We start from the raw sequence: 72,089 nt of genomic DNA, 5'->3' as shown, positions 1-72,089 counted from the left end.
ACACGCCTACTCATTCAAGGGTTTTTCTTTATTTTTACTATGTTCTACATTGTAGAATAACAGTAAAGACATCAAAGCTATGAAAAAACATAAGGAATCATGTAACCAAAAAAGTGTTAAACAAATCAAAATATATTTTACAACTTATTGTGGGAAGCTTGTGGAAGGCTACCAAAAACGTTTGACCCAAGTTAAACAGTTTAAAGGCAATGCTACCAAATACTAATCGAGTGTATGTAAACTTCTGACCCACTGGGAATGTGGTGAAAGAAATAGAAACTGAAATAAATTATTCTCTCAACTATTATTCTGACATTTCACATTCTTAAAATAAAGTAACAAACTGACCTAAGACAGGGCATTTTTACTAGGATTAAATGTCAGGAATTGTGAAAAACTGAGTTTAAATGTATTTGGCTAAGGTGTATGTAAACTTCCGACTTCAACTGTAGATGAAAACTCTCTTGGTAGATGGTGTGGTCTACAGTTTATCATGTGATACTCTACCCCAGGTGAGCAAAACCTTGAGACTTCCTTAGATATTGTGCACAAGCTGTTGTTTACAAATATACATAGACCGTCACCCCTTGTCTTACCAGAGGCTACTGTTCTATCCTGCTGATACAGTGTTATGTCATCGTTCAGCCACGACTCGGTGGAACATATTACAGTTTTGAAAGTCCCGTTGGTAGGATATACGTGATCGTAGTTTGTCTATTTTATTATCCAATGATTGTACGTTGGCTAATAGTACCGATGGTAAAGGCAGATTACCCACTCGTCCCCAGATCCTTACAAGGCACTCCGACCTCTGTCCACGATATCTACGTCTCTTTCTCCTGCGAATTATGGGGATGAGGGCCTTGTCGGGTGTCTGGAGTAAATCCCTCTCGTCCGAATCATTAAAAAGAAAAATTATTCCCCCAGTTCAAGGTGAGAAATCGCTGTTCTGATGTCCAGAAGCTCTTTTCGGTCATAAGAGACGGTAGCAGTAACATTATGGACAAAATAAGATACAAACAACGTGAAAAAACAAACTAAATAGCACGGTTGATTAGCAGCCCATAAAACGGCAGCCATCATCTCTGACGCCATTCTCTTTTATTTTATTATGTAATAGATAATATGGGTTGAAAAGTGTTTTTTTTCTCAAGGTGAAAGACAAAGGCCAATAGCTTTAATAAAACAAATTTGTCCACACACTTTGTGGATTTCTGAATCATGAATTAACTGGCAAAGCAGAAAAGCGACGGCCGCATCCAGAAATGTCACAAGTCCCATTTTTGCAGCTGTTTCAGTACAACACTACAGGGAGAGAGAGGGGGAGAGGACAAACTCCACTGGACTAGTTTCATAGTATGGAATCACTTAGGAGTTTCTGGATGTTGGGTAAACTTCTCCTTTAAAGCATCATTGAGAAATAATTAATTAAAATTGGAACATTTGTAGACTAGCGGTTAAGAGTGTTGGGCCAGTAACTGAAATGTCTCCGGTTCGAATCCCCACGCCGGAGAGTAGGAAAAATCTGCCGGTCTGCCCTTGAGCAAGGCAAATAACCCCAACAACAAGTGGTCCCCTGGGCGCCGATGACGTGGACGTCGATTAAGGCTGTCTCCAGCACCCCCCTGATCTAGAGGGGTTCAATGAGGAAGACACGTTTAGGGTGAATGGATTCAGTTGTACAACTGACTAGGTAAGTCGCTCTGGATAAGAGCGTCTGCTAAATGACTTAAATGTAATGTAATGTATCCCCTTTCCCTTTTAATAATTAGACTCCATAATGTTTAAACATCAGATGCTACAGGCCTTCAACAATGGGTGTCATGAAGCATTACCACCTTTTCTGTAATATGAGTAGTATTTTGATTTAATTCAAACAATTCTGACATGAATTTTGAAAAATATGAATATTGAAAATATAAATGTTTAGATAAGTATTCAGACCCTTTGCTATGAGACTCGAAATTCAGCTCAGGTGCATCCTGTTTCCATTGATCATTCTTGAGATGTTTCTACAACTTTTCATACAATCGAATAGGATCCACAGATTACGAGTTGAAGATAACTACTTTACTAAGAATGATATAGTATATATGGGATATTAGTAATTGACATACCCGTTCTCTCCAGATTCTCCCAACAATACTATTTATAGGTTTCCTGAACCTGAGAACAGAAACAGGCAATACCAAAATAAATGATCTAATGACTCTGCCTCCTCACAGCAAAATCTGCAGAGCTGGGAAGATTGTATGTATGATTGTATGATATATATATATAACATTCTGTTGGTTGCAATAATTTTGTAAAGTATTTTAAATTGAAAAATTTGAAGTTTTGAATCCGGCGTTGTTTTGCGTATCAATTCATAAACAATGTGCCATGGAATTGGGTTCATCGAAAATCTCTTCCCAACTATTTTGCAATTTATATGGCACAGCTGTCAGTTTTTTGGTCCTGAAATGAAATTGGTATATGCTTTTATTTATCATACTTTTCTTTAACCATTTACGTTCTTTAATACAGGGCCGACATACAAGCTCCTTACTTTTTTACCATTGTTGTGGTAAGGCTGCAATTAGTTGAAAGCAGACATTTCCATATGTCTGTGTTAGCTGTGTGTGATATTACTCCACCAGTCCTATTTATGATATCATTCACTAAAATTATACCTTTTTTTAAATTTACATTTCTTAGAAAAATAAGTTTTTTTTAATCAATTAGTATATTTGAGTTTAACCACAATATTTGTTGTACCATGACTATATCCAACCCAACTCCATGTGTTTCCACTATCATGTATCCTACCATGACTATATCCAACCCAACTCCATGTTTTGCCACTATCATGTATAATACCATGACTATATCAAACCCAGCTCCATGTGTTGCCACTATCATGTATCCTACCATGACTATATCAAACCCAGCTCCATGTGTTGCCACTATCATGTATCCTACCATGACTATATCAAACCCAGCTCCATGTTTTGCCACTATCATGTATCCTACCATGACTATATCCAACCCTACTTCATGTGTTTCCACAATCATGTATCCTACCATGACTATATCCAACCCAACTCCATGTGTTGCCACTATCATGTATCCTACCATGACTATATCAAACCCAGCTCCATGTTTTGCCACTATCATGTATCCTACCATGACTATATCCAACCCAACTCCATGTGTTGCCACTATCATGTATCCTACCATGACTATATCCAACCCTACTTCATGTGTTTCCACAATCATGTATCCTACCATGACTATATCCAACCCAACTCCATGTGTTGCCACTATCATGTATCCTACCACGACTATATCAAACCCAGCTCCATGTGTTGCCACTATCATGTATCCTACCATGACTATATCCAACCCAACTCCATGTGTTGCCACTATCATGTATCCTACCATGACTATATCAAACCCTACTCCATGTGTTGCCTCTATCATGTATCCTACCATGACTATATCCAACCCAACTCCATGTGTTGCCACTATCATGTATCCTACCATGACTATATCAAACCCTACTCCATGTGTTGCCTCTATCATGTATCCTACCATGACTATATCCAACCCAACTCCATGTTCTGCCACTATCATGTATCCTACCATGACTATATCAAACCCAACTCCATGTTCTGCCACTATCATGTATTCTAGGTAAATGTTGCAATTCTTCAGTGATTCCTGGACCTGTGACCAAAAAACGAGCTACAGATGGACAGTACCAAAATAAATAATCTAATGACTGCCTCCTCGCAGGAAAATCTGCAGAGCTGGGAAGATTATATCCCCATATATAACATTCTATTGGTTGCAAGGATTTTGTATAATAATTTAAGCTTTGAATCCGGCATCACTTTGCGTGTCAATTCATAAACCATGTGCCATGGAATCAGTACATTGAAAATCTCTTGCCAACCATTTTGAAATTTATATGGAAAATTAAATGTATATGGCACAGCTGTCAGTTTTTTGGTCCTTAAATGGAACTGGTATACAGTTCCATTTATCACAATGTTGGTCTTTAATGCAGGGCTGACAAGTTCCTGTTCTACAGTCTTGTAAAGATAGGGGAGTTGACTGGGACAGGCAATGTAACATCTATAATGTTTTGAGAAAATGTTTTTGTAAAACATGCAGCTTACATCAGATCATCTTGAAACTTACACTCTCAATCTAACTTTCATCAAGATTTGATTTGTTAACTAACAGAACTGTCTGATGTGGTGGAAATATACCAGCCAACTAACAGAACTCTGCTGGTTGTCCTGGTAACAGATACCAGTCTATCGTCATGTCAACTAACAGAACTATGCTGGTTGTCCTGGTAACAGATACCAGTCTATCTTCCTGTCAACTAACAGAACTCTGCTGGTTGTCCTGGTAACAGATACCAGTCTATCTTCCTGTCAACTAACAGAACTCTGCTGGTTGTCCTGGTAACAGATACCAGTCTATCTTCCTGTCAACTAACAGAACTCTGCTGGTTGTCCTGGTAACAGATACCAGTCTATCTTCATGTCAACTAACAGAACTATGCTGGATGTCCTGGTAACAGATACCAGTCTATCTTCCTGTCAACTAACAGAACTCTGCTGGTTGCCCTGGTAACAGATACCAGTCTATCTTCCTGTCAACTAACAGAACTCTGCTGGTTGTACTGGTAACAGATACTAGTGGGCAGATATATTTTATTTGTTCAAACTAAACTACAGCACTTACTTTGATGAGTCAAATCTGATCCTTTCTTCTCTTCTCCTCCTCTCACAGTTCCACTCAGCCCTGTTGTTTTCCTGCAGTCCACCAGCAGCACAGACAACCTCTTCATACCAAGCAGTAAGGTGCTACCGGGAGAGGCATGACACGGGGACTCCAGGAGGGAGGAAGGGCTAGCGTTGTCCTGGTAACCATAAAGAGGGGACACAGACACATAACATTATGGATGCTGATGTCACTGTTGTCATAAAGTGCTTTACAGAAACCCAGCCCAGACCCAGATAGAGCAGGCTGTATGCTAGACCAGACCAAGCTGTACCATCTGGTGTTCTGATCTGGAGAGACTCTTCTCTGACTCGTCAGCATCAGGATGTTGTTGAGGCTCCCCAGAGGATCCACAATAGTCATGTCTCTCTCCTGCTTGAATGACAACATCAAACAGACAGTCAACTTATAACCGTCTATTACAATCATAGGGTCTCAAAAAAAATGGTAACGTTCATCATGATTTTTAAATATATTGTTTGTGATGCAAATGTGAAAGGGTGACTTTCACGTATACTTGAGTCATTTTCTATTAAGGTATCTTTACTTATGTTCAAGTATGACAATTGGGTACTTTTTCCACCACTGTGATTCATTGGGTCTTACAATAGGCATGAATGTGTCTAAAAAGGGCCTATAAAATATTATTTGTGATACAAATGTAAAAGGGTCGTTCCACTAAATGGGTGCCTTTTGCGTCCCTTTGATATTTTAAGTAGAAATTATGCAACAATATTGAATTTGAAAAGACTGTTATATTAGATGAGGGGAACTTTAATATAGACCACATGGAGAATTCAATACATCTAATTTAAAAGTCCCCAAAATAAATGTACCAATGGCAGATTGAAACTTTAAGAATGTAAACAGTAGGAAACGGGTGGGTATAATTTGTGGAACGTTCCAACACGAAGCTATTCCAAAAACGTCGTAATGTACAAGGATGCCAACAAACGCCGCATACAAAGTAGCATGATCAATTCACCTAGCTAACTAGCTGACAAAAGGGCATCAACTCACCATGTAGCTTATTCTTAATGTTTGTCCATAGGCTACCAGAGAGAGGACAGACATTTTTCGGAATAAACGTGGTGAGTGAAACACTTTATGAAATAGCCCACTCCCTACCCGGTATCCTTTTCTGCCGCTATACAACTGTGTATGCGTTGTTTGTTGGCATCCTTTCTCAAAAAATATTCAAGTATAGAACTTCAGTAGAACGCTGCACAGTTCAACAACTGCAGAGTTTGTGCCCCTGCTTTTAAGACAGTACTCACTGGTGTTAATCTGATCTTCTGTCTCCTCCTCTTTCACTCCCAAAACGTCTTCTTCCTTCACCTTTATTGAGATAGCCTCTTCTTCCTCTCTAAAAGGTGCTTTCTCTTCTATCACTATAACAGCCTCCTCTTCCTCCTTTTTCATTCTGAAAGGTTCTTTCTCTTCTTCCTTCACTATAACAGCCTCTTCTTCCTTCACTATAACAGCCTTTTCTTCCTTCACTATAACAGCCTCTTCTTCCTTCACTATAACAGCCTCTTCTTCCTTCACTATAACAGCCTCTTCTTCCTTCACTATAACAGCCTCTTCTTCCTTCACTATAACAGCCTCTTCTTCCTTCACTATAACAGCCTCTTCTTCCTTCACTATAAAAGCCTTTTCTTCCTTCACTATAACAGCCTCTTCTTCCTTCACTATAACAGCCTCTTCTTCCTTCACTATAACAGCCTCTTCTTCCTTCACTATAACAGCCTCTTCTTCCTCCTTTTTCATTCTGAAAGGTTCTTTCTCTCCTTTCACTGTAATACCCTCCTCTTCTTCTTTCACGACAATGTTCAGCGCCAGAGCTTCTTTCTCCGTCCAGCAGACCTCCTCTTCTTTAGCAGGGGAGGAGTAGTTTAGTGAACTCATGGTCGGGGATGTTAGCTAGCTAGTTAGCATTAGCGACTAGCCTAGTGCTAGGCTCAGCATCAATCTTTAACAAGTTTGCAAATTGAACAAGCAAATTAGGTTAAAGTTAACCAGTTAATACGTCTACAGAATTGTGTTTACAACAGTGAGATTAGCTAATGTACATAAACGTGGTCTAAAGCGTCAATCTTTCAGTTTTATGTTGGCTAGCAAGCTACCGAGGCGGTTGAAAGAGTAGCCGCGTTGTTGTTCCAGAAGAAGCGACCCGTCCAGTAAATTATACGTCACGCAAGAAGCATCGTCTGAAAGATTGCACATCCGCCATCTGCTGGCTGGAGTGGGTAACGCAGTTTGGAAACAATAGTTACTACACTTTTTGTATTGGATAGAACGTCATAATAATTTAACAATAAGCTGATATATTTTCTCTTCCAAATAATACTGTACACAGACGTATAAGCTCAATATGAATATGTAGATGATGAATAAATACTTATATGAATAGGTAGTGTGTTAATACACATTTTCTCTGTTTATTTTTCACATTCGTTTTTATCTAGATGTGACCATACTATTCCCTTAAAGCCACGCTCTATAAGATACAAATCATCCTGTAAACAACAGAGCAAATGCATCACATGCAAATAGCACTTGATTATCTGTAGTGCTATACACTGAGTCTACAAAACATTAAGAACACCTGCTCCTTCCATGACTTAGACTGACCAGGTGAATCCAGGCTAAAGCTATGATCCCTTACTGATGTCACTAGTTAAATCCACTTCAATCCGTGTAGATGAAGGGGGGAAACAGGTTAAATAAGGATTTTTAAGCCTTGAGACATGATACATGGATTGTGCATCGGTGCCATTTAGAGAGTGAATGTGGAAGACAAAATATTTAAGTGTCTTTGAACAGGGTATTGTAGTATGTGCCAAGCGCATCGGTTTGTGTCAAGAACTGCAACGCTGCTGGGTTTTTCAGCTCAACAGTTTCCCATGTTTACCAAGAATGGTCCACCACCCAAACAGTGGTGGTCAGTGCCGTTTAAGATGAGGCAGGACGATTGTTTTTTTCATGAGCATGGCCTTAATTCTATTACAGCATATTGGATGACTGTCATTCATATTTCACTCACCCTGTTCAATGTAACAGCAATAGGTTTAGGCTACTACATGATACTAACATTTCCCCTATACCCATCATGAGGTAGCAACCTAGCCTATGAATGAAAGTTTAGAATGTAGGTTCACACAGGTCGAGAGCAAATTTTGCGGTGACAGACAGTGACACATTCAATATCGCCTTGCACACTCTCGCCTGCATCTAGCTGAAATAGAGATATTACTGGACAAATTCAGGTATGTTTATCCATGTTTAAGAAACATTTGTCAACAGAATCGGCGGAATGAATACACCCCTGATCATGCATAAACACAGTTCACTTTCATAACAGCCACGTTGTATTCCTTCTCTCCTCCTCTCACCTTTTCCCTTTGCTTCTGGACTTCAATGCACAACACATCAGCTGTATGTGACCAGGCAAAAAACCTTTCCAAGTCAAACCATACCATAACTGCTACACACATCCTACATCCTTGTCACCATATTAGCTAAAGTAATGTCATAGTCAACATAGCTAATAGAACTAACGCGTTAGTAAACCTGCTACAATCATGCAGTAACATTACAGTGTACAGTCAGTAAGCAGTTTAGCACTTACATTGGCGGGTCCCAGTGGCAATAAATTAGTAAAACCAAAAGCTTACCTTGACTTGGAAGAGTTCCAGTGTTGTGTTGGATAGTCATAGCCAGCTAGCTAACATAGCATCCCTTTGTTTGACCCAAGTGTTTGAGTAGGCTAAACTGTAGTAGACCTTACCGTGAAATGCTGAATACAACCTTACTGTGAATTGCTTACTTACAAGCCCTTAACCAACAATGCAGATTTAAGAAAAATAAGAGTTAAGAAAATATTTAGTAATAAAACGAAAGAAAAAAAGTAACACAATAAAGAATACAGGAGGTACCTGTACAGAGTCAATGTGGAGGCTATATACAGGGGGTACCAGTACAGAGTTAATGTGGAGGCTATATACATGGGGTACCGGTACAGAGTCAATGTGGAGGCTATATACAGGGGGTAGCGGTACAGAGTCAATGTGGAGGCTATATACAGGGGGTAGCGGTACAGAGTCAATGTGGAGGCTATATACAGGGGGTACCAGTACAGAGTCAATGTGGAGGCTATATACAGGGGGTACCAGTACAGAGTCAATGTGGAGGCTATATACATGGGGTACCGGTACAGAGTCAATGTGGAGGCTATATACAGGGGGTACCAGTACAGAGTCAATGTGGAGGCTATATATAGGGGATAACAGTACAGAGTCAATGTGGAGGCTATATACAGGGGGTACTGGTACAGAGTCAATGTGGAGGCTATATACAGGGGGTACCAGTACAGAGTCAATGTGGAGGCTATATACAGGGGGTACTGGTACAGAGTAAATGTGGAGGCTATATACAGGAGGTACCGGTACAGAGTCAGTGTGGAGGCTACATACAGGGGGTACCAGTACAGAGTCAATGTGGAGGCTATATACAGGGGGTACCAGTACAGAGTTAATGTGGAGGCTATATACAGGGGGTAGCGGTACAGAGTCAATGTGGAGGCTATATACAGGGAGTAACGGTACAGAGTCAATATACTGAGGTACAGCTTAGGAGCAGGTGTTGAAATAAAAAACATACAGCTTTATACAGTTTGATTTAATGAGGCTTAATGACCAAAAGCACAATTATATTTTTGTAGAAAAACATGAGACAAGTGCTCGTACCAGTATGCCTGTTCTCTAATTAACTTTAAGTAGCCTACATTTGATGTGATATATTCCTCTCGAGACAGGATTGTGTCACGGCACAGATCTGGGGAAGTGGACCAAAACATTTCTGCAGCATTGAAGGTCCCAAAGAACACAGTGGCCGCCATCATTCTTAAATGGAAAGTTTGGAACCACCAAGACTCTTCCTATTGCTGGCCGCCCGGCCAAACTGAACAATTGGGGGAGAAGGGCCTTGGCCAGGGAGGTTACCAAGAACGCGATGGTCCCTCTGACAGGGCTCAAGAGTTCCTCTGTGGAGATTGGAGAACCTTCCAGAAGGACAACCATCTCTGCACCACTCCACCAATTTGGCCTTTTTGGTAGAGTGGCCAGACGGAAGCCACTTCTCAGTAGCAGGGACTGGGAGACTAGTCAGGATCGAGGGAAAGATGAACGGAGCAAAGTACAGAGAGATAATTGATGAAAACCTGCTCAAGAGCACTCAGGACCTCAGACTGGGGCAACGGTTCGCCTTCCAACAGGAAAACAACCCTAAGCACACAGTAGAACAACATAGAAGTGGCTTTGGGAAAAGTCTCTGAATGTCCTTGAATGGCCCAGCCAGAGCCCGGATTTGAACCCGATCGAACAACTCTGAAGAAATCCTGAAAATAGCTGCGCAGCGACGCTCTCCATCCAACCTGACAGATCTTGAGAGGATCTGCAGAGAAGAATGGGAGAAACTCCACAAATACAGGTGTGCCAAGATTGTAGTGTCATACCCAAGGCGGCTTGAGGCTGTAATCGCTGCCAAAGGTGCTTCAACAAAGCACTGAGTAAAGGTTCTGAATACTTATTTAAATGTGATATTTCAGTTTTAATTTTAAAATGCATTTGCAAACATTTCTAAAATCCTGTATTTGCTTCGTCATTACAGAGTCACAATTGTTGTGCAGATTCATGAGGAACACCTCCCAATTTAATCAATTTTAGAATATTCCAGTAAATTCAGGAAGTAAACTGAAAATTCCAATTCTCTTCTATGGTTTTCAATGAGGAAAATGTGGAATTTGGTTTACTTTCTGAATTGACTGGAATTGAATTGGAATTGACTCCAACCCTGGTTTTACTACAAAGCTGTCAACATCATCATTTAGTCAATCGATGTTATAATGCATAACGTCATAATGTCCCTGGAGTGTCTTCGCTGCACATCAGACAAGTTCTGAAGAGTTCCAGAAGCTGTGATTGAAACACGATGTACTTCATCTCCTTGTTAGGAGCAGAGTTTCAGACTCTCTGAAATAATATTATTAGTGGCAATACATCAACAGCACAAAGTTAATATGTTACTATGTCCAGTAATGGCACCACCACCCATCAACCCATTCTCTTCTTGATGTCAAAGCTGCAGTGTATTGTTGTTATAGAAGTTTATGATTAATAATCCTATTTATTTAAAGCCCAACTAAGATGTCACCATACTATTCCTTTAAAGCCCCTCTGTTAGATATAAATCATCAGAGTGGGAAACCAACTGACATGGAAACAATGGAGCAAATGTATCACTATCAGAGGGGTGTATTATGACATCATATAGAACTACTCAGACATTCCAAATATCACTTGATTATCAGAGGGGTGTATTATGACATCATATAGAACTACTCAGACATTCCAAATATCACTTGATTATCAGAGGGGTGTATTATGACATCATATAGAACAACTCAGACATTCCAAATATCACTTGATTATCAGAGAGGTGTATTATGACATCATATAGAACTACTCAGACATTCCAAATATCACTTGATTATCAGAGGGATGTATTATGACATCAGATAGAACTACTCAGACATTCCAAATCAGTCTTCATCCAGATCATGAAGGTGGATATTGATCCAACCATTTCAAAAGTAATGGAAACAGGATCTGCACTTTTATAAATGCCAACAGACAATTCGTTAGTTTGTTTGACAAGTTGTTAGTTGTCTTTTTGTGTCAGTAAAAAATGTATAAGCGAGAAATGGCTGTGGAAACGGCTTTATAAGCAAATATTTATATATTAACTGTAGTGTCACTTATTACTTATTTATATCATAAGTAAGACTCCGCATACAAGGAATGGAACTGCAGCTTCACATTTACTAAAACGAGTTAGTACCAGATTAACATAGAACAACACTGCGCATGACCAAGGGCGCTCCGTTCTTAAAGGGGACATCAGTAATTAACAGAACATAACATTCCTTCTCTTATTCAATCAGACTTTAACCAAACCACAACTGAAACATGCCCCAGAACTTGTTGTAGTTATTTTGTATATTTTTAATTTGAACTTGAACAGTTCGTTTTTGTTTGTGTTTGTTAATAAGTCCAGTCTGTCTGGTGGACGGTGCCTTCGTTCTGGGTAGCACCTTGGATTGAAAAGTGAAATTTGTAAGGCTTCTTTCTCCCTGTGTGTATACGCTCCCTGTGTGTATGAGCTTTCTGCTTCCCTAATTCTCCCCTGTGTGTATTTCGCTCATGATATTTCATGTTTCCTAACATGTTAAAACTCTTTCCACAATGGGAGCAGTGGTACATCCCTCTTAGTGAACATTTATCCTTTGCCAAGATAATCCATCCACCTGACAGGTGTGGCATATCAAGAATCTGATTAAACAGCATTATCATTACACATGTGCACCTTGTGCCGGGGACAATAAAAGGCCACAAAAATGTGCAGTTCTGTCACACAACACAGCGGGCAATTGGCATGCTGACTGCAGGAATGTCCATTGAGGTGGTTGCCAGGGGATTTTATGTACAGCACCAGTCAAAAGTTTGGACACACCTACTTATTCAAGGGTTTTTCTTTATTTTCACTATGAAATAACACATATGGAATCAGTAACCAAAAAAAGTGTTAAATAAATCAAAATATATTTTAGATTCTTCAAACTTGCCACCTTTTGCCTTGATGACAGCTTTGCACACTCTTGGCATTCTCTCAACCAGCTTCACCTGGAATGCTTTTCCAACAGTCTTGTAGGAGTTCCAACACATGCTGATAATGCTGTTGGCCACTTTTCCTAACCTCTGTGGTCCAATTCATCCCAAACCATCTCAATTGGATTGAGGTCAGGTGATTGTGGAGGCCAGGTCATCTGATGCAGCACTCCATCACTCTCCTTCTTTGTCAAATAGCCCTTACACAGCCTGGAGGTGTGTTGGGTCATTGTCCTGTTGAAAAACAAATGATAGTCCCACTAAGCCCAAAACAGATGGGATATCGCTGCAGAATGCTGTGGTAGCCATGCTGGTTAAGTGTGCCATTAACTCAAAATAAAATCACTGACAGTCTCAACAGCAAAGCACCCGCACCCCTCCTCCTCTATGCTTCACGATGGGAACCCCACATGCGGAGATCATCCGTTCACCTACTCTGCATCTCACAAAGACATGGCGGTTGGAATTAAATTTGGACTCATCTGTCCCACCATGTATTGGGCATTCTCCTGTCCTATGTCCTACTGTTCAGAGGCCTACATCTGTCCTATGTCTTACTGTTCAACAGCCTACATCCTTACCTCCTGTGTGGTTTATGTCATGTCTTCTCAGGTTACCCAACTCCTTAAAACTCTTTTCACACTGGGAGCAGTGGTAAGGCTTCTCCCCTGTGTGTATTCTCTCGTGTGTTTTCAGGTTACATAACTGGGCAAAACTTTTTCCACACTGGGAGCAGTGGTAAGGCTTCTCCCCTGTGTGTATTCTCTCATGTCTTTTCAGGCCACTTAAGTGGTTACAACCCTTTCCACACTGGGAGCAGTGGTACGGCTTTTCTCCTGTGTGTATTGTCTCATGAATTTTCAGGCCCCCTAACCTTGTAAAACTCTTTGCACACTGTGAGCAGTGGTATGGCTTCACACATGGTTGTATTCTGTCATGTTGGATCAGGTGTCCTTCCTGGTTGAAACTCCCTGCATGTATTCTCTCATGTTTTTTCAGGTATCCTCTCTGGTTATAGCTCTTTCCACACTGGGAGCAGTGGTACGGCTTTTCTCCTGTATGTATTCTCTCATGTTGTTTCAGGTATCCTTTGTGGTTAAAATTCTTTCCACACTGGGCGCAGTGGTACGGCTTTTCTCCTGTATGTATTCTCTCATGTTGTTTCAGGTCACGTAACTGTTTAAAACCCTTTCCACAGTGGGAGCAGAGGTGTCCTCTTGCTGGTTTGGACGTCTCTGGCTCTGGTTCCTCGGAGTCTGGTCTTTCTCCTGTCAAAGACAAACAGAGTGTTTATTTAAATAGAGACCTGAATGAAACCTCCACATGATAAAACGGCCTTGCTACGAGGGTAAATCCTAATCAGATCCCTCAAAAATCTGAGGCCAGTTTTAATCTTTGTGTGATTTTAAAACAAATGTTGTAGAGCTTCCTGGTAATTACTGATATGTTTACATTACTTATTTTATTCATTCTGTTTTTACAAGTCAGAACACAAATTAAACAGTTCTAGGACACTCAAGACACAGACATCGCTGGATTCCTATCGAGTAGGTGGTTCTTAATATATAACCTTCATAGCTGTATGATACAGAATCCAACCTACACACTTCCTTAAACCAAAAATAAGTAAAATCATTTGTGGAAGTCTAAAACTTGTGGAAGTCTAAAACTTGTTTTTACGTCGAAGACACAAAGCACATCAGTAACATCTCCCCGTTGTCGAAAGGGTTCGAAACGCTATTGAAAAGGCCAATTTATTTAGACGTTCACAAATGTTCAACATTTTGACTAAACGCTGATGTCGTGAACTTTTTGGGTAAAGTAAAAAATAGGGTGAAATGTTTTGGGTAATGTTCCTAAAACTGATAGTAACTATATATAAACTCAGCTAAAAAAGAAACGTCCTCTCACTGTCAACTGCGTTTATTTTCAGCAAACTTAACATATGTTCATACACATATTTACACAAGATTCAACAACAGACATAAACTGAACAAGTTTCACAGACATGTGACTAACAGAAATTGAATAATGTGTCCCTGAACAAAGGGGGGTTCAAAATGAAAAGTAACAGTCAGTATCTGGTGTGGCCATCAGCTGCATTAAGTACTGCAGTGCATCTCCTCATGGGCTGCACCAGATTTGCAAGTTCTAGTTGTGAGATGTTACCCCACTCTTCCACCTAGGCACCTTCAAGTTCGGACATTTCTGGGGGGAATGGCCCAAGCCCTCACCCTCCGATCCAACAGGTCCCAGACATGCTCAATGGGATTGAGATCCGGGCTCTTTGCTGGCCATGGCAGAACACTGGCATTCCTGTCTTGCAGGAAATCATGCACAGAATGAGCAGTATGGCTGGTGGCATTGTCATGCTGGAGGGTCATGTCAGGATGAGCCTGCAGGAAGGGTACCACATAAGGGAGGAGGATGTCTTCCCTGTAACGCACAGCGTTGAGATTGCCTGCAATGACAACAAGCTCAGTCCGATGATGTTCCTGTGACACCGCCCCAGACCATGACGGACCCTCCACCTCCAAATCGATCCCGATCCAGAGTATAGGCCTCAGTGTAACGCTCATTTATCCTTCGACGATAAACGCAAATCCGATCATCACCCCTGGTGATACAAAACCACAACTCGTCAGTGAAGAGCACTTTTTGCCAGTCCAGTCTGGTCCAGCTGGGTCTGTCTGGTGATGACCTGCCTTAACACAGGCCTACAAGCCCTGAGTCCACTCTCTCTTTGTCCGCAATAGGCTGTCTGAGCACTGATGGAGGGGTTGTGGGTTCCTGATGTAACTCGGGCAGTTTAATTTTTTTTACATTTTACCCCCTTTTTCTCCCCAATTATGGTATCCAATTGTTAGTAGTTACTATCTTGTCTCATCGCTACAACTCCCGTACGGGCTCGGGAGAGACGAAGGTCGAAAGCCATGCGTCCTCCGAAACACAACCCAACCAAGCCGCACTGCTTCTTAACACAGCGTGCATCCAACCCGGAAGCCAGCCGCACCAATGTGTCGGAGGAAACACTGTGCACCTGGCGACCTTGGTTAGCGTGCACTGCGCCCGGCCCGCCACAGGAGTCGTTGGTGCGCGATGAGACAAGGATAACCCTACCGGCCAAACCCTTCCTAACCCGGACGACGCTAGGCCAATTGTGCGTCGCCCCACGGACCTCCCGGTCGCGCCCGGCTTCGACAGAGCCTGGGCGCGAACCCAGAGACTCTGGTGGCGCAGCTAGCACTGCAGCTCTAGACCACTGCGCCACCCGGGAGGCCCCATTCCTTTGATATTTTATGTAGAAATTATGCACCAGAATTGGATTGTAAAATCCTGTTATACAAGATGAAGTGCGCTTTAATATAGACCACATGGAGAATGAAATAAATCTAATTTAAAAAAATATATGTACCAATGGCAGTACTGAACAACATATTCAAGTGTAGAACTTCAGTAGAATCCCCCTTTAAAACCCCACAGTTCAACAACTGCTGTTTGTGCCCCTGTTTTTAAGACAGTACTCACTTATGGTAATCGGATATTCTGACTCCTCCTCCTCCCTTTTCACTTCCAAAACGTCTTCCTCCTCTTTTATTGAGATAGCCTCCTCTTCCTCTTTTACTCCAAAAGGTTCTTCCTCTTCTTTCACTACATTCTCCTCCTTCAATGTAACGGAATCTTCCTCCTTTTTTATTCTGAAAGGTTCTTCCTCGTCTTTCACTACATTCTCCTCCTTCAATGTTACGGAATCTTCCTCATTTTTCATTCTGAAAGCTTCTTCCTCTCCTTTCACCAGAACTTCTTTTCTCCGTCTAGTTTAGTGAGTTTATGCTCCGGGCGATTAGCCTAGTGCAGTATGAAGTTAACACATTCGCTAATTTAAGAAGCAAATTACGTTAAAATGAACTAGTAGATACGTAAACAGAATTGTGTTCTAAACACCAAGATTAATATACACAAGATTAGTCTAAAGAGCTTAAATGCTCCGGTTTTATGTTCGCTAGCAAACCACCGCGTTGGTTGAATCAGAGGCCTTTTGTCGCTGTTGAATAAGCCTCCCGCCCCGTCCATTAAATTATACGTCACGCAAGAAGCATTACCTGAAATACTCACATTGCCATCTGCTGACTGGAGTGGGTAACACAGATTGGAACAAAAATAAGGCAATGTCAAAAAAAGTCATTTAAAAACAACCAGATGTTATGTTATCTTACTTCTTAGAGCCAAAACCTTCCTCCAGGGCTGACCTGCCCATTAGGTGACAGATTGAAGAGGATTAGGTGACAGATTGAAGAGGGCGACATTAGCTTGGAATATGCCATCCTCGTCAAATTGACCAAGGCTCATCGCTAACAACACCTCACATAATTCTGCCCAAAAACAATGAAAACTTCTCCCACCCAGTGGCATATGGGATATTTAGGTGAGTGTTGGTGTTAGCACATAAAGCAGAGCCCACTTTGCAAAAGGCAACATGGACAGATAGGACTCTACCTGTGTAGAGCACATGCCCCTTTGCCCTTCCTGTCTCTAAAGTGCCCTTTTGGGTGGTGGTATAATTTGTATTCATTTTTTGTCATAGTTATTCTGAACCCACTGCCTGCAAGTCGTTTTTAAATTCACCTCAGTGATTTGTATTTTCCTTCAACTTTCTGAAGAGGAAACAGCCAGGAAATGCCCCTGTCTGAGTGCATTTGTCTACCACTTTGTGTAGCTGTTAGCGATGATGCTAATGACAACCATCTTCTGGTTGATGGAAAAGTTTTCCCACAAACCTTGACAATTAACTACAAAGTTAACTACAAAGTAGTCTATGCCTACCTGGCAGAATGATATCATGATTATTTGCATCAATCCAGTTGTGATTTGTTCAGCAAACTCTGCAATCACATGTGTGCTACAGAGACACCACCAACCAAGCAAGGCTCTTGCTGGAGCCACTTGAATTAAAGGGTATCTACACCCAAAAATGAAAATGTCTTAGATTTTTCTCAGACGACAAAAGTGGTCTCCTTTTGTTGTTTTTCTATTAACAATGTGATTTTGAGAGCGAAAAACTGAAAAACAGAGACAAATCAGAAACCTGGAAAATTACTAAACGGAGAAAACGGAATTTGAGAAAATATATTAAATATTCTATTGATTTTCTCTCATTATGTCACACCAGACTTCGCTTTGGCTCCCCCTCCTGTCCAGTCTAGGCGTTCAGCGTTGCCGGCCTTCTAGCTGCTGCTGAACCTACTGCTGGCAAATGCCCTTCACTCATCAACCCCCGGCCTTCTAGCTGCTGCCGAACCTACTGCTATCAAACGCCCTTCACTCATCAACCCCCGGCCTTCTAGCTGCTGCCGAACCTACTGCTGTCCAACGCCCTTCACTCATCAACCCCCGGCCTTCTAGCTGCTGCCGAACCTACTGCTGTCAAACGCCCTTCACTCATCAACCCCCGGCCTTCTAGCTGCTGCCGAACCTACTGCTGTCAAACGCCCTTCACTCATCAACCCCCGGCCTTCTAGCTGCTGCCGAACCTACTGCTGTCAAACGCCCTTCACTCATCAACCCCCGGCCTTCTAGCTGCTGCCGAACCTACTGCTGTCAAACGCCCTTCACTCATCAACCCCCGGACTTGTCTCGTCATCATTACACGCACCTGGTTCCAATCGCCCCTCTATCACTGTATATATACACTCCCTCTGCCATTTTGTCTTTTTGTCGGTCATTTGTAAATGTTACTGGTTTTCCTGAGAGGAATCTCTCCTACTATTTCCTGAGTCCTTTATATAGTTCAACCTGGGCCTTTTTGTTAATGAAGATATAATTTGAGCACAACAACGTTTGGGTTTTGTTCCGCTTTGATCTGTTGGTGCTGAAATAAATTCAGTCTTTCCAAACCTGAGACTGCATCCTTCCTACTCCTCTCTACACCAGTAACACATTATCTAGGATAGTGTAGAGCAGTGTTAACCAATCCTACTCCTCTCTACACCAGTAACACATTATCTAGGAGAGTGTAGAGCAGTGTTAACCAATCCTACTCCTCTCTACACCAGTAACACATTATCTAGGAGAGTGTAGAGCAGTGTTAACCAATCCTACTCCTCTCTACACCAGTAACACATTATCTAGGAGAGTGTAGAGCAGTGTTAACCAATCCTGGTCCTCAATTACCACCAACAGTAACACATTATCTAGGAGAGTGTAGAGCAGTGTTAACCAATCCTGGTCCTCCAGTACCCCCAACAGTAAAACATTATCTAGGAGAGTGTAAAGCAATGTTAACCAATCCTACTCCTCTCTACACCAGTAACACATTATCTAGGAGAGTGTAGAGCAGTGTTAACCAATCCTACTCCTCCACTACCCCCAACAGTACACATTTTTACTGTTGTAGAGTAACAGCTGTATCCTGAAGTGACCTTTAACCTCCCTGCTCCTTAATACTTCTTCCATTAGATCAAAGCTTCAGCCAAGTAGGATACATGATAGTGGCAACACATGGAGTTGGGTTGGATTTAGTCATGGTAGGATACATGATAGTGGCAACACATGTAGTAGGGTTGGATATAGTCATGGTAGGATACATGATAGTGGCAACACATGGAGCTGGGTTGGATATAGTCGTGGTAGGATACATGATAGAGACAACACATGGAGTAGGGTTGGAAATAGTCATGGTAGGATACATGATAGAGGAAACACATGGAGTAGGGTTGGATATAGTCATGGTAGGATACATGATAGAGGCAACACATGGAGTAGGGTTTGATATAGTCATGGTAGGATACATGATAGTGGCAACACATGGAGTTGGGTTGGATATAGTCATGGTAGGATACATGATAGTGGCAACACATGGAGTAGGGTTTGATATAGTCATGGTAGGATACATGATAGAGGCAACACATGGAGTAGGGTTTGATATAGTCATGGTAGGATACATGATAGAGGCAACACATGGAGTAGGGTTTGATATAGTAATGGTAGGATACATGATAGTGGCAACACATGGAGTAGGGTTGTATATAGTCATGGTAGGATACATGATAGTGGCAACACATGAAGTAGGGTTGGATATAGTCATGGTAGGATACATGATAGTGGTAACACATGGAGTTGGGTTGGATGTAGTCATGGTAGGATACATGATAGTGGAAACACATGGAGTAGGGTTGGATATAGTCAATGGTAGGATACATGATAGTGGCAACACATGGAGTAGGGTTTGATATAGTCATGGTTAACAAAATACTTTACTCAACATATTGTGCAGCTTTCTGTTGCAGGATCTTTTTATGGGGGGGGGGGGGGGGGGGGGTTTTTTTGTTGACACATCACACACATGGTTATGGGCTTTAAAAAAGAAGACACCAGTACCATGTCAGATACAGTTTAAATGTACACATATTTGAGTTTACATCCCAATATGACACTTCATCACAGAAAACTGAATGTAACAAAACTACTATTGTGTTTATTGAGCTGTACACTGAGATGCTCAGTTGGTCAATATTCCCCTCCAGTGATTCCACAACATCTTGTCAACATGTGCCCCAAAAATGGAGCTGATATCTTATACCAGTCATTCTTTATAGACATGTATCCACAACAAGGCTTAGGCCTCTCATATAGTCTGCAAAAAACTCTCCAAAATGTCACATTTTTATTAACCTCTACTTAGTACTCATCCCGGATCCGGGAGCACCCTCATCAGTAAAAAAGCTGACTAGCATAGCCTAGCATAGCGCCACAAGTAAATACTAGCATCTAAATATCATGAAATCACAAGTCCAAGACACCAGATGAAAGATACAGATCTTGTGAATCCAGCCATCATTTCTGATTTTTAAAATGTTTTACAGGGAAGACACAATATGTAAATCTATTAGCTAACCACGATAGCAAAAGACACAACTTTTTTTTCCCACCATTTTTTTCCTGCATAGGTAGCTATCACAATTTCGACCAAATAAAGATATAAATAGTCACTAACCAAGAAACAACTTCATCAGATGACAGTCTGATAACATATTTATTGTATAGCATATGTTTTGTTAGAAAAATGTGCATATTTTAGGTATAAATCATAGTTCTACATTGCAGCTGCAATCTGAAATAGTGCCGATGCAGCCAGAATAATTACAGAGGCCAACGTCAAATAACTAAATACACATCATAAAACATTTCTGAAAAATACACAGCGTACAGCAAATGAAAGACCAACATCTTGTGAATCCAGCCAATATTTCAGATTTTTTAAGTGTTTTACAGCGAAAACACAATATAGCATTATATTAGCTTACCACAATAGCCAGAAACACAAGCCGTTTACCAGCAGCAAAGGTTAGCGATCCTAACAAACCAGCAAAAGATATATAATTTTTGACTAACCTTCATATACTTCATCAGATGACAGTCCTGTAACATCATATTACACAATGCATATAGGATTTGTTCGAAAATGTGCATATTTAGCGGCACAAATCGTGGTTATACAATGTGAATTGTAGCCAAACTTGAAGCAATCTGTCCCGCGCCATCTTGGAGAGGCACCTAATCTAATCGATAACTAATCGTAAACTTGACTAAAAATTACAGGTTGGACAGCAAATGAAAGATCCATTAGTTCTTAATGCAACCGCTGTGTTAGATTTTTTAAATTAACGTTACTCGACATACAGCGTGCGTTACAGCGAGACCATGCCGAAATTAATGGCGGACAATTTTTTTTACATTCTTCCACAGAAATACGAATTAACATCATAAATAGCTCTTACTTTTTGATGAGCTTCCATCAGAATCTTGGGCAAGTGGTCCTTTGTCCAGAACAATCGTCTTTTGGTTGAAAGATGTCCTCTACTCCTGTAGAATTAGCTGCTTACGCCAGCGATGTACCGGAGAGGTGCCCAACTCGCGATAACGCCTGACAAAGAAACTCCAGAAAATCGTAATAAACTGATATAAACTGCTATAAGTCGGTTTAAATGAACTACCTTATGAAGTTTTTAAGACAAAAAACAAATTAAATCAGAGCCGGAGATATAGAACTGCTAAACCGAAAGCTTTTCAGGACGCCATGCTGGTCTCCCTCCTGCGTCAGGCCCCGCGTCGAAAAGGTCGGTCCTTCCGTTCCAAGAGGCTTTATACTCCCCCAGATGGTGCTATCCACTCCATTCAAAGTCTCATCGCTTACTGACATCTAGGGGAAGGCGTATGCAGTGCATGTAGCCCCAAAGCTTACAAGGGAATTTATAAACCGACCCTGGAACAGAGACCTCGATTTCAGAAATCTCACTTCTTGACAGGAAGTGTGCTGCAGAATGAGTTCTGTTTCACTCAGAGAAATAATTCAAACGGTTTTAGAAACTAGAGAGTGTTTTCTATCCAATAGTAATAATAATATGCATATTGTACGAGCAAGAATTGAATACGAGGCAGTTTAATTTTCGGAACGATATTTTGCAAAGTTCAAACAGCACCCCCTATATTGTCAACATCTTTATTTTCATGCATATAACTTGTCAAAAATCATTTTTATTACCAAATTCAGTCTTTTGTGTGGACAATATTTTTTCATGTTTTCATTAGTGTTTGAGATTAGGTCCCTGAATGGTCAAAAATCTCTTCAAATAGAAGTATGTTTATAGCACAAAATATCTTACAGGTAGGCCCTCTCACTCTCTCTCATCATGTCACAAGCTGAGAGGCTCCCAGAGGAAGGGCCATAAAAGGCCCCAGCTCACTCAACTGCCCCTCCCCTCTCCAACAGACAACAACCCAGAACATCCTGAAGACAGAACATCTAAAAGATCATCTGGGAATCTTTTCTTCCTCATGGAGCTTTTCAAAAGTGAGGTGAATATTCAATGTGATGTTTGTTCAGTGCATTCGGAAAGTATTCAGACCCCTTGACTTTTTCCACATTTTGTTACGTTACAGCCTTATTTGAAAATGGATTTAAAAATATATATATATATATTCAGCAATCTACAAACAATAGCCCATCATTTGGGGTGGCAGGTCACCTAATGGTTAGAGCATTGGGCTTGGTTGATGGATCGAATCCCTGAGCTGACAAGGTAAAACTCTTTTGTTCTGACCCTGAACAAGGCACTGTTCAGCGGTAGGCCGTCATTGTAAATAAGAAATTGTTCTTAACTTTCTGAACATTCGAGACGTGTAGTCCACTTGTCATTCCAATCTCCTTTGCATTAGCGTAGCCTCTTCTGTAGCCTGTCAACTATGTGTCTGTCTATCCCTCTTCTCTCCTCTCTGCACAGACCATACAAACGCTTCACACCGCGTGGCCGCTGCCACTCTAACCTGGTGGTCCCAGCACGCACGACCCATGTGGAGTTCCAGGTCTCCGGCAGCCTCTGGAACTGCCGATCTGCGGCCAACAAGGCAGAGTTCATCTCAGCCTATGCTTCCCTCCAGTCCCTCGACTTCTTGGCACTGACGGAAACATGGATTACCACTGATAACACTGCTACTCCTACTGCTCTCTCCTCGTCTGCCCACGTGTCCACGTGTTCTCGCACACCCCGAGAGCTTCTGGTCAGCGGGGTGGTGGCACTGGGATCCTCATCTCTCCCAAGTGGACATTCTCTCTTTCTCCCCTGACCCATCTGTCTATCGCCTCCTTTGAATTCCATGCTGTCACAGTTACCAGCCCTTTCAAGCTTAACATCCTTATCATTTATCGCCCTCCAGGTTCCCTTGGAGAGTTCATCAATGAGCTTGACGCCCTGATAAGTTCCTTTCCTGAGGATGGCTCACCTCTCACAGTTCTGGGTGACTTTAACCTCCCCACGTCTACCTTTGACTCATTCCTCTCTGCCTCCTTCTTTCCACTCCTCTCCTCTTTTGACCTCACCCTCTCACCTTCCCCCCCTACTCACAAGGCAGGCAATACGCTTGACCTCATCTTTACTAGATGCTGTTCTTCCACTAATCTCATTGCAACTCCCCTCCAAGTCTCCGACCACTACCTTGTATCCTTTTCCCTCTCGCTCTCATCCAACACTTCCCACACTGCCCCTACTCGGATGGTATCGCGCCGTCCCAACCTTCGCTCTCTCTCCCCCGCTACTCTCTGCTCTTCCATCCTATCATCTCTTCCCTCTGCTCAAACCTTCTCCAACCTATCTCCTGATTCTGCCTCCTCAACCCTCCTCTCCTCCCTTTCTGCATCCTTTGACTCTCTATGTCCCCTATCCTCCAGGCCGGCTCGGTCCTCCCCTCCTGCTCCGTGGCTCGACGACTCATTGCGAGCTCACAGAACAGGGCTCCGGGCAGCCGAGCGGAAATGGAGGAAAACTCGCCTCCCTGCGGACCTGGCATCCTTTCACTCCCTCCTCTCCACATTCTCCTCTTCTGTCTCTGCTGCTAAAGCCACTTCTACCACTCTAAATTCCAAGCATCTGCCTCTAACCCTAGGAAGCTCTTTGCCACCTTCTCCTCCCTCCTGAATCCTCCTCCCCCTCCTCCCCCCTCCTCCCTCTCTGCGGATGACTTCGTCAACCATTTTGAAAAGAAGGTCGACGACATCCGATCCTCGTTTGCTAAGTCAAACGACACCGCTGGTTCTGCTCACACTGCCCTACCCTGTGCTTTGACCTCTTTCTCCCCTCTCTCTCCAGATGAAATCTCGCGTCTTGTGACGGCCGGCCGCCCAACAACCTGCCCCCTTGACCCTATCCCCTCCTCTCTTCTCCAGACCATTTCCGGAGACCTTCTCCCTTACCTCACCTCGCTCATCAACTCATCCTTGACCGCTGGCTACGTCCCTTCCGTCTTCAAGAGAGCGAGAGTTGCACCCCTTCTGAAAAAACCTACACTCGATCCCTCCGATGTCAACAACTACAGACCAGTATCCCTTCTTTCTTTTCTCTCCAAAACTCTTGAAAGTGCCGTCCTTGGCCAGCTCTCCTGCTATCTCTCTCAGAATGACCTTCTTGATCCAAATCAGTCAGGTTTCAAGACTAGTCATTCAACTGAGACTGCTCTTCTCTGTGTCACGGAGGCGCTCCGCACTGCTAAAGCTAACTCTCTCTCCTCTGCTCTCATCCTTCTAGACCTATCGGCTGCCTTTGATACTGTGAACCATCAGATCCTCCTCTCCACCCTCTCCGAGTTGGGCATCTCCGGCGCGGCCCACGCTTGGATTGCGTCCTACCTGACAGGTCGCTCCTACCAGGTGGCGTGGCGAGAATCTGCCTCCGCACCACGTGCTCTCACCATTGGTGTCCCCCAGGGCTCTGTTCTAGGCCCTCTCCTATTCTCGCTATACACCAAGTCACTTGGCTCTGTCATATCCTCACATGGTCTCTCCTATCATTGCTATGCAGACGACACACAATTAATCTTCTCCTTTCCCCCTTCTGATAACCAGGTGGCGAATCGCATCTCTGCATGTCTGGCAGACATATCAGTGTGGATGACGGATCACCACCTCAAGCTGAACCTCGGCAAGACAGAGCTGCTCTTCCTCCCGGGGAAGGACTGCCCGTTCCATGATCTCGCCATCACGGTTGACAACTCCATTGTGTCCTCCTCCCAGAGTGCTAAGAACCTTGGTGTGATCCTGGACAACACCCTGTCGTTCTCAACTAACATCAAGGCAGTGACCCGTTCCTGTAGGTTCATGCTCTACAATATTCGCAGAGTACGACCCTGCCTCACACAGGACGCGGCGCAGGTCCTAATCCAGGCACTTGTCATCTCCCGTCAGGATTACTGCAACTCGCTGTTGGCTGGGCTCCCTGCCTGTGCCATTAAACCCCTACAACTCATCCAGAACGCCGCAGCCCGTCTGGTGTTCAACCTTCCCAAGTTCTCTCACGTCACCCCGCTCCTCCGCTCTCTCCACTGGCTTCCAGTTGAAGCTCGCATCCGCTACAAGACCATGGTGCTTGCCTACGGAGCTGTGAGGGGAACGGCACCTCCGTACCTTCAGGCTCTGATCAGGCCCTACACCCAAACAAGGGCACTGCGTTCATCCACCTCTGGCCTGCTCGCCTCCCTACCTCTGAGGAAGTACAGTTCCCGCTCAGCCCAGTCAAAACTGTTCGCTGCTCTGGCACCCCAATGGTGGAACAAACGCCCTCACGACGCCAGGTCAGCGGAGTCAATCACCACCTTCCGGAGACACCTGAAACCCCACCTCTTTAAGGAATACCAAGGATAGGATAAAGTAATCCTTCTAACCCCCCCCCCCCCCCCCCCGTTAAAAGAGTTAGATGCACTATTGTAAAGTGGTTGTTCCACTGGATATCATAAGGTGAATGCACCAATTTGTAAGTCGCTCTGGATAAGAGCGTCTGCTAAATGACTTAAATGTAAATGTAACTGACTTGCCTAGTTAAATATAAAACATCTAATTCCAAAGCAAAAACAGGTTTTTAGAAACATTTATTAAAGATAAAAAATATACCTTCTTTACATAACAGTAAGTATTCAGACCCTTTATATGAGACTGTCAGGGTAAAAACCAAGCCATGAGGTAGAAGGAATTGTCTGTAGAGCTCCGAGACAGAATTGGGTCGAGGCACAGATCTTGGGAAGGGTCCCAACACATTTCTGCAGCATTGAAGGTCCCCAAGAACACAGTGGCCTCCATCATTCTAAAATGGAAGAAGTTTGGAACCACCAAGACTCTTCCTAGAGCTGGCGGCACAGCCAAACTGAGCAGTCGGGGGAGAAGGGCCTTGGTCAGGGAGGTGACCAAGAACCCGATGGTCACTCTGACAGAGCTCTAGAGTTCTTCTGTGGAGATGGGAGAAACTTCCAGATGGACAACCATCTCTCCACCTCTCCACCAATCAAGCCTTTATGGTAGAGTGGCCTGACGGAAGCCCCTCAGTAAAATGCACATGACAGCCCACTTGGAGTTTGCCAAAAGGCACCAAAAGGACTTTCAGACCATGAGAAACCAGATTCTCTCATCTGATGAAACCAAGATTAAACTCTTTGGCCTGAATGCCAAGCGTCACGTCTGGAAGAAACCTGGCACCATCCCTAGGGTGAAGCATGGTGGTGGCAGCATCATGCTGTGGGGATGTTTTTCAGCAGCAGGGGCTAGGAGATTAGTCAGGATCAAGGGAAAGATGAACCGAGCAAAGTACAGAGAGATCCTTGATGAAAACCTGCTCCAGAGCACTCAGGACCTCAGACTGGGAGCGAAGGTTCACCTTCCAACAGGACAACAACCCTAAGCACACAGCCAAGACAATGCAGTAGTGGCTTCGGGTCAAGTCTCTGGTCTCTGAATGTCCTTGAGTGGCCGAGCCAGAGCCCGGACTTGAACCCGGTCTAACATCTCTGGAGAGACCTGAAAATAGCTGTGCAGCGACGCTCCCCATCCAACCTGACAGAGCTTGAGAGAGTCTGCAGGGAAGAATGGGAGAAACTCCCCAAATACAGGTGTGCCAAGCTTGTAGCGTCATACCCAAGAAGACTCAATGCTGTAATCGCTGCCAAAGGTGCTTCAAAAAAGTACTGAGTAAAGGGTCTGAAAAAAATTGCAACAATTTCTAAAGACCTGTTTTTGTTTTGTCATTATGGGATATTGTGTGTAGATTGATGAGGGGAAAAAATGATTTAATACATTTTAGAATGAGGCTGTAATGTAACAAAATGTGGAAAAAAGTCAAGGGGTCTGAATACTTTCTGAAGGCATTGTATATAGCCATGTTATAAAGTATGAAAAGGCTTGTTCATTCACATGTCATGATTTATTTAACAAGGTAAGTCAACTGAGAACACATTGTCATTCACAGCAACAACCTGGGGAATCATTACAGGGGAGAGAAGGGAGGATGCATGAGCCAAATTGTAAACAGTTTATATAGTTTACACAAATATTAGTCTCTTAGCTCTTATTGCAGGACTTTGACTGTGGTACATCACCCCCCCAGTCAACCTATTGTGTGTATTGAACATTCATATTGAACAGCCTTACCTATATAGTAGCACCACCACCCATCAGCCTATTCTCTTCTTGATGTCAAAGCTGCAGTGTATTGTATCTGTAGGAGTTTATGATTAATAATCATATTTATTTAAAGCCCCACTAAGATGTCACCATAATATTCCTTTAAAACCCCTCTGTTAGATATAAATCATCAGAGTGGGAAACCAACTGACATGGAAACAATGGAGCAAATGTGTCACTATCAGAGGGGTGTATTATGACATCATATAGAACTACTCAGACATTCAAAATATAACTTGATTATCAGAGGGGTGTATTATGACATCATATAGAACTACTCAGACATTCAAAATATAACTTCATTATCAGAGGGGTGTATTATGACATCAGATAGAACTACTCAGACATTCCAAATCAGGCTTCATCCATATCATGAAGGTGGATATTGATCCAACCATTTCAAAAGTAATGACCAGGCTGATGGAAACAGGTTTTATAAAAGCCGACAGACGATATGTTAGTTCGTTTTACATGGTGGGGTCTTTTTGTGTCAGTAAAAATGTTTAAGCGAGAAATGGCGGTGGAAACTCCTTTATGCTCAAATATTTATATTTAAGTTTTGTCACGCAAAGCCTTTTATCTGCAATGAGTCTGTTTGATAGAAACATTTCTGGTGGGAAAATGCGTATATTGTTTTATGCAGATTTTAGAATATTCACATGAAAATCTGTCTCAAATTGCATGGAAACTTAGCTACTAAGGTGGATATTGATCCAACACCTGCTACTTATTCAAACCAGCCCACTGGGCACAGACGTCAGTTCAACATCTAGTTTCTATTTACATTTCTTTGAGTCGTCAACTAAAGTGAATTCAACATGAAATCAACACAAAATGTCACCTGTCATTGGATTTAGGTTGCCAGTTGGATGAAAAATAACTAAAAATAACTGATGTTGATGGCTTTTTACAAATCCAATCAGTTTTCTACATCTATCATCATCACATGGATTTGTTTTGTTGAAATGACGTGGAAACAACTTTTATTCAACCAGTGGGAGGCTTGTAAATGACCCCAGGAAAGTGGAACGAGGAACTCTTCATTGAGACAATAATAAGCAGCAATCCGTGGCAGAGTTGTGGTGGATATTATAAAATAAGGATCTGCTGGTGTCCAAGTCAAACCAAGATTCTTTATTTCTGAGCTCAGAGAGAATAACAGAGTTACACAGCACAGTGTAGACAGTCTGAATTCCTGAAGCATTGGGTGATGAGCACATATCTTTATAGTTTCCTGTTCCTGGGAGGGACTTTATTCATACAAGGACGCAGGTGCAGCTGGTTTGCAACACATAATGATGGTCCCAAGAACAGGAGATTATAATAGGACAGTTTCACAAGGTTAGTCACATAATCAGTTATGTGGACACACATACAATTAACATTTTCCGTTACAGTCTGAATATTTTAATTTCATTAAATCATCAGTGGGCCAACAATGCAAATGTATTTACAATGGAACAAATGCATCACATCCAAATATCACTGTATTATCTGTAGTGCTGGAGGAATGACACACCCAGATAAACACACACAAAGAGTTTTAAAAATGACCATTTAAACACAAGCAACCTGATCTTCTTTATATTCAAACTGACATACTACATATTAAATTCATGTTTTCTAATAAAAACAAACAAATATATGTTTGAGTATACCCTGTACCATTTAATTTCAAACGGTAAAGACAGGTAAACACATTATCAGTCAACAATATAAGACAATGGGAGCACTGTGTATGTTCTCTGATGAATTTTAAGTCAATGTGATGTGAAATATCAATATACAAGTAATTCTTCTCTTTGTGTGGATTCTCTCATGACGTTTAAGTGACTGTGATGAGTAATATGTTTTCCCACAGTCTGGGCTTTTGTAAGCATTCTCCGCTCTGTGTGCAGTCTCATGTGTTCTTTCAGGCTTCCTAAATGGGCAAACGCTTTGCACCCTGGGAGGAGTGGTAAGGCTTCTCCCCTCTGTGTATTTTCTCGTGTTTGATCAGATTGCTTTTCTGGTTAAAACTCTTTCCACACTGGGAGCAATGGTAAGGCTTCTCTACTGTGTGTATTCTTTCATGCCGTTTCAGCTCCCTCGACTGGTTGAAACACTTTCCACACTGGGAGCAGTGGTCTGGCTTCTATCTTGTGTGTATTCTCTCATGTTGTTTCAGGTACCCTAAATCGTTAAAACTCTTTCCACATTGGTAGTAGTGGTAAGGCTTCTCCCCTGGGTGTATTCTCTCATGTTGTTTCAGATGACAAGGCCGTTTGAAACTCTTTCCACACTGGGAGCAGTGGTAAGGCTTCTCCCCTGTGTGTATTCTCTCATGCCGTTTCAGATGACAAGGCCGTCTCATGTCGTTTCACCTCCCCTGACTTGTTGAAACACTTTCCACACTGGGAGCAGTGGTAAGGCTTCTATCTTGTGTGTATTCTCTCATGTTGTTTCAGGTACCCTAAATCGTTAAAACTCTTTCCACATTGGGAGTAGTGGTAAGGCTTCTCCCCTGTGTGTATTCTCTCATGTTGTTTCAGATGACAAGGCCGTTCGAAACTCTTTCCACACTGGGAGCAGTGGTAAGGCTTCTCCCCTGTGTGTATTCTCTCATGCCGTTTCAGATGACAAGGCCGTTTGAAACTGTTTCCACACTGGGAGCAGTGGTAAGGCTTCCACCCTGTGTGTATTCTCTCATGTCGTTTCAGATGACAAGGCCGTCCGAAAAACTTCCCACACTGGGAGCAGTGGTAAGGCTTCTCTACTGTGTGTATTCTCCCATGTCGTTTCACATCCCCTAACCTGTTGAAACACTTTCCACACTGGGAGCAGTGGTAAGGCTTCTCCCCTGTGTGTATTCTCTCATGTTGTTTCAGCTCCCCTGACCGCTTGAAACACTGTCCACACTGGGAGCAGTGGTAAGGCTTCTCCCCTGTGTGTATTCTGTCATGTTGTTTCAGATGACAAGGCCGTTTGAAACTCTTTCCACACTGGGCGCAGTGGTAAGGCTTCTCCCCTGTGTGTATTTTCTCGTGTTGTTTCAGGTTCCATAACCGGTTACAACCCTTTCTACAGTGGGAGCACTGGTGTCGTCTTGCTGGTTTGGACGTCCCTGGCTCTGGTTCCTCTGAGTCTGGTCTTTCTCCTGCCAAAGACACTGTGTTATTTTTAAATAGAGACCCGAATGAAACCTCCACATGATAAAACAACCTTGCTACGAGGGTAAATCCTAAATCAGATCTCTCAATAACCTGAGGCCAGTTTTAACAATTATAGTGTGATTTTAAAACAAATGTAGAACTTCCTGGCAATTACTGCTATGTTTACATTACTTATTTTATTCATCCTGTTTTACAAGTCAGAACACAAACTAGACAGTTCTAGGACACTGAAGACACAGACGTCGCTAGATTCCAATCAAGCAGGTGGTTCTAAATATATAAGTTTCATAGATGTATGATACAGAATGTGACCTACACACTTCCTTAGACATAAAATAACTAAAGAAGTAATTTTGTGTGGAAGTCCAAAACTTGTTTTTACGTCGAAAATACAAAGCACAAGATACAAAGCACTTGAACTTTGTGAAGCGTTTATTTGGGCTGCAATTTCTAAGGCTGGTAACTCTAATGAACTTATGCATCAGAAGTAACTCTGGGTCTCCCATTCCTGTGGTGGTCCTTAAAGTAATGATGGACTGTTGTTTCTCTTTGCTTATTTGAGCTGTTCTTGACATAATATGAACTTCGTCTTTTACCCAATAGGGCTATCTTCTGTATACCACCCCTACCTTGTCACAACACAACTGATTGGCTCAAACACATTAAAACCTGTTATGGCTAGGGGTTCCGCTAGCGGAACGTTTCGACAACATCCGGTGAAATTGCAGAGCGCAAAATAAAAAATTTTTTTTTTTAAATTAGAAATATTTAACTGTCATGCATTCACAAGTGCAATACACCAAATTAAAGCTTAACTTCTTGTTAATCTAGCCACCGTGTCAGATTTCAAAAAGGCTTTACGGCAAAAGCAAACCATGCGATTATCTGAGGACAGCACCCCATCAAACAAACACATGACAATCATATTTCAACCCGCCAGGTGCGATACAAAACTCAGAAATAACTATATAATTTGTGCCTTAAGTTTGAAGAGCTTCTTCTGTTGGGACTCCAATATGTCCCATAAACATCACAAATGGTCCTTTTGTTCAATTAATTCCGTCGTTATATCTCCAAAATGTCCATTTATTTGGCGCGTTTGATTAAAAAAAACACCGGTTCCAACTCACCCAGCATGACTACAAATATCTAATAAGTTACCTGTAAACGCTGTCCAAACATTTCAAACAACTTTCCTAATCCAACTTTAGGTATTTTAAAATGTAAATAATCGAGAAAATTTAAGACGGGATAAACTGTGTTCAATACCGGATAAAAACAACGTGAAACGCGTGACCTGGAGCGCGGATCAAAACATTAGAGAGCACTAGGCTGGACCCTCGTTCTGAATAGCCGTACTTCTTCATTTCTCTAAAGAAAAACATCAACCAATTTCTAAAGACTGTTGATATCTACTGGAAGCAATAGGAACTGCAACCAAGTGCCACAGAAAAGTGCCACACAAAGCCATTTGAAAACAGAGTCACCTCAACAACAAAAAAATCATCCTGGATGGTTTGTCCTCGGGGTTTCACCTGTCAAATAAGTTATGTTATACTCACAGACAGTATTTTAACAGTTTTAGAAACTTTAGAGTGTTTACTATCCAAATCTACCAATTATATGCATATCCTAGCTTCTGGGACTGAGTAGCAGGCAGTGTACTTTGGGCACGCTTTTCATCCGGACGTGAAAATACTGCCCCCTATCCCAAACAGGTTATTAAGGAAAGAAATTCCACAACTTAACTTCTAAAAAGGCACACATGTTAATTGAAATGCATTTCAGGTGACTACCTCATGATGCTACAGTCCTCATTTAAGACTCCATGCTACAGTCCTCCATTAAGACTCCATAATGTTTCATCATTAGACGCTACAGTCCTCCTTTAAGACTCCATCATGTTTAGAATATGTCTGGAAGCGCTACTCTATCTATTCTACTCTCATCCTTTTGGTTTTAATCATATTTATGATAATAATGTTATTATAGGTAATAACTAACTTTAATAACTAGGGTTAATACCTGCCTGGCGCCCCAACAAAATATTTATCTTTACCCCCATCTAACAATACCGCTACAGAATTAGCATAGTAGGCCATGTAACTTAAGGTCATCTGAAATATTTAGGACTAACTTATTCCTTGCCACCCATTCTGAAACTAACTGCAGCTCTATGTTAAGTGTTGCAGTCATTTCAGTCGCTGTAGTAGCTGACGTGTACAGTGTTGAGTCATCCGCATACATAGACACACTGGCTTAACTCAAATGTCATTGGCATGTTGTTGGTAAAGATTGGAAAAAGAAGGTGCCAAACAGCTGGCCTGGGGAATTCCTAATTCTACCTTGATTTTGTTGTACAGGCTTCCATTAAAGAACACTGTGTTCTGTTATACAGGTAGCTCTGGGGCGGCAGGTAGCCTAGTGGTTAGAGCGGTAGGCCAGTAACCGAAACATTGCTGGATCGAATCCCCGAGTTGACAAGGTAAAACTCTGTCGTTCTGCCCCTGAACAAGGCAGTCCTAGGCCGTCAATGAAAAAAAGAATTTGTTCTTAACTGACTTGGCTAGTTAAATAAAGTTAACTTTTTTTTTTTTTTTTTACTCTTTATCCACAATATAGCAGGGGGTGTAAAGCCATACGTTTTTTTCAGCAGCAGACTATGATCGATAATGTCAAAAGCCGCACTGAAGTCTAACAAAACAGCCCCAACAATATTTTTATCATCAATTTCTCTCAGCCAATCAGTCATTTGTAAGTGCTGTGCTTGTTGAATGAACTTCCCTATAAGCCTCAATTTGTTTACTGTAAAATAGCATTGTATCTGGCCAAACAACATTTATTTTTTTAAATGTAAGGGTTGGTAACAGGTTGATTGGTCGGTTATTTAAGCCAGTAAAGGGAGCTTTACTATTCTTGGGTAGTGGAATGACTTTAGCTTCCCTCCAAGCCTGAGGGAACACACTTTCTAGTAGGCTTAAATTAAAGACAAGGCAAATAGGAGTGGCAATATCGGCCGCTATTATCCTCAATCACTTTCCATCCACGTTGTCAGACACCAGTGACATGTCATTGTTGATTTTTTTGCCCAAAATTTCATTTAAGGTACTCCAAAGCTTTTTAAAATCATCCTTCATGTCATTTATCTTTGTTTCATAGTGTAGTTTCTTCTTTTTATTCAGTTTAGTCACATGATTTCTCAATTTGCAATACGTTTGCCAATCAGTTATACAGCCAGACCTATTTGCCATCTCTTTTGCCTCCCTCTTCATCATACCATTTTTAAATTCCTCATCAATCCACGTGGATTTAACAGTTTTTACAGCCATCTGTGGATTAGATGAAGGAGGGTTTGAGGTCAGGACAGATTCTCATCAGGGAGATAAAGGTTTGGTATCCTGTTACCCTCTTTAATCTCTTCCTGTGGAACCATAAGATGTAAGGATTGGAGAGAAGGAGGAGTGTCTTAAGTGAGATATATATCTGGATGGAACAAATGTTGGGATGTCTGAATTACAGCTGTACAAAACCTTTGGGAATAATTAAACTTGGTTAAAGCTCCTCTAGTGTCCGTGAGTTATTTACTGTGGAAAAAAATAACCAAACAACATCAACAACATAGGAATCACTACAAACAATTGTATGACCTCTTATATAGCACATTAGGCCCAGCCTTTTGGAACTGTGGTTTTCCTAGACATGGCTACTATATTGTGATCACTACATCCGATGAATTTGGATACTGCTTTCAAACAAATTTCTGCAGCATTAGTAAAGATATGATCAAAATATGTTAATGATTTAATTTCTGTACTGTTTGTAACTACCCTGGTAGGTTGATTGATAACCTGAACAAGGTTGCAGGCACTGGTTATAGTTCAAAGCTTTCTCTTGAGTGGGCAGCCTGATCACAGCTTTCCTCCAGTATTAGTTAATTCATTAACAGTGTCTGGAGTTTAGTTTGCCTGTTCTACAGTCTTGTAAAGATAGGGGGGTTGACTGGGACAGGCAATGTAACATCCATAATGTTTTAAGAAAAAGTTTTTGTAAAATTTGCACCTTACAACGGATCATTGAAACTTTCTCTCCAAAGCTAACTTTCATCAAGGTTTTATATGGTCTATTGGTTTCTCTCTTTTCATTGGCAGAATCCTTTTTCAGTGTTATGATATTCATAACATCCATATCCACCAGTCTATCTTCCTGTCAACTAACAGACCTCTGCTGGTTGTCCTGGTAACAGATACTAGTGGGCAGATCTATTTTATTTGTTCAAACTAAACTAGAACACTTACTTTGATGAGTCAAATCTGATCCTTTCTTCTCTTCTCCTCCTCTCACAGTTCCACTCAGCCCCGTTGTTTTCCTGCAGTCCACCAGCAACACAGACAACCTCTTCATACCCAGCAGTAAGGTGCTACCGGGAGAGGCACGACACAGGGACTCCAGGAGGGAGGAAGGGCTAGTGTTGTCCTGGTAACCATAAAGAGGGGACACAGACACATAACATTATGGATGCTGATGTCACTGTTGTCATGAAGTGCTTTACAGAAACCCAGCCCAGACCCAGATAGAGCAAGCTGTATGCTAGACCAGACCAAGCTGTACCATCTGGTGTTCTGTTCTGGAGAGACTCTTCTCTGACTCATCAGTATCAGGATGTTGTTGAGGCTCCCCAGAGGATCCACCATAGTCATGTCTCTCTCCTGCTTGAATGACAACATCAAAAAGACAGTCAACTTATAACCGTCTATTACAATCACAGGGTCTTACAAGAGACCAAAAAAAATGGCCACTTTCATCATGATTTTTAAATATATTGTTTGTGATGCAAATGTGAAAGGGTGACTTTCACGTATACTTGAGTCATTTTCTATTAAGGTATCTTTACTTATATTCAAGTATGACAATTGGGTACTTTTTCCACCACTGTGATTCATTGGGTCTTACAATAGGCATGAATGTGTCTAAAAAGGGCCTATAAAATATTGTTTGTGATGCAAATGTTAAAGGGTCGTTCTACTAAATGGGTGCCTTTTGTTTCCCTTTGATATTTTAAGTAGAAATTATGCAACAATATTGAATTTGAAAAGACTGTTATATTAGATGAGGGGAACTTTAATATAGACCACATGGAGAATTCAATACATCTAATTTAAAAGTCCCCAAAATAAATGTACCAATGGCAGACTGAAACTTTAAGAATGTATACAGTAGGAAACGGGTGGGTATAATTTGTGGAACGTTCCAACAGGAATCTGTTCCAAAATCTTCGTAAAGTACAAGGATGCCAACAAACAACGCATACAAAGTAGCATGATCAATTCACCTAGCTAACTAGCTGCCAAAAGGGCATCAACTCACCATGTAGCTTATTCTTAATGTTTGTCCATAGGCTACCAGAGTGAGGACAGATATTTTTCGGAATAAACGTGGTGAGTGAAAAACTTGAAATAGCCCACTCCCTACCCGGTATCCTGTTCTGCCACTATACAACTGTGTATGTGTTGTTTGTTGGCATCCTTGCTCGAAACATATTCAAGTGTAGAACTTCATTAGAATGCCCCTTAAAACCACACATTAGTTCAACAACTGCATAGTTTGTGCCCATGTTTAAGAAAGTACTCACTGGTGTTAATCGGATCTTCTGTCTCCTCCTCTTTCACTCCAAAAACGTCTTCCATCTTCACCTTTATTGAGATAGCCTCCTCTTCCTCCCTTTTCATTCTGAAAGGTTCTTTCTCTTCTTCCTTCACTATAACAGCCTCTTCTTCCTTCACTATAACAACCTCCTCTTCCTCCTTTTTCATTCTGAAAGGTTCTTTCTCTTCTTTCACTGTAATACCCTCCTCTTCTTCTTCCACGACAATGTTCAGCGCCAGAGCTTCTTTCCCCGTACAGCAAACCTCCTCTTCTTTAGCAGGAGGAGTAGTTTAGCGAGCTCATGGTCAAGGATGTTAGCTAGCGAGTTAGCATTAGCGACTAGCCTAGTGCTAGGCTCATCATCAATCTTTAACAAGTTTGCAAATTGAACAAGCAAATTAGGTTAAAGTTAAACAGTAGATAGGTCAACAGAATTGTGTTTACAACACTGAGATTAGCTAATGTACATTAACATGGTCTAAAGCGTCAATCTTTCTGTTTTATGTTGGCTAGCAAGCTACCGAGGCGGTTGAAAGAGTAGGCGCGTTGTTGGTGAAGAAGCGTTCCGTCCAGTAAATTATACGTCACGCAAGAAGCATCACCTAAAAGACGCACATCCGCCATCTGCTGACTGGAGTTGGTAACGCAGTTTGGAAAACAAGTTACTACACTTTATGTACTGGAAAGAACATCATAATATTTTAACAATAAGCTGATATATTTTCTCTTACGTCTTACAAATAATACCGTCCTGTACACAGACGTAGAAGCTTAATATGAATATGTAAATGTTGAATAAATACTTATATGAATAGGTAGTGTTTTAATACAGATTTGCTCTGTTCATTTTTCACATTCGTTTTTATCTAGATGTGACCATACTACTCCCTTAAAGCCACGCTCTATAAGATACAAATCATCCTGTAAACAACAGAGCAAATACGGTGAAGCATTGTGGTGGCAGCATCATGCTGTGGGGTTGTTTTTCAGCGGCAGGGACTGGGAGACTAGTCAGGATCGAATGGAAAGATGAACAGAGCAGATGTATTCTTGTTTTGAATCCCAGCCGCCGTAGGAGGCCTTTTGCCTTTTAGTAGGCCGTCATTGTAAATAAGAATTTGTTCTTAACTGACTTGCCTAGTTAAATAAAGGATAAATAATAAATAAATAAAATACAGAGAGATCATTGATGAAAACCTGCTCCAGAGCACTCAGGACCTCAGACTGGGACAAAGGTTCAGCTTCCAACAGAACAATGACCCTAAGCACACAGCCAAGACAACGCAGGAGTGGCTTCGGGACATGTCTCTGAATGTCCTTGAGTGGCCCAGCCAGAGCCTGGACTTGAACCTGATCGAACGTCTCTGGAGAGACCTGAAAATAGCTGTGCAGCGACGCTCCCCATCCAACCTGACAGAGCTTGAGGGGATCTGCAGAGAAGAATGTGAGAAAAATACAGGTGTACCCAAGAATACTCAAGGCTGTGATTGCTGCCAAAGGTGCTTCAACAAAGTACTGAATAAAGGGTCTGAATACTTATGTAAATGTTATATTTCAGTTTTTAATTATAAAATACATTTGCAAAAATGTCTAAAACCCTGTCTTTGCTTTGTCATTAAGGGGTGTTGTGTGTAGATTGATGAGGAAAACATCACAATTTAATCGATTTTAGAACAAGGCTGTAACATAACAGCATGTGGAAAAAGTCAAGAGGTCTGAATACCTCCCTTATGCAATGTAAGTGATTGTGGTGGTGTATGTAGACCAGAATATCAGGAACAGGCTGGATGTGAGAAGAAGGGTGGCATCTCACTGCCATTCTGCATTCAGGAAGTAAACTGAAAATGCCAATTCTCTTCTATGGTTTTCAATGAGGAAAATGTGGAATTTGGTTTACTTTCTGAATTGATTGGAATTGAAATGGAATTGACTCCAACCAACCCTGGTTTTACTACAAAGCTGTCAACGTCATCATTTAGTCAATCGATGTTATAATGCATAACGCTCACAGATGTGCTTGTTCTCAATCAGAGTACATTTTCTAATTGAATAAAACAGAATTAAACAAATAAAATGTATTATGCACCTGAGTATCTTCAACATGGACAATCTGGTTGATTCTCTGCTCAACAACACTGACTGTGAATCAATCTGGTTGATTCTCTGCTCAACATCACTGACGGTGTCAAACTTAGATGTGTTTACAGGCTGTCACTTCTGTCATCAGCTACTAACACAAAGTGTAGAGTGTAGACTTTGTATAGTCACTGTACAGCCTTAACTGTGGAGTGACCTCATTAAATGGGATATCAGCCAACTCACTGACAACCACAGAACACAACTATGTATAGTTTACACAAATATTAGCATCTTAGCTCTTATTGCAGGACTTTGAATGTGGTACATCACCTCCATAACCAACCTATTGTGTGTATTGAACATTCATATTGGACTGTACAGCTAGCTAACTGGCTACTGATCAACCTATTGTGAGAATTGAACATTCATCATTGACTGTACAGCCTTACCTATAGAGTGTACACCACCACCGATCACAACTTCCTGTTTCCATCACAGCTGTCGTGAGTTTTTATACGGTATGACATTACTGACATAAAAACTTTGGATGGAAACATGGTTAATCAAGCTATACAGTGGAGAGAACAAGTATTTGATACACTGCCGATTTTGCAGGTTTTCCTACTTACAAAGCATGTAGAGGTCTGTAGTTTTTAGCATATGTACACTTCAACTGTGAGAGACGGAATCTAAAACAAAAATCCAGAAAATCACATAGTATGATTTTTAAGTAAATCATTTGCATTTTATTGCGTGACATAAGTATTTGAAAACCTACCAACCAGTAAGAATTCCGGCTCTCACAGACCTGTTAGTTTTAATTTAAGAAGCCCTCCTGTTCTCCACTCATTACCTGTATTAACTGCACCTGTTTGAACTCATTACCTGTATAAAAGACACCTGTCTACACACTCAATCAAACAGACTCCAACCTCTCCACAATGGCCAAGACCAGAGAGCTGTGTAAGGACATCAGGGATAGAATTGTAGACCTGCACAAGGCTGGGATGGGCTACAGGACAATAGGCAAGCAGCTTGGTGAGAAGGCAACAACTGTTGGCGCAATTATTAGAAAATGTAAGAAGTTTAAGATGACGGTCAATCACCCTCGGTCTGGGGCTCCATGCAAGATCTCACCTCATGGGGCATCAATGATCATGAGGAAGGTGAGGGATCAGTCCAGAACTACACGGCGGGACCTGGTCAATGACCTGAAGAGAGCTGGAACCACAGTTCCACAGAAACGTGGTTAATTAAGATATATATAGCAGCACAGCTAACTGGCTACCGATCAAGCTATTGTGTGTATTGAACATTAATATTGGACAGCCTTACCTATAGAGTAGCACCACCACCGATCAGCCCATTCTCTTCTTGATGTCAAAGCTGCAGTGTATTGTTGCTATAGGAGTTTATGATTAATAACCTTATTTCATTCAAACCACACTAAGATGTCACCATACTATTCCTTTAAAGTCCCTCTGTCAGATATAAATCATCAGAGTGGGAAACCAACTGAAATGGAAACAATGGAGCAAATGTGTCACTATCAGAGGGGTGTATTATGACATCAGATAGAACTACTCAGACATTCTAAATATCACTTGATTATCAGAGTGTATTATGACATCATATATAACTACTCAGACATTCCAAATATCACTTGATTATCAGAGGGGTGTATTATGACATCAGACAGAACTACTCAGACATTCTAAATATTATGACATCAGATAGAACTACTCAGACATTCCAAATCAGGCTTCATTCATATCATGAAGGTGGATATTGATCCAACCATTTCAAAAGTAATGACCGGGCTGAAGGAAACAGGAAATGCCTGTACACTTTTATAAATGCCGACAGACAATTTCTTACTTCGTTTGACAATTTGTTTGTATTTTTGTGTCAGTAAAAATGTATAAGTGAGAAATGGAGGTGGAAACTCCTTTATGAGCAAATATTTATATAATAACCATCACATCTTAGTTAACTTGGAGTCACGTGATGATATGTTGTGTGGTCCTCCCTCTACGACTTGGGAACCAATGTAGTTTATTAGGCTACAGATGAAATAAGTTATGAACTTCACAGGGTGGTGAAAGAGCATGTGATGAGCTTGATGCTCCATTCCAATACATGTTGATGGTCTTATATTGGTGACATGATGATTGATGGTTGGTTGCCATTTGACAAATAAAATAATCATCTCATCATTCGGGTAACAACGTTTATTCAATCAGTGGGAGGCTTGTAAATGCCACCAGGAAAGTCGAAAGAGGAACTCTTCATTGAGACTAATAAACAGCAATCCGTGGGTGAGTTGTGGTGGATATTATAAAATAAGGATCTGCTGGAGTCCAAGTCAAACCAAGATTATTTATTTCTGAGCTCAGAGAGAATAACAGTTACACAGCACAGTGTAGACAGTCTGAATTCCTGAAGCATTGGGTGATGAGCACATATCTTTATAGTTTCCTGTTCCTGGGAGGGACTTTATTCATACAAGGACACAGGTGCAGCTGGTTTGCAACACAGAATGATACTCCCAGGAACAGGAGATTATAATAGGACAGTTTCACAAGGCTAGTCACATACTCAGTTATGTGGACACATATACAATTAACATTTTCCATTACACAGTCTGAATATTTTCATGTCATTAAATCATCAGTGGGCCAACAATGCAAATGTAAACAATGGAGCAAATGCATCACATCCAAATATCACTGTATTATCTGTAGTGCTGGAGGAAAGACACCCAGATAAACACACAGAGTCAGAGTTTAAAAAAGGACCATTTAAACACATGGAATCTGATCTACTCTATATTCAAACTGACATACTCCATATTGTCATGACGTGGCCTTTTCTGGGTATAGATTGTGGCTTCCCCCTTTCCTACACCCAGGTTCTGTTATCTCAGGTAGTAAATTCCTGGCGGAGACTCTCTCCCCCTTTTCATGCAGAGAGAGACCACAGAGTGAACAAAGGATTTCACGTGGCCAAACTCCTAAATCCCCAAAATGGGAAAATTAAACTATATGTCCACCTTTGAGAGTGTGGGAAGGGTCCGTGGACACTTAAGGGACAGTTATGTTGAGTGTGTTTCATTTGGTCACCTCAGAGAGGACAGGAAACACACGTAACTATGTCTCAATGTGTACATTTCTCAATTATGGGGTTTGCATCTAATTCTTGTATAAAATGGTGTAAGCTGAGGTGGCACAGGTTTGAGTGCCAAGACTAGAAAACCATCCCACGTGAAGCATTGGCTACACGGCTGGAAATGGTTCAACTATGAGACTATCGACCCCTACAGAATAAGAGCATTGGTGGGTCTGTGGGGGCAGCTAGAAATTATGTAAACCTGGGATGCGAATACCGACAACCGCCGAAACATCTATTCTATGAGAACATTTCTGAATGGTAATCTGAGGCATCCATTCTAACCAAGAAAGACTTTGAACTTCAGGGAAACAGAAAGAGAGAGACTCGGATGAACTCTCCAGCAGACGGACTGGATTCCAACAGATCACAACGGCGTAAATATATATTGATTGCAATTATTCCTGAATGAGTGAGCGTTCGTGTGCAAAGGATTAGCATTTCGAATAATATACAGTTGAAGTTGGAAGTTTACATACACTTAGGTTGGAGTCATTAAAACTCATTTTTCAACCACTCCACAAATTTCTTGTTAACAAACTATACTTTTGGCAAGTTGGTTAGGACATCTACTTTGTGCATGACACAAGTCATTTCTCCATTAATTGTTTACAGACAGATTATTTCACTTCTAACTCACTGTATCACAATTCCAGTGGGTCAGAAGTTTACATACACTAAGTTGACTGTGCCTTTAAACAGCTTGAAAAATTCCAGAAGATTATGTCATAGCTTTAGAAGCTTCTGATATGCTAATTGACATCATTTGAGTCAATTGGAGGTGTACTTGTGGATGTATTTCAAGGCCTACCTTCAAACTCTGTGCCTCTTTGCTTGACATCATGGGAAAATCAAAGAAATCAGCCAAGACCTCAGAATAATAAATTGTAGACCTCCATAAGTCTGGTTCATCCTTGGGAGCAATTTCCAAACGCCTGAAGGTACCACGTTCATCTGTACAAACAATAGTACGCAAGTATAAACATCATGGGACCACTCAGCCGTCATACCGCTCAGGAAGGAGACCCATTCTCGCTCCTAGATATGAACGTACTTTGGTGCAAAAAGTGCAAATCAATCCCAGAACAACAGCAAAGGACCTTGTGAAGATGCTGGAAGAAACAGGTACAAAAGTATCTATATCCACAGAAAAACAAGTCCTATATCGACATAACCTGAAAGGCCGCTCAGCAAGGAAGAAGCCACTGCTCCAAAAACGCTATAAAAAAGCCAGACTACGGTTTGCAACTGCACATGGGAACAAAGATCGAACTTTTTGGAGAAATGTCCTCTGGTCTGATGAAAAAAAAAATAGAACTGTTTGGCCATAATGACCATCGTTATGTTTGGAGGAAAAAGGAGGAGGCTTGCAAGCTTAAGAACACCATCCCAAGCGTGAAGCACGGGGGTGGCAGCATCATGTTGTGGGGGTGCTTTTCTGCAGGAGGGACTGGTGAACTTCACAAAATAGACGGCATCATGAGGTAGGAAAATTATGTCGATATATAGAAGCAACATCTCAAGACATCAGCCAGGACATTACACATTCTTAAAATAAAGTGGTGATCCTAACTGACCTAAGACAGAGAATTTTTACAAGGATTAAATGTCAGGAATTGTGAAAAACTGAGTTTAAATGTATTTGGCTAATGTATGTAAACTTCCGACTTCAACTGTATTTGGGCTGCTATTTCTGCTAGGCTGGTAACTAATGAACTTATCCTCTGCATCAAAAGTAACTCTGGGTCATTCCTGTGGTGGTCCTTAAAGTAATGATGGACTGTTGTTCACAGTTTATCAACTGTGTGTAGTGATCCCTTTTGTCTTTCCCGCTTCTATCTCAGTCCACGCCCACTTCCCTTTGTCCACCAAGCCGTCATATCGGCTTGGCCCACTAGGGGATCTTCCCTATCATTCGTTAGTAACCAGTATCTACTGTTTGCCGTCATATCGGCCCACTAGGGGATCTTCCCTATCATTCATTAGTAACCAGTATCTACTGTTAGCCGTCATATCGGCTTGGCCCACTAGGGGATCTTCCCTATCATTCGTTAGTAACCAGTATCTACTGTTTGCCGTCATATCGGCCCACTAGGGAACCTTCCCTATCATTCGTTAGTAACCAGTATCTACTGTTAGCCGTCATATCGGCTTGGCCCACTAGGGGATCTTCCCTATCATTCGTTAGTAACCAGTATCTACTGTTTGCCGTCATATCGGCCCACTAGGGAACCTTCCCTATCATTCGTTAGTAACCAGTATCTACTGTTTGCCGTCATATCGGCCCACTAGGGGATCTTCCCTATCATTCGTTAGTAACCAGTATCTACTGTTTGCCGTCATATCGGCCCACTAGGGAACCTTCCCTATCATTCGTTAGTAACCAGTATCTACTGTTTGCCGTCATATCGGCCCACTAGGGAACCTTCCCTATCATTCGTTAGTAACCAGTATCTACTGTTTGCCGTCATATTGGCCCACTAGGGGATCTTCCCTATCATTCGTTAGTAACCAGTATCTACTGTTAGCCGTCATATCGGCTTGGCCCACTAGGGAACCTTCCCTATCATTCGTTAGTAACCAGTATCTACTGTTTGCCGTCATATCGGCTTGGCCCACTAGGGGATCTTCCCTATCATTCGTTAGTAACCAGTATCTACTGTTAGCCGCCATATCGGCTTGGCCCACTAGGGGATCTTCCCTATCATTCGTTAGTAACCAGTATCTACTGTTTGCCGTCATATCGGCCCACTATGGAATCTTCCCTATCATTCGTTAGTAACCAGTATCTACTGTTTGCCGTCATATCGGCCCACTAGGGGATCTTCCCTATCATTCGTTAGTAACCAGTATCTACTGTTAGCCGTCATATCGGCTTGGCCCACTAGGGAACCTTCCCTATCATTCGTTAGTAACCAGTATCTACTGTTTGCCGTCATATCGGCCCACTAGGGGATCTTCCCTATCATTCGTTAGTAACCAGTATCTACTGTTTGCCGTCATATCGGCCCACTAGGGGAAATATACATTTACACACTAGGAGTCATTATTCTCTCCTGTGTGGATTCTCACATATTTTTTAAGTGACTGATGAGTGAAATGCCTTCCCCACAGTCTGAACATTTGTAAGGCTTCTCCCCCGTGTGCGGTCTCATGTCTTCTTTCAGGCGTCCTAATTGGGTAAAAACGCATTGCACTCTGGGATCAGTGGTAAGGTTTCTCCCCTGTGTGAATTCGCTCATGCTCTTTCAGGCTTCCTGACCGGCTAAAACTCTTTCCACACTGGGCGCAACGGAAAGGCTTCTCCCCTGTGTGTATTCGCAAATGATCTTTGAGGGTGTCTAACCGCTTAAAACTCTTTCCACACTGGGAGCAATGGTGAGGCTTCGCTCCTGTGTGTATCCTCTCATGTCTTTTCATGTTAACTAAATGGTTAAAACTCTTTCCACAATGGGAGCAGTAGTAAGGCTTCTCCCCTGTGTGAATTCGCTCATGAGCTTCCAGCTTAACTAACGCAGTAAAACTCTTTCCACACTGGGAGCAGTGGTATGGCTTCTCCCCTGTGTGTATCCTCCCATGTCTTTTCATGTTTCCTAACTGGTTAAAACTATTTCCACACTGGCCGCAATGGTATGGCTTCTCTCCTGAGTGTATTCGCTCATGAGCTTTCAGGCTTCCTAACAGGCTAAAACTCTTTCCACACTGGCCGCAATGGTATGGCTTCTCTCCTGTGTGTATTCGCTCATGAGCTTTCAGGCTTCCTAACCGGCTAAAACTATTTCCACACTGGGCGCAATGGTACGGCTTCTCTCCTGTGTGTGTCCTCTCAGGTCTTTTCAGGCTTCCTAACTTGATCTGGGAGCAGAGGTGTCGTCTTGCTGGTGTTTGTCTTGCTGGTGTCGTCTTGCTGGTCTTTGGTTCCTCCAAGTCTGGTGTTCCTCCAGCCAAAGACAGTGTTTATATAAAAAGAGATCAGAATGAAACCTCCACTCTCCAATTATGTGTAAATTTATTTACATTGCTTTGCCAAGATAATCCATCCACGTGACAGGTGTAGCATATCAAGAAGCTGATTAAACAGCATTACACAGGTGTTCCTTGTGCTGGGGACAATAAAAGCCACTCTAATGCCACAGATGTCTCAAGTTTTGAGGGAGTGTGAAAATGGATTGGGGACTGCAGGAATATCCACTGGAGCTGTTACCAGGGAATTGAATGTTGCTTTCTCTACCATCAGCCGCCTCCAACATCTTTTTAGAGTATTTGGAAGTCCGTCCAACAGGCCTCACAACTGCAGATCAAGGACCTCCACATCGTCTGAGGATCAGCCACCCGGACATCTGATGAAACTGAGGAGTATGTATCTCTGTAACAAAGCCCTTTTGTGGGGAAAACTAATTCTGATTTGCTGGGCCTGGCTCCCAAGTGGGTGGGCTTACGCTCCCACAGACCCACCAATGGCTGCGTCCCTGCCCAGTCATGTAACTGATTAGGGCCTAATAAAGGTATTTACATGACTCATGTAAATCGTTGCGATGATATTTCTGTTCAGTATATATAAATATACAGAACCAGTCAAAAATTTGGACACACCTACTCAATCAAGGGTTTAACTTAATTTTTTACTATTTTCTACATTGTAGAATAATAGTGAAGACATCAAAACTATGAAATAACACATATGGAATCGTGTAGTAAACAAAAAAAAGTGTTTAACAAATCAAAATATATTTATATTTGAGATTCTCCAAAGTAGCCACCCGTTGTCTTGATGACAGCTTTGCACACTCTTGGCATTCTCTCAACCAGCTTCATGAGGTAGTCATCTGGAAAGCATTTCAACTAACAGGTGTGCCTTGTTAAAAACAAATTTGTGTTTTTCCTTCTTAGTGCGTTTGAGCCAATCAGTTGTGTTGTGTCAAGGTAGGAGTGGTACACAGAAGATAGCCCTATTGGGTAAAATACCAAGTCCATATTATGGCAAGAACAGCTCAAATAAGCAGAGAAACAACAGTCCATCATTACTTTAAGACACAAAGATCAGTCAATCAGGAACATTGTCAAGAACTTTGAAAGTTTCTTCAAGTACAGTCGCAAAAAACATAAAGAGATATGATGAAACTGGCTCTAATGAGGACCGCCACAGGAAAGGAAGACCCAGAGTTACCTCTGCTGCAGAAGATAAGTTCATTAGTTACCAGCCTCAGAATGGAAAGGAAGACCCATAGTTACCTCTGCTGCAGAAGATAAGTTCATTAGTTACCAGCCTCAGAATGGAAAGGAAGACCCATAGTTACCTCTGCTGCAGAAGATAAGGTCATTAGTTACCAGCCTCAGAATGGAAAGGAAGACCCAGAGTTACCTCTGCTGCAGAAGATAAGTTCATTAGTTACCAGCCTCAGAATGGAAAGGAAGACCCATAGTTACCTCTGCTGCAGAAGATAAGTTCATTAGTTACCAGCCTCAGAATGGAAAGGAAGACCCATAGTTACCTCTGCTGCAGAAGATAAGGTCATTAGTTACCAGCCTCAGAATGGAAAGGAAGACCCAGAGTTACCTCTGCTGCAGAGGATAAGTTCATTAGTTACCTCTGCTGCAGAGGATAAGTTCATTAGTTACCTCTGCTGCAGAGGATAAGTTCATTAGTTACCTCTGCTGCAGAGGATAAGTTCATTAGTTACCTCTGCTGCAGAGGATAAGTTCATTAGTTACCTCTGCTGCAGAGGATAAGTTCATTAGTTACCTCTGCTGCAGAGGGTAAGTTCATTAGTTACCTCTGCTGCAGAGGGTAAGTTCATTAGTTACCTCTGCTGCAGAGGGTAAGTTCATTAGTTACCTCTGCTGCAGAGGATAAGTTCATTAGTTACCTCTGCTGCAGAGGATAAGTTCATTAGTTACCTCTGCTGCAGAGGGTAAGTTCATTAGTTACCTCTGCTGCAGAGGGTAAGTTCATTAGTTACCTCTGCTGCAGAGGATAAGTTCATTAGTTACCTCTGCTGCAGAGGATAAGTTCATTAGTTACCTCTGCTGCAGAGGATAAGTTCATTAGTTACCTCTGCTGCAGAGGATAAGTTCATTAGTTACCTCTGCTGCAGAGGATAAGTTCATTAGTTACCTCTGCTGCAGAAGATAAGTTCATTAGTTACCTCTGCTGCAGAGGATAAGTTCATTAGTTACCTCTGCTGCAGAGGATAAGTTCATTAGTTACCTCTGCTGCAGAGGATAAGTTCATTAGTTACCTCTGCTGCAGAGGATAAGTTCATTAGTTACCAGCCTCAGAAATTGCAGTCCAAATAACTGCTTCACAGAGTTCAAGTAAGAGACACATCTCAACATCAACTGTTCAGAGGAGACTGTGTGAATCAGGCCTTCATGGTCGAATTGCTGCAAAGAAACCACTACTGAAGGACACCAACAAGAAGAAGAGACTTGCTTGGGCCAAGAAACATGAGCAATGGACATTAGACCAGTGGAAATCTGTCCTTTGGTCTGATGAGTCCAAATTTGAGATTTTCGGTTCCAACCGAAATGTCTGTGAGACGCAGAGTAGGTGAACGGATGATCTCCGCATGTGTGGTTCCCACCGTGAAGCATGGAGTGATGGTGCTTTGCTGGTGACACTGTCTGTGATTTATTTAGAATTCAAGGCACACTTAACCAGCATGGCTACCAAAGCATTCTGCAGCGATACGCCATCCCATCTGGTTTGAGCTTATTGGGACTATCATTTGTTTTTCAACAGGGCAATGACCCAACACACCTCTAGGCTGTGTAAGGGCTATTTGACCAAGAAGGAGAGTGATGGAGTGCTGCATCAGATGACCTGGCCTCCACAATCACCCGACCTCAACCCGAATTGAGATGGTTTGGAATGAGTTGGACCGCAGAGTGAAGGAAAAGCAGCCAACAAGTGCTCAGCATATGTGAGACCTCCTTCAAGACTGTTAGAAAAGCATTCCAGATGAAGCTGGTTGAGAGAATGCCAACAGTGTGCAAAGCTGTATTTGTATTAGTCAGGGACAGCCCTACTGGTAACAGATACCAGTGGGCAGATCTATTTATTTGTTCAAACTAAACTACAGCACTTACTTTGATGAGTCAAATCTGATCCTTTCTTCTCTTCTCCTCCTCTCACAGTTCCACTCAGCCCCGTTGTTTTCCTGCAGTCCACCAGCAGCACAGACAACCTCTTCATACCCAGCAGTAAGGCGCTACCGGGAGAGGCACGAAACGGGGACTCCGGGAGGGAGGAAGGGCTAGCGTTGTCCTGGTAACCATAAAGAGGGGACACAAACACATATCATTATGGATGCTGATGTCACTGTTGTCACTGTTGTCAGTGCTTTACAGAAACCCAGCCCAGACCCCGATAGAGCAAGCTGTATGCTAGACCAGACCAAGCTGTACCATCTGGTGTTCTGATGTGGAGAAACTCATCTCTGCCTCGTCAGCATCAGGATGTTGTTGAGGCTCCCCAGAGGATCCACGATAGTCATGTCTCTCTCCTGTGTGAATGAGAACATCAAACAGATGGTAAACTTATTACCGTCTATTACAGTCATAGGATCTTACAGGAGGCATTAATATATCTAAATGAAATGGGTGCCTTTTGTGTCCCTTTGATATTTTAAGTATAAATTATGCTCCAATATTGAATTTTAAAAGCCCGTTATATTATATAATTTAATTTAAAAGTCCCAAAAATATATGTACCAATGGCAGATGGCCCCTTTAACAATTCCTACAGTACTGAACAACATATTCAAGTGTAGAACTTCAGTAGAATGCCCCTTAAAACCCCCACATTAGTTCAACAACGGCATAGTGTGTGACTCTGTGTTTAAGACAGTACTCACTGGTGTTAATCTGATATTCTGTCTCCCCCTCTTTCACTCCCAAAACGTCTTCCTTCTTCACCTTTATTGAGATAGAACCGTTTAGAGAGGAAGATGGTGCTTCCTCTTCTTTCCCTATAACAGCCTCCTCTTCCTCCTTTTTCATTCTGAAAGGTTCTTTCTCTCCTTTCACTGTAATATCCTCCTCTTCGTCTTTCACGACAATGTTAAGCGCCAGAGCTTCTTTCTCTCCTTTCACTGTAATATCCTCCTCTTCGTCTTTCACGACAATGTTCAGCGCCAGAGCTTCTTTCTCCAAACAGCAGACCTCATCTTCTTTAGGGGGGATGAGTAGTTTAATGAGCTCATAGTCATGTATGTTAGCTAGGTAGCTAGCTAGCTAGTTAGCATTAGCGACTAGCCTAGTGCTTGGCTCAGTATCAGTCTTTAACAAATTTGCAGATTAGGTTCAAGTTAACGTCAACTGAAATGTGTTTTGAACACTGAGATTAGCTAATGCACATTAACATGGCTTAAAACGTCAATCTATCCGTTTTATGTTGGCTTGCAAGCTACCGAGATGGATGAAAGAGTATCCGCGATGTTGTTCCTGAAGAAGAATCCCGTCCAGTCTATTTTTCGTCCAGTCAGTTATACGTTGCAAGATGCATCACCTGAAAGACGTACATCGCCATCTGCTGTCTGGAGTGGGTAACGCAGTTTGGAAACAATTGTTACTACACTTTTTGTATTGGAAAGAACGTCATAACAATTGAACAATAAACTGATATATTTTATCTTACGTCTTACAACTAATACGTTCCTGTACACAGACGTAGAAGCTTAATATGAATATGTAGATGATGAAAAAATACCTAGGTAGTGTGTTAATACACATTTACTCTGTTAATTTGTATCTTGATGTGACCATACTATTTCCTTAAAGCTACGCTACAAAGCTACAACAGGTGTAGGTGTTACTGTGAAATTCTTACTGACAATGTAGTTAAGAACAAAAGAAAAAAAGTTACACAATAAAACAACTATACCGTGGCTACGGTGTCAATGTGGAGGTTATATACAGGAGGTACCAGTACAGAGTCAATGTGGAGACTATACACAGGAGGTACCGGTACAGAGTCAATGTGGAGGCTATATACAGGAGGTACCAGTACAGAGTCAATGTAGAGGCTATATACAGAGGGTACCAGTACAGAGTCAATGTGGAGGCTATATACAGGGTGTACCAGTACAGAGTCAATGTGGTGGCTATATACAGGAGGTACCAGTACAGAGTCAATGTGGAGGCTATATACAGGGGGTACCAGTACAGAGTCAATGTGGAGGCTTTATACAGGAGGTACCGGTACAGAGTCAATGTGGAGGCTATATACAGGGGGTACCAGTACAGAGTCAATGTGGAGGCTATATACAGGGGGTACCAGTACAGAGTTAATGTGGAGGCTATATACAGAGGGTACCAGTACAGAGTCAATGTGGAGGCTATATACATGGGGTACCAGTACAGAGTCAATGTGGAGGCTATATACAGGGGGTACCAGTACAGAATCAATGTGGAGGCTATATACATGAGGTACCTGCCTCACACAGGAAGCTGCGCAGGTCCTAATCCAGACACTTGTCATCTCCCGTCTGGATTACTGCAACTCGCTGTTGGCTGGGCTCCCTGCCTGTGCCATTAAACCCCTACAACTCATCCAGAGCGCCGCAGCCCGTCTGGTGTTCAACCTTCCCAAGTTCTCTCACGTCACCCCGCTCCTCCGCTCTCTCCACTGGCTTCCAGTTGAAGCTCGCATCCGCTACAAGACCATGGTGCTTGCCTACGGAGCTGTGAGGGGAACGGCACCTCCGTACCTTCAGGCTCTGATCCGGCCCTACACCCAAACAAGGGCACTGCGTTCATCCACCTCTGGCCTGCTCGCCTCCCTACCTCTGAGGAAGTACAGTTCCCGCTCAGCCAAGTCAAAACTGTTCGCTGCTCTGGCACCCCAATGGTGGAACAAACTCCCTCACGACGCCAGGTCAGCGGAGTCAATCACCACCTTCCGGAGACACCTGAAACCCCACCTCTTTAAGAAATACCTAGGATAGCATAAAGTAATCCTTCTAACCCCCTCCCCCCCTTGAAAGAGTTAGATGCACTATTGTAAAGTGGCTGTTCCACTGGATATCATAAGGTGAATGCACCAATTTGTAAGTCGCTCTGGATAAGAGCGTCTGCTAAATGACTTAAATGTAAATGTACCAGTACAGAGTCAATGTGGAGGCTATATACAGGGGGTACCAGTACAGAGTCAATGTGGAGGCTATATACAGAGGGTACCAGTACAGAGTCAATGTGGAGGCTATATACAGGGGGTACCAGTACAGAGTCAATGTGGAGGCTATATACAGGGGGTACCGGTACAGAGTCAATATGGAGGCTATATACAGGAGGTACCAGTACAGAGTTAATGTGGAGGCTATATACAGGGGGTACCGGTACAGAGTCAATGTGGAGGCTATATACAGGGGGTACCGGTACAGAGTCAATGTGGAGGCTATATACAGGGGGTACCAGTACAGAGTCAATGTGGAGGCTATATACAGAGGGTACCAGTACAGAGTCAATGTGGAGGCTATATACAGGTGGTACCGGTACAGAGTCAATATGGAGGCTATATACAGGGGGTACCGGTACAGAGTCAATGTGGAGGCTATATACAGGGGGTACCAGTACAGAGTCAATGTGGAGGCTATATACAGGGGGTACCAGTACAGAGTCAATGTGGAGGCTATATACAGGGGGTACCGGTACAGAGTCAATGTGGAGGCTATATACAGGGGGTACCAGTACAGAGTCAATATGGAGGCTATATACAGGAGGTACCAGTACAGAGTCAATGTGGAGGCTATATACAGGGGGTACCAGTACAGAGTCAATGTGGAGGCTATATACAGGGGGTACCGGTACAGAGTCAATATGGAGGCTATATACAGGGGGTACCGGTACAGAGTCAATATGGAGGCTATATACAGGAGGTACCAGTACAGAGTCAATGTGGAGGCTATATACAGGGGGTACCAGTACAGAGTCAATGTGGAGGCTATATACAGGGGGTAGCAGTACAGAGTCAATGTGGAGGCTATATACAGGGGTTACCAGTACAGAGTCAATATGGAGGCTATATACAGGGGGTACCGGTACAGAGTCAATATGGAGGCTATATACAGGGGGTACCAGTACAGAGTGAATGTGGAGACAATATACAGGGGGTAACGGTACAGAGTCAATGTACTGAGGTACAGCTTAGGAGGAACCAAGAACCTGATGGTCAGTCTGACAGAGCTCCAGAGTTTCTCTGTGGAGATGGGAGAACCTTCCAGGATAACCATCTCTGCAGCACTCCACCAATCAGGCCTTTATGGTAGAGTGGCCAGCCGGAAGCCACACCTCAGGAAAAGGCACCTGAAAGCCATCTTGAAGTTTGCCAAAAAGCACCTTAAGGACTCTCAGACCATGAGGAACAAAATTCTCTGGTCTGATGAAACCAAGATTGAACTCTTTGGCCTGAATGCCAAGCGTCAGGTCTGGAGGAAACCTGGCACCATCACTACGTTGGAGCATGGGTAGCAGCATCATGCTGTGGGGATGTTTTTCAGCGGCAGCGACCGCGAGACATGATCGAGGGAAAGATGAACGGAGCAAAGTACAGAGAGATCCTTGATGAAAACCTGCTCCAGAGCACTCTGGACCTCAGACTGGGGCAAAGGTTCACCTTCCAACAGGACAACGACCCTAAGCACACAGCCAATACAGTGTGGACGTGGCTTCGAGACATGTCTCTGAATGTCCATGAGTGGCCCAGCCAGAGCCTGGACTTGAACCCCATAGACCAACTCTGAATAGACCTGAAAATAGCTGTGCAGCGACCCCATCCAACCTGACAGAGCTTGAGAGGATCTGTAGAGAAGAATGGGAGAAACTCCCCAAATACAGGTGTGTCAAGATGGTAGCGTCATTCCCAAGAAGAACAGGGTGTAATCGCTGCCAAAGGTGCTTCAACAAAGTACTGAGTAAAGGGTCTGAATACATTTTAAAATACATTAGCAAAAAATGTCTAAAATCCTGTTTTTGCTTTGTCATAATGGGGTGTCGTGTTTAGATTGATGAGGAAATCTCCCAATTTAATACATTTTATAATAAGGCTGTAACGTAACAACACGTGGAAAACGTCAAGGGGTCTGAATACTTCCCGAATGCAATGTAAGTGATTGTGGTGGTGTATGTAGACCAGAATATCAGGAACAGGCTGGATGTGGTGTTAAAGTGCTGTGGTTTGGAGACAGGAACAGGAACAGGCTGGATGTGGTGTTAAAGTGCTGTGGTTTGGAGACAGGAACAGGAACAGGCTGGATGTGGTGTTAAAGTGCAGTGGTTTGGAGACAGGAACAGGAACAGGCTGGATGTGGTGTTTAAAGTGCTGTGGGTTGGAGACAGGAACAGGCTGGATGTGGTGTTTAAAGTGCTGTGGGTTGGAGACAGGAACAGGCTGGATGTGGTGTTTAAAGTGCTGTGGTTTGGAGACAGGAACAGGAACAGGCTGGATGTGGTGTTAAAGTGCTGTGGTTTGGAGACAGGAACAGGAACAGGCTGGATGTGGTGTTAAAGTGCTGTTGTTTGGGGACAGGAACAGGAACAGGCTGGATGTGGTGTTAAAGTGCTGTGGTTTGGAGACAGGAACAGGAACAGGCTGGATGTGGTGTTAAAGTGCTGTGGTTTGGGGACAGGAACAGGAACAGGCTGGGTGTGGTGTTAAAATGCTGTGGTTTGGAGACAGGAACAGGCTGGATGTGGTGTTAAAGTGCTGTGGTTTGGAGACAGGAACAGGAAGAGGAACAGGCTGGATGTGGTGTTAAAGTGCTGTGGTTTGGGGACAGGAACAGGAACAGGCTGGATGTGGTGTTAAAGTGCTGTGGGTTGGAGACAGGAACAGGAACAGGCTGGATGTGGTGTTAAAGTGCTGTGGTTTGGGGACAGGAACAGGCTGGATGTGGTGTTTAAAGTGCCTTGGTTTGGAGACAGGAACAGGCTGGATGTGGTGTTAAAGTGCTGTGGTTTGGAGACAGGAACAGGCTGGATGTGGTGTTAAAGTGCTGTGGTTTGGAGACAGGAACAGGCTGGGTGTGGTGTTAAAGTGCTGTGGTTTGGGGACAGGAACAGGCTGGATGTGGTGTTAAAGTGCTGTGGTTTGGAGACAGGAACAGGCTGGATGTGGTGTTAAAGTGCTGTGGTTTGGAGACAGGAACAGGAACAGGCTGGATGTGGTGTTAAAGTGCTGTGGTTTGGAGACAGGAACAGGAACAGGCTGGATGTGGTGTTAAAGGGCTGTGGTTTGGGGACAGGAACAGGAACAGGCTGGATGTGGTGTTAAAGTGCTGTGGTTTGGGGACAGGAACAGGCTGGATGTGGTGTTTAAAGTGCTGTGGTTTGGAGACAGGAACAGGAACAGGCTGGATGTGGTGTTAAAGTGCTGTGGTTTGGAGACAGGAACAGGCTGGATGTGGTGTTAAAGTTTTGTGGTTTGGGGACAGGAACATGAACAGGCTGGATGTGGTGTTTAAAGTGTTGTGGTTTGGAGACAGGAACAGGCTGGATGTGGTGTTAAAGTGCTGTGGTTTGGAGACAGGAAAAGGCTGGATGTGGTGTTAAAGTGCTGTGGTTTGGAGACAGGAACAGGCTGGATGTGGTGTTAAAGTGCTGTGGTCTGGAGACAGGAACAGGCTGGATGTGGTGTTAAAGTGCTGTGGTTTGGAGACAGGAACAGGAACAGGCTGGATGTGGTGTTAAAGTGCTGTGGTTTGGAGACAGGAACAGGAACAGGCTGGATGTGGTGTTTAAGTGCTGTGGTTTGGAGACAGGAACAGGAACAGGCTGGATGTGGTGTTAAAGTGCTGTGGTTTGGGGACAGGAACAGGCTGGATGTGGTGTTAAAGTGCTGTGGTTTGGAGACAGGAACAGGAACAGGCTGGATGTGGTGTTTAAAGTGCTGTGGTTTGGAGACAGGAACAGGAACAGGCTGGATGTGGTGTTAAAGTGCTGTGGTTTGGGGACAGGAACAGGAACAGGCTGGATGTGGTGTTTAAAGTGCTGTGGTTTGGAGACAGGAACAGGATGGATGTGGTGTTAAAGTGCTGTGGTTTGGGGACAGGAACAGGCTGGATGTGGTGTTTAAAGTGCTGTGGTTTGGAGACAGGAACAGGCTGGATGTGGTGTTTAAAGTGCTGTGGTTTGGAGACAGGAACAGGCTGGATGTGGTGTTTAAAGTGCCGTGGTTTGGAGACAGGAACAGGCTGGATGTGGTGTTAAAGTGCTGTGGTTTGGAGACAGGAACAGGCTGGATGTGGTGTTAAAGTGCTGTGGTTTGGGGACAGGAACAGGCTGGATGTGGTGTTAAAGTGCTGTGGGTTGGAGACAGGAACAGGCTGGATGTGGTGTTAAAGCGCTGTGGTTTGGAGACAGGAACAGGCTGGATGTGGTGTTAAAGTGCTGTGGTTTGGAGACAGGAACAGGCTGGATGTGGTGTTAAAGTGCTGTGGTTTGGAGACAGGAACAGGCTGGATGTGGTGTTAAAGTGCTGTGGTTTGGGGACAGGAACAGGAACAGGCTGGATGTGGTGTTAAAGTGCTGTGGTTTGGGGACAGGAACAGGAACAGGCTGGATGTGGTGTTAAAGTGCTGTGGTTTGGGGACAGGAACAGGCTGGATGTGGTGTTTAAAGTGCTGTGGTTTGGAGACAGGAACAGGAACAGGCTGGATGTGGTGTTAAAGTGCTGTGGTTTGGAGACAGGAACAGGCTGGATGTGGTGTTAAAGTGCTGTGGTTTGGGGACAGGAACAGGAACAGGCTGGATGTGGTGTTTAAAGTGTTGTGGTTTGGAGACAGGAACAGGCTGGATGTGGTGTTAAAGTGCTGTGGTTTGGAGACAGGAAAAGGCTGGATGTGGTGTTAAAGTGCTGTGGTTTGGAGACAGGAACAGGCTGGATGTGGTGTTAAAGTGCTGTGGTCTGGAGACAGGAACAGGCTGGATGTGGTGTTAAAGTGCTGTGGTTTGGAGACAGGAACAGGAACAGGCTGGATGTGGTGTTAAAGTGCTGTGGTTTGGAGACAGGAACAGGAACAGGCTGGATGTGGTGTTTAAGTGCTGTGGTTTGGAGACAGGAACAGGAACAGGCTGGATGTGGTGTTAAAGTGCTGTGGTTTGGGGACAGGAACAGGCTGGATGTGGTGTTAAAGTGCTGTGGTTTGGAGACAGGAACAGGAACAGGCTGGATGTGGTGTTTAAAGTGCTGTGGTTTGGAGACAGGAACAGGAACAGGCTGGATGTGGTGTTAAAGTGCTGTGGTTTGGGGACAGGAACAGGCTGGATGTGGTGTTAAAGTGCTGTGGTTTGGAGACAGGAACAGGAACAGGCTGGATGTGGTGTTTAAAGTGCTGTGGTTTGGAGACAGGAACAGGAACAGGCTGGATGTGGTGTTAAAGTGCTGTGGTTTGGGGACAGGAACAGGAACAGGCTGGATGTGGTGTTTAAAGTGCTGTGGTTTGGAGACAGGAACAGGATGGATGTGGTGTTAAAGTGCTGTGGTTTGGGGACAGGAACAGGCTGGATGTGGTGTTTAAAGTGCTGTGGTTTGGAGACAGGAACAGGCTGGATGTGGTGTTTAAAGTGCTGTGGTTTGGAGACAGGAACAGGCTGGATGTGGTGTTTAAAGTGCTGTGGTTTGGAGACAGGAACAGGCTGGATGTGGTGTTAAAGTGCTGTGGTTTGGAGACAGGAACAGGCTGGATGTGGTGTTAAAGTGCTGTGGTTTGGGGACAGGAACAGGCTGGATGTGGTGTTAAAGTGCTGTGGGTTGGAGACAGGAACAGGCTGGATGTGGTGTTAAAGTGCTGTGGTTTGGAGACAGGAACAGGCTGGATGTGGTGTTAAAGTGCTGTGGTTTGGAGACAGGAACAGGCTGGATGTGGTGTTAAAGTGCTGTGGTTTGGAGACAGGAACAGGCTGGATGTGGTGTTAAAGTGCTGTGGTTTGGGGACAGGAACAGGAACAGGCTGGATGTGGTGTTAAAGTGCTGTGGTTTGGGGACAGGAACAGGAACAGGCTGGATGTGGTGTTAAAGTGCTGTGGTTTGGGGACAGGAACAGGCTGGATGTGGTGTTTAAAGTGCTGTGGTTTGGAGACAGGAACAGGAACAGGCTGGATGTGGTGTTAAAGTGCTGTGGTTTAGAGACAGGAACAGGCTGGATGTGGTGTTAAAGTTTTGTGGTTTGGGGACAGGAACATGAACAGGCTGGATGTGGTGTTTAAAGTGTTGTGGTTTGGAGACAGGAACAGGCTGGATGTGGTGTTAAAGTGCTGTGGTTTGGAGACAGGAAAAGGCTGGATGTGGTGTTAAAGTGCTGTGGTTTGGAGACAGGAACAGGCTGGATGTGGTGTTAAAGTGCTGTGGTCTGGAGACAGGAACAGGCTGGATGTGGTGTTAAAGTGCTGTGGTTTGGAGACAGGAACAGGAACAGGCTGGATGTGGTGTTAAAGTGCTGTGGTTTGGAGACAGGAACAGGAACAGGCTGGATGTGGTGTTTAAGTGCTGTGGTTTGGAGACAGGAACAGGAACAGGCTGGATGTGGTGTTAAAGTGCTGTGGTTTGGGGACAGGAACAGGCTGGATGTGGTGTTAAAGTGCTGTGGTTTGGAGACAGGAACAGGAACAGGCTGGATGTGGTGTTTAAAGTGCTGTGGTTTGGAGACAGGAACAGGAACAGGCTGGATGTGGTGTTAAAGTGCTGTGGTTTGGGGACAGGAACAGGAACAGGCTGGATGTGGTGTTTAAAGTGCTGTGGTTTGGAGACAGGAACAGGATGGATGTGGTGTTAAAGTGCTGTGGTTTGGGGACAGGAACAGGCTGGATGTGGTGTTTAAAGTGCTGTGGTTTGGAGACAGGAACAGGCTGGATGTGGTGTTTAAAGTGCTGTGGTTTGGAGACAGGAACAGGCTGGATGTGGTGTTTAAAGTGCTGTGGTTTGGAGACAGGAACAGGCTGGATGTGGTGTTAAAGTGCTGTGGTTTGGAGACAGGAACAGGCTGGATGTGGTGTTAAAGTGCTGTGGTTTGGGGACAGGAACAGGCTGGATGTGGTGTTAAAGTGCTGTGGGTTGGAGACAGGAACAGGCTGGATGTGGTGTTAAAGTGCTGTGGTTTGGAGACAGGAACAGGCTGGATGTGGTGTTAAAGTGCTGTGGTTTGGAGACAGGAACAGGCTGGATGTGGTGTTAAAGTGCTGTGGTTTGGAGACAGGAACAGGCTGGATGTGGTGTTAAAGTGCTGTGGTTTGGGGACAGGAACAGGAACAGGCTGGATGTGGTGTTAAAGTGCTGTGGTTTGGAGACAGGAACAGGAACAGGCTGGATGTGGTGTTAAAGTGCTGTGGTTTGGGGACAGGAACAGGTCCAGGCTGGATGTGGTGTTAAAGTGCTGTGGTTTGGAGACAGGAACAGGAACAGGATGGATGCGGTGTTAAAGTGTTGTGGTTTGGAGACAGGAACAGGAACAGGCTGGATGTGGTGTTAAAGTGCTGTGGTTTGGAGACAGGAACAGGCTGGATGTGGTGTTAAAGTGCTGTGGTTTGGGGACAGGAACAGGCTGGATGTGGTGGTTAAAGTGCTGTGGTTTGGAGACAGGAACAGGAACAGGCTGGGTGTGGTGTTAAAGTGCTGTGGTTTGGGGACAGGAACAGGCTGGATGTGGTGTTAAAGTGCTGTGGTTTGGAGACAGGAACAGGAACAGGCTGGATGTGGTGTTAAAGTGCTGTGGTTTGGAGACAGGAACAGGAACAGGCTGGATGTGGTGTTAAAGTGCTGTGGTTTGGAGACAGGAACAGGAACAGGCTGGATGTGGTGTTAAAGTGCTGTGGTTTGGAGACAGGAACAGGCTGGATGTGGTGTTAAAGTGCTGTGGTTTGGAGACAGGAACAGGAACAGGCTGGATGTGGTGTTAAAGTGCTGTGGTTTGGAGACAGGAACAGGAACAGGCTGGATGTGGTGTTTAAAGTGCTGTGGTTTGGAGACAGGAACAGGCTGGATGTGGTGTTAAAGTGCTGTGGTTTGGAGACAGGAACAGGCTGGATGTGGTGTTAAAGTGCTGTGGTTTGGAGACAGGAACAGGAACAGGCTGGATGTGGTGTTAAAGTGCTGTGGTTTGGAGACAGGAACAGGAACAGGCTGGATGTGGTGTTAAAGTGCTGTGGTTTGGGGACAGGAACAGGCTGGATGTGGTGTTTAAAGTGCTGTGGTTTGGAGACAGGAACAGGCTGGATGTGGTGTTAAAGTGCTGTGGTTTGGGGATAGGAACAGGAACAGGCTGGATGTGGTGTTAAAGTGCTGTGGTTTGGGGACAGGAACAGGAACAGGCTGGATGTGGTGTTAAAGTGCTGTGGTTTGGAGACAGGAACAGGCTGGATGTGGTGTTTAAAGTGCTGTGGTTTGGAGACAGGAACAGGAACAGGCTGGATGTGGTGTTAAAGTGCTGTGGTTTGGGGACAGGAACAGGCTGGATGTGGTGTTTAAAGTGCTGTGGTTTGGAGACAGGAACAGGAACAGGCTGGATGTGGTGTTAAAGTGCTGTGGTTTGGAGACAGGAACAGGAACAGGCTGGATGTGGTGTTAAAGTGCTGTGGTTTGGAGACAGGAACAGGAACAGGCTGGATGTGGTGTTAAAGTGCTGTGGTTTGGAGACAGGAACAGGAACAGGCTGGATGTGGTGTTAAAGTGCTGTGGTTTGGAGACAGGAACAGGCTGGATGTGGTGTTAAAGTGCTGTGGTTTGGAGACAGGAACAGGCTGGATGTGGTGTTAAAGTGCTGTGGTTTGGAGACAGGAACAGGCTGGATGTGGTGTTAAAGTGCTGTGGTTTGGAGACAGGAACAGGAACAGGCTGGATGTGGTGTTAAAGTGCTGTGGTTTGGAGACAGGAACAGGAACAGGCTGGATGTGGTGTTAAAGTGCTGTGGTTTGGAGACAGGAACAGGCTGGATGTGGTGTTAAAGTGCTGTGGTTTGGAGACAGGAACAGGAACAGGCTGGATGTGGTGTTAAAGTGCTGTGGTTTGGAGACAGGAACAGGAACAGGCTGGATGTGGTGTTAAAGTGCTGTGGTTTGGAGACAGGAACAGGCTGGATGTGGTGTTAAAGTGCTGTGGTTTGGAGACAGGAACAGGCTGGATGTGGTGTTAAAGTGCTGTGGTTTGGAGACAGGAACAGGAACAGGCTGGATGTGGTGTTAAAGTGCTGTGGTTTGGAGACAGGAACAGGAACAGGCTGGATGTGGTGTTAAAGTGCTGTGGTTTGGAGACAGGAACAGGCTGGATGTGGTGTTAAAGTGCTGTGGTTTGGAGACAGGAACAGGAACAGGCTGGATGTGGTGTTAAAGTGCTGTGGTTTGGAGACAGGAACAGGAACAGGATGGATGTGGTGTTAAAGTGCTGTGGTTTGGAGACAGGAACAGGAACAGGCTGGATGTGGTGTTAAAGTGCTGTGGTTTGGAGACAGAAACAGGCTGGATGTGGTGTTAAAGTGCTGTGGTTTGGAGACAGGAACAGGCTGGATGTGGTGTTAAAGTGCTGTGGTTTGGAGACAGGAACAGGCTGGATGTGGTGTTAAAGTGCTGTGGTTTGGAGACAGGAACAGGAAAGTGGATGTGGTGTTAAAGTGCTGTGGTTTGGAGACAGGAACAGGAACAGGCTGGATGTGGTGTTAAAGTGCTGTGGTTTGGAGACAGGAACAGGCTGGATGTGGTGTTAAAGTGCTGTGGTTTGGAGACAGGAACAGGCTGGATGTGGTGTTAAAGTGCTGTGGTTTGGAGACAGGAACAGGAACAGGCTGGATGTGGTGTTAAAGTGCTGTGGTTTGGAGACAGGAACAGGAACAGGCTGGATGTGGTGTTAAAGTGCTGTGGTTTGGAGACAGGAACAGGAACAGGCTGGATGTGGTGTTAAAGTGCTGTGGTTTGGAGACAGGAACAGGCTGGATGTGGTGTTAAAGTGCTGTGGTTTGGAGACAGGAACAGGCTGGATGTGGTGTTAAAGTGCTGTGGTTTGGAGACAGGAACAGGCTGGATGTGGTGTTAAAGTGCTGTGGTTTGGAGACAGGAACAGGAACAGGCTGGATGTGGTGTTAAAGTGCTGTGGTTTGGAGACAGGAACAGGAACAGGCTGGATGTGGTGTTAAAGTGCTGTGGTTTGGAGACAGGAACAGGCTGGATGTGGTGTTAAAGTGCTGTGGTTTGGAGACAGGAACAGGAACAGGCTGGATGTGGTGTTAAAGTGCTGTGGTTTGGAGACAGGAACAGGAACAGGCTGGATGTGGTGTTAAAGTGCTGTGGTTTGGAGACAGGAACAGGCTGGATGTGGTGTTAAAGTGCTGTGGTTTGGAGACAGGAACAGGCTGGATGTGGTGTTAAAGTGCTGTGGTTTGGAGGACAGGAACAGGCTGGATGTGGTGTTAAAGTGCTGTGGTTTGGGACAGGAACAGGAACAGGCTGGATGTGGTGTTAAAGTGCTGTGGTTTGGAGACAGGAACAGGCTGGATGTGGTGTTAAAGTGCTGTGGTTTGGAGACAGGAACAGGCTGGATGTGGTGTTAAAGTGCTGTGGTTTGGAGACAGGAACAGGCTGGATGTGGTGTTAAAGTGCTGTGGTTTGGAGACAGGAACAGGCTGGATGTGGTGTTAAAGTGCTGTGGTTTGGAGACAGGAACAGGCTGGATGTGGTGTTAAAGTGCTGTGGTTTGGGAAGGAACAGGAACAGGCTGGATGTGGTGTTAAAGTGCTGTGGTTTGGGACAGGAACAGGAACAGGCTGGATGTGGTGTTAAAGTGCTGTGGTTTGGAGACAGGAACAGGCTGGATGTGGTGTTAAAGTGCTGTGGTTTGGGACAGGAACAGGAACAGGCTGGATGTGGTGTTAAAGTGCTGTGGTTTGGAGACAGGAACAGGAACAGGCTGGATGTGGTGTTAAAGTGCTGTGGTTTGGAGACAGGAACAGGAACAGGCTGGATGTGGTGTTAAAGTGCTGTGGTTTGGAGACAGGAACAGGAACAGGCTGGATGTGGTGTTTAAAGTGCTGTGGTTTGGAGACAGGAACAGGCTGGATGTGGTGTTAAAGTGCTGTGGTTTGGAGACAGGAACAGGAACAGGCTGGATGTGGTGTTAAAGTGCTGTGGTTTGGAGACAGGAACAGGCTGGATGTGGTGTTAAAGTGCTGTGGTTTGGGGACAGGAACAGGCTGGATGTGGTGTTAAAGTGCTGTGGTTTGGAGACAGGAACAGGCTGGATGTGGTGTTAAAGTGCTGTGGTTTGGGAAGGAACAGGAACAGGCTGGATGTGGTGTTAAAGTGCTGTGGTTTGGAGACAGGAACAGGAACAGGCTGGATGTGGTGTTAAAGTGCTGTGGTTTGGAGACAGGAACAGGCTGGATGTGGTGTTAAAGTGCTGTGGTTTGGAGACAGGAACAGGCTGGATGTGGTGTTAAAGTGCTGTGGTTTGGAGACAGGAACAGGAACAGGCTGGATGTGGTGTTAAAGTGCTGTGGTTTGGAGGACAGGAACAGGCTGGATGTGGTGTTAAAGTGCTGTGGTTTGGAGACAGGAACAGGAACAGGCTGGATGTGGTGTTAAAGTGCTGTGGTTTGGAGACAGGAACAGGCTGGATGTGGTGTTAAAGTGCTGTGGTTTGGAGACAGGAACAGGAACAGGCTGGATGTGGTGTTAAAGTGCTGTGGTTTGGAGACAGGAACAGGAACAGGCTGGATGTGGTGTTAAAGTGCTGTGGTTTGGAGACAGGAACAGGCTGGATGTGGTGTTAAAGTGCTGTGGTTTGGGAAGGAACAGGAACAGGCTGGATGTGGTGTTAAAGTGCTGTGGTTTGGAGACAGGAACAGGCTGGATGTGGTGTTAAAGTGCTGTGGTTTGGAGACAGGAACAGGAACAGGCTGGATGTGGTGTTAAAGTGCTGTGGTTTGGAGAAGGAACAGGAACAGGCTGGATGTGGTGTTAAAGTGCTGTGGTTTGGAGACAGGAACAGGCTGGATGTGGTGTTAAAGTGCTGTGGTTTGGGAAGGAACAGGAACAGGCTGGATGTGGTGTTAAAGTGCTGTGGTTTGGAGACAGGAACAGGCTGGATGTGGTGTTAAAGTGCTGTGGTTTGGAGGACAGGAACAGGCTGGATGTGGTGTTAAAGTGCTGTGGTTTGGAGACAGGAACAGGAACAGGCTGGATGTGGTGTTAAAGTGCTGTGGTTTGGAGACAGGAACAGGAACAGGCTGGATGTGGTGTTAAAGTGCTGTGGTTTGGGACAGGAACAGGAACAGGCTGGATGTGGTGTTAAAGTGCTGTGGTTTGGAGGACAGGAACAGGCTGGATGTGGTGTTAAAGTGCTGTGGTTTGGAGACAGGAACAGGCTGGATGTGGTGTTAAAGTGCTGTGGTTTGGGAAGGAACAGGAACAGGCTGGATGTGGTGTTAAAGTGCTGTGGTTTGGGACAGGAACAGGAACAGGCTGGATGTGGTGTTAAAGTGCTGTGGTTTGGAGACAGGAACAGGCTGGATGTGGTGTTAAAGTGCTGTGGTTTGGAGACAGGAACAGGAACAGGCTGGATGTGGTGTTAAAGTGCTGTGGTTTGGAGACAGGAACAGGAACAGGCTGGATGTGGTGTTAAAGTGCTGTGGTTTGGAGACAGGAACAGGAACAGGCTGGATGTGGTGTTAAAGTGCTGTGGTTTGGAGACAGGAACAGGAACAGGCTGGATGTGGTGTTAAAGTGCTGTGGTTTGGGGACAGGAACAGGAACAGGCTGGATGTGGTGTTAAAGTGCTGTGGTTTGGAGGACAGGAACAGGCTGGATGTGGTGTTAAAGTGCTGTGGTTTGGAGACAGGAACAGGCTGGATGTGGTGTTAAAGTGCTGTGGTTTGGAGACAGGAACAGGCTGGATGTGGTGTTAAAGTGCTGTGGTTTGGAGACAGGAACAGGCTGGATGTGGTGTTAAAGTGCTGTGGTTTGGAGACAGGAACAGGAACAGGCTGGATGTGGTGTTAAAGTGCTGTGGTTTGGAGACAGGAACAGGAACAGGCTGGATGTGGTGTTAAAGTGCTGTGGTTTGGAGACAGGAACAGGCTGGATGTGGTGTTTAAAGTGCTGTGGTTTGGAGACAGGAACAGGCTGGATGTGGTGTTAAAGTTTTGTGGTTTGGGGACAGGAACATGAACAGGCTGGATGTGGTGTTAAAGTGCTGTGGTTTGGAGACAGGAACAGGCTGGATGTGGTGTTAAAGTGCTGTGGTTTGGAGACAGGAGACAGGCTGGATGTGGTGTTAAAGTGCTGTGGTTTGGGACAGGAACAGGAACAGGCTGGATGTGGTGTTAAAGTGCTGTGGTTTGGAGACAGGAACAGGCTGGATGTGGTGTTAAAGTGCTGTGGTTTGGAGACAGGAACAGGAACAGGCTGGATGTGGTGTTAAAGTGCTGTGGTTTGGAGACAGGAACAGGAACAGGCTGGATGTGGTGTTAAAGTGCTGTGGTTTGGAGACAGGAACAGGCTGGATGTGGTGTTAAAGTGCTGTGGTTTGGAGACAGGAACAGGCTGGATGTGGTGTTAAAGTGCTGTGGTTTGGAGACAGGAACAGGCTGGATGTGGTGTTAAAGTGCTGTGGTTTGGAGACAGGAACAGGCTGGATGTGGTGTTAAAGTGCTGTGGGTTGGAGACAGGAACAGAAACAGGCTGGATGTGGTGTTAAAGTGCTGTGGGTTGGAGACAGGAACAGGAACAGGCTGGATGTGGTGTTTAAAGTGCTGTGGGTTGGAGACAGGAACAGGCTGGATGTGGTGTTTAAAGTGCTGTGGTTTGGAGACAGGAACAGGCTGGATGTGGTGTTAAAGTGCTGTGGTTTGGAGACAGGAACAGGAACAGGCTGGATGTGGTGTTAAAGTGCTGTGGTTTGGAGACAGGAACAGGCTGGATGTGGTGTTAAAGTGCTGTGGTTTGGAGACAGGAGACAGGCTGGATGTGGTGTTAAAGTGCTGTGGTTTGGGACAGGAACAGGAACAGGCTGGATGTGGTGTTAAAGTGCTGTGGTTTGGAGACAGGAACAGGCTGGATGTGGTGTTAAAGTGCTGTGGTTTGGAGACAGGAACAGGAACAGGCTGGATGTGGTGTTAAAGTGCTGTGGTTTGGAGACAGGAACAGGAACAGGCTGGATGTGGTGTTAAAGTGCTGTGGTTTGGAGACAGGAACAGGCTGGATGTGGTGTTAAAGTGCTGTGGTTTGGAGACAGGAACAGGAACAGGCTGGATGTGGTGTTAAAGTGCTGTGGTTTGGAGACAGGAACAGGAACAGGCTGGATGTGGTGTTAAAGTGCTGTGGTTTGGAGACAGGAACAGGCTGGATGTGGTGTTAAAGTGCTGTGGTTTGGAGACAGGAACAGGCTGGATGTGGTGTTAAAGTGCTGTGGTTTGGGACAGGAACAGGAACAGGCTGGATGTGGTGTTAAAGTGCTGTGGTTTGGAGACAGGAACAGGCTGGATGTGGTGTTAAAGTGCTGTGGTTTGGAGACAGGAACAGGCTGGATGTGGTGTTAAAGTGCTGTGGTTTGGAGACAGGACAGGAACAGGCTGGATGTGGTGTTAAAGTGCTGTGGTTTGGAGACAGGGACAGGAACAGGCTGGATGTGGTGTTAAAGTGCTGTGGTTTGGAGACAGGAACAGGAACAGGCTGGATGTGGTGTTAAAGTGCTGTGGTTTGGAGACAGGAACAGGAACAGGCTGGATGTGGTGTTAAAGTGCTGTGGTTTGGGAGACAGGAACAGGCTGGATGTGGTGTTAAAGTGCTGTGGTTTGGAGACAGGAACAGGCTGGATGTGGTGTTAAAGTGCTGTGGTTTGGAGACAGGAACAGGCTGGATGTGGTGTTAAAGTGCTGTGGTTTGGAGACAGGAACAGGCTGGATGTGGTGTTAAAGTGCTGTGGTTTGGAGACAGGAACAGGCTGGATGTGGTGTTAAAGTGCTGTGGTTTGGAGACAGGAACAGGCTGGATGTGGTGTTAAAGTGCTGTGGTTTGGAGACAGGAACAGGAACAGGCTGGATGTGGTGTTAAAGTGCTGTGGTTTGGAGACAGGAACAGGAACAGGCTGGATGTGGTGTTAAAGTGCTGTGGTTTGGAGACAGGAACAGGCTGGATGTGGTGTTAAAGTGCTGTGGTTTGGAGACAGGAACAGGCTGGATGTGGTGTTAAAGTGCTGTGGTTTGGAGACAGGAACAGGAACAGGCTGGATGTGGTGTTAAAGTGCTGTGGTTTGGAGACAGGAACAGGCTGGATGTGGTGTTAAAGTGCTGTGGTTTGGAGACAGGAACAGGCTGGATGTGGTGTTAAAGTGCTGTGGTTTGGGACAGGAACAGGAACAGGCTGGATGTGGTGTTAAAGTGCTGTGGTTTGGAGACAGGAACAGGCTGGATGTGGTGTTAAAGTGCTGTGGTTTGGAGACAGGAACAGGAACAGGCTGGATGTGGTGTTAAAGTGCTGTGGTTTGGAGACAGGAACAGGAACAGGCTGGATGTGGTGTTAAAGTGCTGTGGTTTGGAGACAGGAACAGGAACAGGCTGGATGTGGTGTTAAAGTGCTGTGGTTTGGAGACAGGAACAGGCTGGATGTGGTGTTAAAGTGCTGTGGTTTGGAGACAGGAACAGGAACAGGCTGGATGTGGTGTTAAAGTGCTGTGGTTTGGAGACAGGAACAGGCTGGATGTGGTGTTAAAGTGCTGTGGTTTGGAGACAGGAACAGGAACAGGCTGGATGTGGTGTTAAAGTGCTGTGGTTTGGAGACAGGAACAGGCTGGATGTGGTGTTAAAGTGCTGTGGTTTGGAGACAGGAACAGGCTGGATGTGGTGTTAAAGTGCTGTGGTTTGGAGACAGGAACAGGCTGGATGTGGTGTTAAAGTGCTGTGGTTTGGAGACAGGAACAGGCTGGATGTGGTGTTAAAGTGCTGTGGTTTGGAGACAGGAACAGGCTGGATGTGGTGTTAAAGTGCTGTGGTTTGGGGACAGGAACAGGAACAGGCTGGATGTGGTGTTAAAGTGCTGTGGTTTGGAGACAGGAACAGGAACAGGCTGGATGTGGTGTTAAAGTGCTGTGGTTTGGAGGACAGGAACAGGCTGGATGTGGTGTTAAAGTGCTGTGGTTTGGAGACAGGAACAGGCTGGATGTGGTGTTAAAGTGCTGTGGTTTGGAGACAGGAACAGGAACAGGCTGGATGTGGTGTTAAAGTGCTGTGGTTTGGAGACAGGAACAGGCTGGATGTGGTGTTAAAGTGCTGTGGTTTGGAGACAGGAACAGGCTGGATGTGGTGTTAAAGTGCTGTGGTTTGGAGACAGGAACAGGAACAGGCTGGATGTGGTGTTAAAGTGCTGTGGTTTGGAGACAGGAACAGGCTGGATGTGGTGTTAAAGTGCTGTGGTTTGGAGACAGGAACAGGCTGGATGTGGTGTTAAAGTGCTGTGGTTTGGAGACAGGAACAGGCTGGATGTGGTGTTAAAGTGCTGTGGTTTGGGACAGGAACAGGAACAGGCTGGATGTGGTGTTAAAGTGCTGTGGTTTGGAGACAGGAACAGGCTGGATGTGGTGTTAAAGTGCTGTGGTTTGGAGACAGGAACAGGCTGGATGTGGTGTTAAAGTGCTGTGGTTTGGAGACAGGAACAGGCTGGATGTGGTGTTAAAGTGCTGTGGTTTGGAGACAGGAACAGGCTGGATGTGGTGTTAAAGTGCTGTGGTTTGGGCAGACAGGAACAGGCTGGATGTGGTGTTAAAGTGCTGTGGTTTGGAGACAGGAACAGGCTGGATGTGGTGTTAAAGTGCTGTGGTTTGGAGACAGGAACAGGCTGGATGTGGTGTTAAAGTGCTGTGGTTTGGAGACAGGAACAGGAACAGGCTGGATGTGGTGTTAAAGTGCTGTGGTTTGGAGACAGGAACAGGAACAGGCTGGATGTGGTGTTAAAGTGCTGTGGTTTGGAGACAGGAACAGGAACAGGCTGGATGTGGTGTTAAAGTGCTGTGGTTTGGAGACAGGAACAGGAACAGGCTGGATGTGGTGTTAAAGTGCTGTGGTTTGGAGGACAGGAACAGGCTGGATGTGGTGTTAAAGTGCTGTGGTTTGGAGACAGGAACAGGCTGGATGTGGTGTTAAAGTGCTGTGGTTTGGAGACAGGAACAGGCTGGATGTGGTGTTAAAGTGCTGTGGTTTGGAGACAGGAACAGGCTGGATGTGGTGTTAAAGTGCTGTGGTTTGGAGACAGGAACAGGCTGGATGTGGTGTTAAAGTGCTGTGGTTTGGAGACAGGAACAGGCTGGATGTGGTGTTAAAGTGCTGTGGTTTGGAGACAGGAACAGGAACAGGCTGGATGTGGTGTTAAAGTGCTGTGGTTTGGAGACAGGAACAGGAACAGGCTGGATGTGGTGTTAAAGTGCTGTGGTTTGGAGACAGGAACAGGCTGGATGTGGTGTTAAAGTGCTGTGGTTTGGAGACAGGAACAGGCTGGATGTGGTGTTAAAGTGCTGTGGTTTGGAGACAGGAACAGGAACAGGCTGGATGTGGTGTTAAAGTGCTGTGGTTTGGAGACAGGAACAGGCTGGATGTGGTGTTAAAGTGCTGTGGTTTGGAGACAGGAACAGGCTGGATGTGGTGTTAAAGTGCTGTGGTTTGGGACAGGAACAGGAACAGGCTGGATGTGGTGTTAAAGTGCTGTGGTTTGGAGACAGGAACAGGCTGGATGTGGTGTTAAAGTGCTGTGGTTTGGAGACAGGAACAGGAACAGGCTGGATGTGGTGTTAAAGTGCTGTGGTTTGGAGACAGGAACAGGAACAGGCTGGATGTGGTGTTAAAGTGCTGTGGTTTGGGACAGGAACAGGAACAGGCTGGATGTGGTGTTAAAGTGCTGTGGTTTGGAGACAGGAACAGGCTGGATGTGGTGTTAAAGTGCTGTGGTTTGGAGACAGGAACAGGAACAGGCTGGATGTGGTGTTAAAGTGCTGTGGTTTGGAGACAGGAACAGGCTGGATGTGGTGTTAAAGTGCTGTGGTTTGGAGACAGGAACAGGAACAGGCTGGATGTGGTGTTAAAGTGCTGTGGTTTGGAGACAGGAACAGGCTGGATGTGGTGTTAAAGTGCTGTGGTTTGGAGACAGGAACAGGCTGGATGTGGTGTTAAAGTGCTGTGGTTTGGAGACAGGAACAGGCTGGATGTGGTGTTAAAGTGCTGTGGTTTGGAGACAGGAACAGGCTGGATGTGGTGTTAAAGTGCTGTGGTTTGGAGACAGGAACAGGCTGGATGTGGTGTTAAAGTGCTGTGGTTTGGGACAGGAACAGGAACAGGCTGGATGTGGTGTTAAAGTGCTGTGGTTTGGAGACAGGAACAGGAACAGGCTGGATGTGGTGTTAAAGTGCTGTGGTTTGGAGACAGGAACAGGCTGGATGTGGTGTTAAAGTGCTGTGGTTTGGGAGACAGGAACAGGCTGGATGTGGTGTTAAAGTGCTGTGGTTTGGAGACAGGAACAGGAACAGGCTGGATGTGGTGTTAAAGTGCTGTGGTTTGGAGACAGGAACAGGCTGGATGTGGTGTTAAAGTGCTGTGGTTTGGAGACAGGAACAGGCTGGATGTGGTGTTAAAGTGCTGTGGTTTGGAGACAGGAACAGGAACAGGCTGGATGTGGTGTTAAAGTGCTGTGGTTTGGAGACAGGAACAGGCTGGATGTGGTGTTAAAGTGCTGTGGTTTGGAGACAGGAACAGGCTGGATGTGGTGTTAAAGTGCTGTGGTTTGGAGACAGGAACAGGCTGGATGTGGTGTTAAAGTGCTGTGGTTTGGGACAGGAACAGGAACAGGCTGGATGTGGTGTTAAAGTGCTGTGGTTTGGAGACAGGAACAGGCTGGATGTGGTGTTAAAGTGCTGTGGTTTGGAGACAGGAACAGGCTGGATGTGGTGTTAAAGTGCTGTGGTTTGGAGGACAGGAACAGGCTGGATGTGGTGTTAAAGTGCTGTGGTTTGGAGACAGGAACAGGAACAGGCTGGATGTGGTGTTAAAGTGCTGTGGTTTGGAGACAGGAACAGGCTGGATGTGGTGTTAAAGTGCTGTGGTTTGGAGACAGGAACAGGCTGGATGTGGTGTTAAAGTGCTGTGGTTTGGAGACAGGAACAGGAACAGGCTGGATGTGGTGTTAAAGTGCTGTGGTTTGGAGACAGGAACAGGCTGGATGTGGTGTTAAAGTGCTGTGGTTTGGAGACAGGAACAGGCTGGATGTGGTGTTAAAGTGCTGTGGTTTGGGACAGGAACAGGAACAGGCTGGATGTGGTGTTAAAGTGCTGTGGTTTGGAGACAGGAACAGGCTGGATGTGGTGTTAAAGTGCTGTGGTTTGGAGACAGGAACAGGAACAGGCTGGATGTGGTGTTAAAGTGCTGTGGTTTGGAGACAGGAACAGGAACAGGCTGGATGTGGTGTTAAAGTGCTGTGGTTTGGAGACAGGAACAGGCTGGATGTGGTGTTAAAGTGCTGTGGTTTGGAGACAGGAACAGGAACAGGCTGGATGTGGTGTTAAAGTGCTGTGGTTTGGAGACAGGAACAGGAACAGGCTGGATGTGGTGTTAAAGTGCTGTGGTTTGGAGACAGGAACAGGCTGGATGTGGTGTTAAAGTGCTGTGGTTTGGAGACAGGAACAGGCTGGATGTGGTGTTAAAGTGCTGTGGTTTGGGACAGGAACAGGAACAGGCTGGATGTGGTGTTAAAGTGCTGTGGTTTGGAGACAGGAACAGGCTGGATGTGGTGTTAAAGTGCTGTGGTTTGGAGACAGGAACAGGCTGGATGTGGTGTTAAAGTGCTGTGGTTTGGAGACAGGAACAGGCTGGATGTGGTGTTAAAGTGCTGTGGTTTGGAGACAGGAACAGGAACAGGCTGGATGTGGTGTTAAAGTGCTGTGGTTTGGAGACAGGAACAGGAACAGGCTGGATGTGGTGTTAAAGTGCTGTGGTTTGGGACAGGAACAGGAACAGGCTGGATGTGGTGTTAAAGTGCTGTGGTTTGGAGACAGGAACAGGAACAGGCTGGATGTGGTGTTAAAGTGCTGTGGTTTGGAGACAGGAACAGGAACAGGCTGGATGTGGTGTTAAAGTGCTGTGGTTTGGAGACAGGAACAGGAACAGGCTGGATGTGGTGTTAAAGTGCTGTGGTTTGGAGGACAGGAACAGGCTGGATGTGGTGTTAAAGTGCTGTGGTTTGGAGACAGGAACAGGCTGGATGTGGTGTTAAAGTGCTGTGGTTTGGAGACAGGAACAGGCTGGATGTGGTGTTAAAGTGCTGTGGTTTGGAGACAGGAACAGGCTGGATGTGGTGTTAAAGTGCTGTGGTTTGGAGACAGGAACAGGCTGGATGTGGTGTTAAAGTGCTGTGGTTTGGAGACAGGAACAGGCTGGATGTGGTGTTAAAGTGCTGTGGTTTGGAGACAGGAACAGGAACAGGCTGGATGTGGTGTTAAAGTGCTGTGGTTTGGAGACAGGAACAGGAACAGGCTGGATGTGGTGTTAAAGTGCTGTGGTTTGGAGACAGGAACAGGCTGGATGTGGTGTTAAAGTG

At 44.3% G+C, this 72,089-nt stretch overlaps 2 protein-coding genes across 5 annotated transcripts; both read right to left on the bottom strand.

Moving 5' to 3' along the window:
• Nucleotides 1-12,354: 12,354 nt before the first annotated feature.
• Nucleotides 12,355-36,856, bottom strand: LOC129846084 (zinc finger protein 436-like). Of its 4 annotated transcripts, none has more exons than XM_055914075.1 (4): nucleotides 36,283-36,856; nucleotides 35,262-35,362; nucleotides 34,949-35,126; nucleotides 12,355-13,774 (listed from the first exon to the last, which is right to left on the bottom strand). In XM_055914075.1, the coding sequence occupies exons 1-4, from the start codon at nucleotides 36,461-36,463 to the stop codon at nucleotides 13,068-13,070; spliced, it is 1,167 nt and encodes a 388-aa protein (XP_055770050.1). In that variant the 5' UTR covers nucleotides 36,464-36,856; the 3' UTR covers nucleotides 12,355-13,067. The 4 variants fall into 4 exon arrangements, with proteins under 4 accessions (XP_055770050.1, XP_055770051.1, XP_055770047.1 ...); XM_055914072.1 differs by lacking the exon at nucleotides 12,355-13,774 and adding an exon at nucleotides 28,621-30,637; XM_055914073.1 differs by lacking the exon at nucleotides 12,355-13,774 and adding an exon at nucleotides 28,621-30,637 and having other exon boundaries at nucleotides 35,262-35,359.
• A 3,911-nt stretch (nucleotides 36,857-40,767) lies between these two features.
• On the bottom strand, nucleotides 40,768-45,500 carry LOC129846077 (zinc finger protein 135-like; the record flags this gene model as incomplete). The annotated part of the gene is made up of 1 exon (XM_055914067.1): nucleotides 40,768-45,500. A coding segment is annotated over one exon (753 nt), but the record flags the coding sequence as incomplete, so codon positions are not given.
• Nucleotides 45,501-72,089: the final 26,589 nt, after the last annotated feature.

This window comes from Salvelinus fontinalis, unplaced genomic scaffold (assembly GCF_029448725.1).
Source record: "Salvelinus fontinalis isolate EN_2023a unplaced genomic scaffold, ASM2944872v1 scaffold_0446, whole genome shotgun sequence".
Taxonomy (NCBI): domain Eukaryota; kingdom Metazoa; phylum Chordata; class Actinopteri; order Salmoniformes; family Salmonidae; genus Salvelinus; species Salvelinus fontinalis.
This window is presented reverse-complemented; position numbering and strand designations above follow the sequence as displayed.

What these genes read in the sequence shown, in the direction of transcription:
- LOC129846084 (XM_055914072.1), bottom strand. Translation starts at nt 36,463, where the DNA reads ATGAAAAAGGAGGAAGAGGAGGTTGTTATAGTGAAGGAAGAAGAGGCT. An exon ending in AGAAGATCCGATTAACACCA is followed by an intron (nt 35,363 to 36,282) that starts GTGAGTACTTTC and finishes TTGTCATTCAAG; the next exon opens with CAGGAGAGAGACATGACTAT. An exon ending in CCAGAACAGAACACCAGATG is followed by an intron (nt 35,127 to 35,261) that starts GTACAGCTTGGT and finishes TATGGTTACCAG; the next exon opens with GACAACACTAGCCCTTCCTC.